The following is a 71,453-nucleotide window of genomic DNA, read 5'->3' on the forward strand; positions in this document are numbered from 1 at the left end:
AAGAGCCAGCGAAGATTTTTTTAATTCGTAATGGTTAGAATAAATAAAATGCTTATTTGACTAGCTTAAGTCATCGGCTGGCTTCCTCGGAAAAGAACAATAGAGCGTAAGGTAAGCAATTATGGGCTAAAATTGAACTATGTCACCTAAAACATTTTTGTTCTTTTACCAAGAACACCAGTAACTCAGCATAGTCTAAAAAACATTTTATGTGTTCCCACCTAAAAAGTAATTTTTTTGATCGTTCACTTTTGCCCCCTTTCCTTAACAGGAACTAGTTCCATCGTTCCCTTTAGCTCGATGTTTAATTTTATCTAAATAGTTTATTCTTACTAGTTCTTTGTCCTTTTAAGGGCAAAGCTAAATTAATGCGCTACAGTTTCGTGAGATCCATCGGAATCGTTTATAGAACCGCAATCTGTAGTTGTGGTTCAAAACCAACTAGTTCATTCCAGTACGACAAAACTCTAGACTGAATTAATTGCGAAAAGAGTAAGCAATAGGTCTGTCTGGTTGTATTTTATTGTATGTGCAGAAGAGCAACAAATGTATTATTTGTTAAGGTTGCTATCAGACGCTAAGGGTTTTCGTCGGAAAAGAACAAATGAGCGTAGGGCTAAAATCGGACTATATCAAACTAAAATGCCTTTGTTCCTCTACGAAGAAGCAAGCGGCAAACTTAAGGTGGAAATACATAATGCGTTTATTTGGCTGGCTTAAGTCATCGGCTGGCTTCTTCGAAAATTAACAAAGAATCCTAGGGCCAAATTCGAACTAAGTCAACCTAAAATCCTTTTTCCTTTACCAAGAAGCCTACCAAATAAGCGCTTTATATATTCTCACCTTTTTATGTATTTTCATCTTAGCACCTTATGTTCGGAATTTTTATATTAATTATAGCTGCATATTTACAAAATTTTGTGTATTCCTAAGTATACAGAGCTTCCTGTACTTATAATACCAAAACATTATGTTGCCTTATCACTTCAAAATTTTGCATATTATAAAGGTTATAGGAATTCAAGAGAAGAAATTTGTTTTGCATGTTGTCATGTCGTTTCTGCTCTAATAATTTTTGGATACAAGGTTGTAAGTGAAATTTTTGGTTCGAGATAATCTCCAAATACATTCCAATCTAGTTTTGAATTAATATGAATCCTTAGTAAAAATCACAAAATGCAGGTATCAAATTTACAGCTAAGTATGCCTTTTCACTCATCATCTTATTTAATTCATTTTTTTATTGTTATATTAATTTTTTCTTAGGCCGTAAAAACCCGTTTCCTGAGAGAAGATCTGGTAAACGTAGTCTCTTTGTCGCCACCTTTTAACAAGGCCTATTAATAACAATACATTTTGTATGATCAAACAAAACAGGTTAATATCTTATCAGTGCACTTATCATGGCCAGGGTGAAGGTTATCATGCACACCAACTTCATAAAAGAACAAAGGAGAATAGGGTGAACAAGTAAAAATTATGGGCCAAAACCTAAAACTCCTTCGTTCTTTTACGAAGAAGCCAGCCGATGACTTAAGTCATTTTCTGTAATATTGCAACATTCTGGCACCTAATACAGCAGGAAGATAGAACCTATATATTTTTATGAAAGCTTTTTTTAGAGTTTTGTCATTCCGGAACAAACTAGTTCAAAGGAACCATTCCGCGAAAAAAAGTAGAAACAACAACTACAGATTTCGGCTTCATAAACGATTCCGATGCATCTCACGAAAAACTGTAGCGCATTTATTTTGTTTTGTCTCTAAAAGGACAAGGAATAATAAACTATGGAGCTAAAATTAAATATTGAACTATAGGGAATGATGGAACTAGTTCCTTTTAAGAAAAGGGGCAAAAGTGAACGATCAAAGAATGACTTTTTAGGTGAGAACACATAAAACGCATTTTTACTGATTTAAGTCACCGGGGTTCTTGATAAAAGAACAAAGGAGATAAAGATTGACTTAATTCAATTTCGGCCCATAATTTATCGTTGTTTACTCTACGCTACTTTGTTCTTTTACGAAAAAGCCGGCTGATAACTAAAGGTGAGAATACATAAGAGGCTGGAATTGACAATTTGAATCTTTTGGGTCCAAATAATACATTAGTTGCTCTTCTACACATAAGATAAAATACAATCAGACAGACCTATTGCTTACTCTTTTCGCCATTATTTTGTCTAGGGGTTTATCGTACCGGAATAAACTAGTTCAAAGGAACCTGTCGCTTTTGAAATACAACTACAGATTGCGGTTCTATAAACGATTCCGATGCATCTCTCGAAAAAACGTGGCGCATTTATTTTGCTTTGTCCTTAAAAGGACAAAGTACTAGGAAGAATAAACTATTGAGGTAAAATTAAATATTGAACTATAGGGAATGATGGAACTAGTTCCTTTTAAGGAAAGGGGCAAAGATAACGACAAAAAATAACTGTTCACCCTTTTAAGGTGAGAACATATAAAACGCATTTTTTGAAAGGTGAGTATACATAAAACGCTTTTTTGACTGGCTTAAGTCAACGAATGGCTTTTTCGTAGAGGAACAAAGGAGTTTTAGGTTGACTTATTTCGATTTTGGCGCTATGCTCATTTCTTAATTTCCGAAGAAGCAGGTCGATGAATGAAGCCAGTCAACAAAAAAACCTTTTATGTATTCTCACTAAAAATCTCTTGTTGCTCGTATCTGTAATACCAAAAATTCTAGTATTTTAAAATATCACACCTACCTTTTAAATTTTATCCAAAAATAAATGAATAAAATACCATCAACTTCTTCTTTTCCAATTATTTATTGTTTTATTTTATTTTTAATAATTTATTATTATTTTTCTTTTAATACTGTTACAACAAATTGCTTTTTGGGGAACACGGTCATTATAACAACAAAGTTTATAACTCAGTTATTTTATTTATTGGCACACTAAAAGTGTCATCATTTATCAATTTTTATTTCACACATAACTAAAATTTCTAGGTTAGTTAATATCCTAACCTAGAAAATTTCTAACATTTATAGGACAATACTGCTTTGGATTGAGCAAATTTTCTGTTAAACAACAGAGGGATGTATCATCCGGAACTGACCGATCGACCGGTGGGCATTAGTGTTGTACAGTTTAGTATAATTTAATATTTGCAATCTTTTTGTTTTAAAGAATAACATGGGAAGGTTGTTTTATAAAATTAAGGGGGGGAATTCAGGATCTGGGATGGGGTTGTTAGTTATCATTTCTTTTTTTTTATTATATTCTAGGCCATGGTAGTTTCAAATAAAAGGTATAAAATTTTTGATTTCAATATAAAATACAGTACATTATAGGCATATAAAAAATATACAATACATACACAAAAATATAGGTTATATAAATACATATTAGTAAATGTTCTATAATTTGCTTTATAGTATATGTAAATACACAGTGTATAAATATTACTTCTTGTAGAGAGGATAGTAAAATTTTGATAGATTGATTAGAAAATATCTTTATTTTTGTTGAAATTTCTTTTTGGGGGATTTTCCTCAATTTTTTTGATGAACAAAAGTTAGGTTATGGCGTATTGTATGTCAAAAATTGATCTCTATTCTATGCTCACATGGCATTTGCTGTGTATTCCCACTCACAAAGTTCAGTGCTCTCTTACCCATTAAAGGCATTATCAGATGGATGAGGTTTAACATATGTACTGTCACTTTTATAATCCATGTGTATGTCAATATTATCATTTTACATACGACTCATAATTTTTGCTATCACACACCTGCATATGTTTTTTTTTTTTTTAATTTCCTTTGATTACATCGTGATTATATTGTATTTTATACAAAATTTTTATACTTTCGCCTTTTTAGCTCATTTAAAAAATGAGAAAAAAAAATCAAATCAAATAAGTCGATTTTTATAAGTTTTCTTATATGTTGCCAATTGGAGGTTGTTATTATATGCATTTTTCAACAATTTTCACAAAATTTAATAATTTTTCATTCAAATTTTTCAATTCCAAAATTGGTTTGACAGTTCATTGTCTCAGCAGCTGTGTCGATGCGACTTCGTGAATTCTTTTACCATGACGCGCGCATTTTGTTGTCATAAAGTGGCCAGGCCACACATCAAACTTGCATGCAAAAATCCTCTTAACATATTAATTTAATGAACTTTGTGAGTAGGATAACGCAAAATTTCCCATGTGCAACCATAGAGAACTTATGAATGTGTCCTCAATAATTTTGATTAATTTCTTATTTCACACGATTTCTCTAAGAATATATTTATGATTTGCAAATATTTATTATGTATTTTGTGTATGTGTGCGTAAATTCAATGTAATTTTCCCATTTTTTCTGTTCTAATTTATAATACATTTATATGTATTTAAATTATTTTTCATATAAGTTATCTATATTAATATTGTAAGTTACAATTTTTGTTATTGTAGGTTAGGTGTTGTAAAACAAGTGTATTTTGAATATTCTTTATTTAATGATTGCATTGCAGAGCATTTGTGATTTGGTTTTTTCAAAATATATACCAAAATAGAATTGGAGGAGGAAAAGTTCGCCCAATGGGAATTAGGAGGATTGAATATCCTATCCTAGAATCGGTTTTTTCATTGAATGTCTATGAGTAGACTTAAGGTGAGAATACATAAAACGTTTTTTTTTTCACTAGCTTAAGTCATCGGCTGGTTTCTCCGTATAGGAACAAATGAAGTTTAGGTTGACTTTGACTCGATTTTGGCCCTATGCTCCTTTGTTCTTTTCCGAAGAAGCCAGCCGATGAATTAAGCAAGTCAGGAAAACGTTTTATGTATTCTCACCTTCAATCTTCTTCATATACCTGCATAGATGTAGCTGTTATTAGTTCCTGAACCCTTTCTTGTCCATAGTTCCTGAAAATTGAATACTTTCCTTTCTCTTAAATTAAAAAAACTAAGAACGCCGATCCCATGGTACAATTACAAAGGTAATCTCATATAGTCATACGGTTACAACTTTTTTTATTTGTTGTCCCTTCATTGTCAAATTTATATTTTGTTGTTCCTCCTTAGATATGGACGTACAACTGGCAAGAGATTTACATTTATTTCCCACTAAATATTTTATCATTATCACTTAATTTATACTTTCTATCAAGAAAGAATACGATCTCAACCAGAAAACTAAAGGAGAGAGTACATAAAAAGATTTTTTGGCTGGCTTAATTCATCGGCTGGCTTATTCGTACAAGAACAAAGTAGTTTGGGGTTGACTTACTTCGATTTTGACCCTTTAAACCAGTCAGAAAAGCATTTTATGTATTCTCACCTTAACATATTAGCCATGGTAGAATTAAGAAGAAAACAAAATCAAGCTGTCATATGTTTAACATTTTTTCAAAAATTTGACAACATCTCTTTGTCAAAATTTATATTTGTAAATTCATTGAATACACAAAAATCAGGGATGAGAACCTGTTTTTTATTCAGTGAAATTTGACAAGGTAAATTAGAGGAAATGCAGAGATGATTTTGAAATAAGTTTACCTCCTAAATTTTATCATGTATGGAGCAAATAACTGACTTTTCTGCTCCAATTAACCCAGAAAATATGAGATAATTTATTATTTTTGTTAAGTAAGACACTCGTCATACGCAAACATTTTAGGTATGATAGTAATATTTATTTGCAAAATGTGAGTAAATTGAGTTATTGAGGGTTGCCATGTTCGTTTTAGGAAATGAGACTACCTTTATTGTTTTGCCATGACAGAACTGATAGAATTGAAACAATGACGCAAGACAATGGAACCAGGTGAACTATAAAAACTAAAAGGAAAAAGAGTTTGTTCATTTTTGATGAACTAGTTCTTTTCGGACAACTCTACAAATTTGACAACATGTCAGCTTCGGGATGTTTTTTTTCTTTTAGTGAAAGTACATAAAAGGCTTTCTTGACTGGCTTAAGGGTGGAAACATAAAAAGCGCATATTTGGCTGGCTTAAGTCATCGGCTGGCTTCTTCGTAGTTGAACAAAGGAGTTTTAGGTTGACTTAGTTTGATTTTTGTTATTTTTCGAAGAAGCCAGCCGATGATATAAGCCAGTCAAAATAGTTTTTTATGTATTCCCATCTTCAAGGTCTAATCACATAAGATGAATTTTTTTCTGACTTAAGTCATCAGCCGGACCTTAAGGTAAACAAAGAAATTGGGTACCTGGTTCAAGTTCAAATTGTTCTTTTCGGATGCTTCCTTTCACTTTGGTATTGATCGATATCAGGAGCTTTCTTCAAATATCAGAAGACTTCCATAGATTCGAATATTGCTCTAAACGCTTGAGGTAAAAACTGTGTTTCCCGAAATATTTTATCAGTTCGAATTTGTTTCAAGACTGAAAAAATCCGCCTCTTTTTCGAGCACTTATTTAGTTTTGTCTCTTCTTGAATCTACGCCCATCCTGAATTCTATTTTGGTATATTACAAGTCTATTGACTACTATTTAAAGATAGTGATTGTGGACCATTGCGTTCCTACCGGAATGATTTGTAAAAATCCATTTATATTGACATTTAGAAGTGATTGTTATTGTATTACTTACTCTAATAATTACATCTATAGAAAATATTGTGCTATTTTTATTATTATTATAGGGCGCGAGAGGCGAGAGGAAGGAGTTCAGCTCAGCTACGGCGAAACTTTACTCCCATAGCTGCCTTGCGCCATCTATCGGCTACTCCCTAGACTAAAAGGATTTCCAGTTATTTGTTATTGCTGCTTCTTTTTTCTCTTTTTCTTTGAAAATTTGTTTACAACTAGTCTAGGAAACCATTGGATGGTGTTGTTGAGCACAGTGTTGCCAAAACAAAAACTAAAAAAAAGATCTCTTGTGTTTGTCCTTACATCCGATTGTGGTGATATTCAGTTCTAAGCTATTTAGTATTGCTATAAATTAGTGTTGTATGTTATTCTTGTAAGTCTTCTAAAAATTTTGAATGTGGTGTATTAATTTCTTTGCATTGCGTTGCCATTGCACCGCCTCTCTTCTTTTCTCCAGCTTATTTATTGCAACTCAATGGCCTCCTGTGGTTCACCATCATTTGCTTCATCCTCAAATTTGATTTTATCGTTCTTTTTCTCTTTCACCGATACGCTCTTCTTAACCTTTTCCTCTCTTTTGGCTTCCATTTTGCCATTTGTCTCCGGAGCATCGGTGGTGGAGGCAGCTCTTTTACCACTGCGGAACTTGAAGCGGGCCACCGGTGCGGCGGTGGCGTTATTGGCACAATTACATATCGACTCAAAGAGACGCACCACAAATCCTCGTGCCTTGTTGACCACTTTGCCATTCTTGAAATCTGGTATAGCGAAAGCTTTATTTAGTATTACGATATGCATATTGAGGTTATGTGTAATAAAAGCGTTATTTGTTTACAGTTGATGCAAAAAGAGAGCATAAAAGAGAAGGTGCCATACAAATAAAAGAAGACAAAAAAGACAAAAGAAAATATTAGTTGTATAAATCATGCTAAAGCAATATTATATGTTTAATATATAAATTTTTAATCAAAGAGGAATCGCAAAAGGCGTAGCAACTTTTATCGGTGAGTGATTGCAGACCCTTTATGAACCTAAGAATATTTTTTTAAAACTAAGTATGGAAAACCTAATGTATATTATAGTATCTAATCTAATGGTAAATTGACAATTCCATTGCATAAACGTAAAAAAATCCTCATGAAGGAGGTGAACACTGCAAAAAGTTCTTATGTAAACATGCTATAACCTAGACTTAAGATCATGATAGAAGAATATAGGAAGATGCATCAACGCTTGGGAACATTGATATGTCAAAATTTTGAAAATGTTTTATGAAAAATAAGTGATTTTTTAAAAGTTTTTTGTACGACGCATATCAGTGGTTGTTATAATATGAATTTTTCAACAATTTTTACAAATTTTAATAATTTTTCATTCATTTTCATTTTTTTAATTTCAAAATGGGTTTGACAGTTCATTGTCCCAGCAGCTGTGTCGATGCGACTACCTGTTTTGAAATTGAAAATGTTGAATGAAAAATTATTAAAATTTTTAAAAATTGTTCAAAAGCGCTTATTATAATAACCTCCGAATGACGTCGTAAAAGAAAACATAGAAAAATCTGTTTATTTTTAAAGAAACATTAAAATTTTTTTGACATTTCAATGACGTTGCTGCATCTACCTGTATTCTTCTACTATGATCTTAAGCAGCATCGACGCAGCTGCTGGAACAATGAACTGTCAAGCCAATTTTCAATGAGAAATAATTCAAATTTATAAAAATTTTTGAATAATGCATGCCATAGCAACCTCCGGTTGACGTCTTATAAGAAAGCTTGCATAAATCTACTTATTTTTGAAAAAAATTAAAATTTGTGACATGTAAATGTACCCAAGCGTTGATGCATCAACCTGTGTTCTACCATGAACTATCAAACCAATTTTGAAATTGAAAGTTTTAAAAGAAAAATTATTCAAATTCGTTAAAATTTTTGAAAAAATAGATATTACAACAACCTCCGATAGGTATCGTATAAGAAAATATATAAAAATCTACTAATTAAAAAAGAACGTAGGGACAAAATCGAACTAAGTCAACCTAAAACTCCCTTGTTCCTCTAAGAAGAAGCTAGCCGATAACTTAAATGTTGAAATACATAAAGCGCTTAAGGTGCAAGTACATAACGTGCTTATCTGGCTGGGTTAAGTCATCAGTTGGCTTCTTCGGAAATTAACAAAGGAACCTAGGGCCAAAAACTCCTTTGTTCAACTACGAAGAAGCCAGCTGATGACTTAAGCCAGCCAGATAAGCGCTTTATGTATTTCCACCCTTATTTTCTTGTCTTAAGTAATCGTCTGGCTTCTTCGTTGAGGAACAAAGGAGTTTTAGGTTGACTTAGTTCGATTTTGGCCCTAGGCTACTTTGTTCATTTCCGAAGAAGCCAGCCAAATAAACGCTTTATGTATTCCCACCTTAAGTCAATCAGAAAAGCGTTTTGAGTATTCTCACCTTAATTTTATGTCCCTTCAATGGTAGAATCAAGAAGGTAAAGTTATGCAAACATATGTTTACATTTTTTTTTCAAAATTATTCGTTTGACAACATCTATCTCATTGTCAAAATATGTATTTATAAATCCATTGTAAATACAAAAATCAGAGATGGAAACCTAGTTTTTATGCAGTGAAATTTGACCAGGTAAATAATAGAAAATGAAGAGATGGGTATGTTTACTTGAAATGAATTTAGCTTCTTAATTTGACCATGATCCCTTCATTGTCAAATTTATATTTTGTAGTTCTTCCTTAAATTTGGACGTACAGTTGGCAAGAATTTTTGCTTTTATTTCAGACCGAATAATTCGTTATTTTCACGCGGGAAATGTAGATATGGATAGGCTTTCTTGAAATGAAAATACTTTCTTGATTCTGCCGTGTGTAGATCGTAGAGTTAAGTAAATTATCATTTCCTTTTACCGATAGTGTAACTGCTCAAAAATTTTCGTTTAGAAAACTAGAAAAAAAAAAACGTCAGACGACTTTACTTGTAAATTCTACACAAAAATGACCCTCGTCTTGCTTAAATAGTTAGGGTGGAAAGCGAATATTTGGCTGGCTTAAGTCATCGGCTGGCTTCTTCGTAGATGAACAAAGGAGTTTTAGGTTGACGTAGTTCGATTTTGGCCGTAGGCTCCATTGTTCATTTCCGAAGAAGCCAGCCAATGATTTAAGCCAGGCAGACAAGCGCTTTATGTATTCTCACCTTTATGGAATTTTATTAATTTTATTTTAATATATGGAAAAATTTTGCCATTACCATTGAAACTACCTCTTCAAATCTGCCATGATATGTACCAGATGAATTATTTTTTTTTTTACATAGACCATTTAGTCTTCCTGCTATGTGGATGGGAATGTGTGTTCTATAACATCAATACCCTCCCACTGTTATATCAATGATGACTATGCAAAAAATGCAATCGATTTATGTCAATCATACGTTTACTTGCGTTTTCTGTCAAACAATAAGATTATAGTTATTTAAGGTGTATAGATGGACCCGTGTATAAATTGTTTGTAAACAGTAGATTCTAAATAATCACAACTAGGAGCATTTCTATGCATTGCGACAGAAGTGTTAAGGCGAGAATACATAAAACGCATTTTTTGACTGTCTTCAGTTATGGACTGGATTCTTCATAAAAGGACAAAAGGCTTAAGTCATCGGCTGGCTTCTTCGGGAAAGAAAAAAGGAGCCTAGGTCCACAATCGAACTAAGTCAACTTAAAACTCCTTTGTTCATCTACGAAGAAGACAGCCAAATATGCGCTTTATGTATTTCTACCCATATACTCCCAACTTTAGGGTCATGGTACAATAAAAAAGTAAGGCAGCTCCGCATTTTTTGTAATTTACGTTGTCAAATTTAGCTGCATAGAAAATAGGTTCCCTTCTCTGATTTGTGTGTATACAATGGATTCATGAATGAACATTTTGACAATGGGATGTTGTCAAAGATATAATTAAAAAAAATAAACATATGATTGCATGACTTTACCTTCTCAGTTCCAACATGGATACACACTTAGATGGACATAAATGCCGCCCAGCTGATGTTTGTTTACGTATACATCCTCAACCATGGTACAAAAACGAAGGTAATCCCATGCGATCAAACGATTACAATTTTTTTCTTTTATGTCCCTTCATTGACAATTTTATATTTTGTAGCTCTTCCTTAAATATGGGCGTACGCTGGCAAGTGTTTTTAATTAATTTCAGACAATTTTTTTTTTATTTTCACACCTTTAGCTATAGAAGTCAAGTAAGAATATAATCTAAAACAGAAAACTAAAATATTTGCCTATTAAGTCATGTAAGACTTAATTATGGAATGGTTAAATGAAACCAAACCAAAGGAAAAGTATGAAGAAAATATCACGCCTTATTTGCTACAATACAGGTAAAAGATTCTCATATCTCATTTTTAGTCGAATTTGCATTAAATGCGTTACAAGAATTTGTCAGTGTAAGCTTTCGTTTCAGTACAGAATTCATATAGCAGATATTGTCAAGATTTTGGCAAAATTTATCAGTTGGTAGATCTGCGGATCTGATCCTTAAAATCGGACCTAAAGTAAAACCTCATTTGAGGCCTACAAATAAATTATTTGTCTTTATACGTTTAAGTCCGAGAACAGATAAATAAATTTGGTATTCCTGAGATATGGAATGTAAAACTGGTTTTACGTGCCAAGGAAGGCCGAAAATAAAAGAAAATTTATTATTTTTGTAAAATCAGCCACTCGTCATACGAAAATATTTTAGATATGAAAAAAGATTTTATTTGAAAAATGACAAGGTCGAGTTCGTCAGAAAAGGGTTGCCAGATTGAGTTTACCTTTATTGTTTTGCCATGTCCACAAAGAAAAGAGAAGCAAAAAATGATGTATTAATAAAAACACTGCCAGTCAGTGACTTAAAAAAAGCTCTTTATACACCTGGACCTATATGCCAGAAATAGTGTATTTAGATTATTATGACTAATGTCAGAAAAAGTCCTTCTATGTATTCTCATCTTTCCTCCTGTTTAAAAGCTTAAGGATACATAAAACGCGTTTTTAACTGGCTTAAGTCATCGGCTGGCTTCTTCGGAAAAGAACAAAGGAGCGTATGTCCAAAATCGAACTAATTCAACCTAGAACCACGTTTTTCCTCTACGGAGAAGTCAGCCGATGACTTAAGGGTTAAATACATAAAGCGTTAAGGGTGAAATACATAATACAAATGGCCATAGGCTCCTTTGTTCTTTTCCGAAGAAGCCAGCCGATGACTTAAGCCAGCCAGATAAGCGCTTTATGTATTCCCACCTTTAGCCCAGTCAAATAAGAGTTTTATGTATTCTCACCTTTAGAATTCAATCACCTTTATACTTTTTTTTCTATTTCAAAACACTATCCCCCATGGTGAGCACAATGGAGCGGAAGCAGTTTTTTCTGTCTTAAGTCATCGGCTAGTTTCTTCGTAGAGGAAATAAAGAGTTTTAGGTTGACTTAGTTCGATTTCGGCCCACAATTTATACTTGTTCACCCCACGCTCCTTTGTTAAGCTGGGAATACATAAAGCGCTTAATTGGCTGGCTTAAGTCATCGGATGGCTTCTTCGGAAATGAACAAAGGAGCCTAGGGCCAAAATCGAACTAGGTCAACCTAAAACTCCTTTGTTCATTTACGAAGAAGCCAGCCGATGACTTAAGCCAGCCAAATATGCGCTTTATGTATTTCCAGCCTTATTTTCCCAGGAAGCCTCCAGTTCGTAAAGGAACAAAGGAGTTTTAGGTTGACTTAGTTCGATTTTGGCCCTAGGCTCTTTTCCTTTTATGTATTCTTACCTTTAGAAATGCAATTAACTTCAATTATTTGACTATCTTTGTTTGAATTATTTTAAAAATAAAATCGAATATCCGCTTAAGGAAAACCGACTGTGACACTAAAACGACAAACGCAATTGCGAACAATTAAAAATCTAACTGTAGCTACATATTTTTTTAATTACAATGTTGGTATGTTTGGGTTAAACTGTAATTAAAACGACACTAAAAATAACGGCATGTGATGTTGTCTCGCTTCCTAATCCAAACCAACCAAATGGAATGCGAATCTATAAATATATGGCACTCTTGATATGGCAAATGTTTGTTTTTTAGAATTTTCGATCGATTAACGGAATTTTCGCAAAATTTGTAGCGCAAAAAAAATGTTCATTTTCTATATCCTAATAAAACTATGCCTATTACATCTAACATGGATACCGTCAATAAATTCGGTAAGTGCGAAATGGGGGAAGTCGCTAGATGGGAATTTTGAAATATTTTTGGATTTTCTTCTCAGGTCACCATGGAACAATTCGAACAAAGTTTAGATATGATGCGTAATGGCTGTGCCCCCAAGTTTAAAAACTCTATTGAGACCCTGGATGCCTTGCGCTTTGGAAGATTTGAACAAATCGATGAGAGTTCAACGGACATAAAGGTGAGGGGAAGGTGAATGTTAGTTTTCAAAGAAGTGTGCTTAGAAATTCTAAATTTTATTACAGTGCTATGCAAAGTGTATTGCTCAGCTGGCGGGAACGGTAAGTAGAGAGGATATGTAACACCGAATTTGCGAAAGGATAATTCATGGTATTTTATTGGTTCAAGGAGTTTTTGAATGTATTTTATCTCTATAGATAGAATACATCCTAATTGTCTCCTAGAACATCCTTGTGCTTACCGAAACCCATAATCGATTTGCATTTCTTTTTCCAACAATCCGAACCATTTCATTTCCAGTTAACCAAAAAAGGTGACTTCAGTATACCAAAGGCCACCGCACAAATACCGATTATCTTGCCCAAGGAAATACAGGATAGTGCAAGGGATGCACTCAATTCATGCAAGGAAGTTCGTAAGTAATAGCTAAGCTAGGATATTGTTGCATAACACGCTATTTGGGTGGTGGTGTTGGGGGGTCGGTGAAGGGGGTTGCATGGATATATACTGTACTATACACAAAATTAAACAGAGATGGTCTGAGTTTTTTTTTTTAATTTGTTTATATGAGGGCTGTCGCTGTTATCTCCGGACCCCTCTCACTCTCATTTCTGGATCTAGAACATCCCTTCTGGCGTGTATGGACAAAAGAATCCTGGCCAGAGGTCCCCTTCCGCCTAGAAGAAGAAGATCTCGTTTAGAGGTCCTCTTCCGCTTGGAAGAAGAAGTCCTCGTTTAGAGGTCCTCTTCCGCTTGGAAGAAGAACACATCGTTTAGAGGTCCTCTTCCGCCTAGAAGAAGAAGACCTCGCTGAGAGGTCCTCTTCCGCCTAGAAGAAGAAGACCTCGCTGAGAGGTCCTCTTCCGCCTAGAAGAAGAAGACCTCGCTGAGAGGTCCTCTTCCGCCTAGAAGAAGAAGACCTCGCTGAGAGGTCCTCTTCCGCCTAGAAGAAGAAGACCTCGCTGAGAGGTCCTCTTCCGCCTAGAAGAAGAAGACCTCGCTGAGAGGTCCTCTTCCGCCTAGAAGAAGAAGACCTCGCTGAGAGGTCCTCTTCCGCCTAGAAGAAGAAGACCTCGCTGAGAGGTCCTCTTCCGCCTGGAAGAGGAAGACTTCGTTTAGAGGTCCTCTTCCGCCTGGAAGAGGAAGACTTCGTTTAGAGGTCCTCTTCCGCCTGGAAGAGGAAGACCTCGTTGAAAGGTCCTCCTCCGCCTAGAAGAAGAAGACCTCGTTGAGAGGTCCTCTTCCGCCTAGAAGAAGAAGACCTCGTTGAGAGATCCTCTTCCGCCTAGAAGAAGAAGACCTCGTTGAGAGATCCTCTTCCGCCTAGAAGAAGAAGACCTCGTTGAGAGATCCTCTTCCGCCTAGAAGAAGAAGAGTATAATTCTGGATCAATCCGTTTTTTATAGCACTCTTCCTCATGGAATTGTTACGATTTAGACCTTTATGACGTATAAAAAACTTCCAAAACCATCTCTGTTTTTTAACTACAAGTTTACAAAACTAAAAAAAGGAGAATATTTACATATTTCCATTTTTTCTTGGTTGCCATTACAGAAAAGGACTACAAGGACTCATGCGATAAGGTGTTCTTTACAACCAAGTGTGTGTATAATTTCAAACCTGAGGTATACAAATTTCCATAATATTTAGCAAAATAAAGATAACTCGTTGGACAGAAAAAAAAAAACGATTCAGTGTTGACTTACTTTGTTTTTGGGATTTGTTTTTGTTCTGGAAAAAAGAGGGAAAAACAAAGAAAGTAATTAGTTCTCTTCTCAGGCGCCTAACACAAGCCACATATGTAGCTGATACATGGGTGTGGGTGTGTGTGTATGCGTTGACATATCTTCACACAAAATAAGAGTTGTTGTGACCCTTCTGCCGCCCTTTTTACATGCTGTATGTACATACATACCTGTTGCGAATTGCTGGTGTCACCGTTGTCCTGTTGTTTGTTGGCCTCCTCTTCGGCCTTTTCCAAAACTTCATCAATGAACTCGCCCAACACGGCCATTTTACTCGAATCACTTTTGAATTCCATAATACGCGTTTGCAATTGCTCGTGCGATTCATCGCCGCCAGCATGTGCTGCAATTTGGTCATTGCCACCATCTTTCGACTCCAAAACACCACCATCATCGGTGTCGGGAGAGGCAGGTATATCAAAATGAGCTCGCATGGTTTTGGTGTTTAGGTTTTTATTTAAAACTTATATTTTTTCAAATTTCACTGTTTAAAATTGTTTTAAAATTTTCAGGTTTTTGTTAAATCAAAAATTGTATTATCCTTTGTGCCTTTGCCACAGTAAGCGCAAGGATATTCCGAATCGTGTATCTATAAACTACTGCTGCACAACAATGCCACAGAATATTTTGTGTTCCGCTCTTTGCCAATGGATGGTATCTACTTTCAGTTATGTCGGAGCGAGTAAGTGTGTGTATTGGTAATGGTTTGCTCCTAAAATGCGTGCACACACACAGATGGTTCTCCGCGTGTGTGTGTGCGTACAAAGATAATAATAATTTCAACCACCCCCAGCCATAGCACCACCATCAACACTCTCTTTTTTTCATAACAACACCCCGGACCATTCCCACTACAGTCAATGTAAACTGTAAGTAATAGCAACTACCGCCACCATTATCATCATCGGCACCACCACCCACCCCTATAAACAAGCCACCCACTTGCTGTCAATACTCACAATAGGGGAATGTTTGGCATGTGGCATTATTGGAATTCCTTTGTTATTCATCATTTTGTATGGCAGTTTGGGAAGCAGTAAGAAAGTAGTCTCACAGAATTTGTCACCACAGTTGGTTTGCCTTGCCAGGAATCGCTCTTGGAAAACCCATAGGTGATTATGGAAACTACGTCATTTTAGAAGAGAAGAATCTAAGAAAGGACTTTGATTCCATGACCATTTTGTCAGATATTCACGTGGCTTTACAAAGTTTGCACGATTTAATGGTCTCTCGAATTCTTGCAAAACCAGCGAACTATACAGGGTGAGGTGAAAAAAAAAACTGAAACCATGTTCAGACTGCTGTCATCTCAAAGCCACTCGTCCGACAGCTGTTAAAATTATTCCAGTGAAAGCTCATTATATTGTTTACAAACGTACAAAAGCATTTTGGTGAAAATTTTCCAGAAAAAAAAATTATTCGTGGTGGAATTTAAGCGTGATAGTGTGATTTCTTTATATTTGGCTGGAAAACCACAAGTGGCTATCGTTAGAGCCATTGAAAAAAGTGCAAGAACTTACACCGCAACAGAAAGAAAATAGACTCAAAAGAACTTCGCTTGGCCGAAAGTGGTGACCTGTCGAATTTTTTCCGATGAGAAAACATTCGTTGTCCAGCAGTTTGTAAAAAAAAAAAAACAAAATGATCGTGTTTACTTGCCAAAGAACTCAGGGCCAGCCATGGTGATGATGTGAGCCACCATAACAGCCGCTTGTTGCTCTACGCTCGAATTAATCGACCGTGGCATCAGAATAAATGCAAAATATCATAGTGAAAATATTCTGTAGGGTGTATTAAAGCATTATGTTGTATGTTATGTCTGCAGGACTTTTGGTATTGAAAATGGGTCATGTAGGGATAGCCACCATATGGTATGTCTCCATATGACCTCAATATCAACTTTCAAAATTTCAGCAATTTTCGAACAACTATGCTATGCAAAAGCACCTCTTCTCAAATACAAACAGTGGCATCCACATCAAATTTGAGGATTCCAGCCCTATCCCTTCACTCAATATCAAATTTAATACCATTTAGTACTTTCCGTACAAATGTAGGACGCATTTCCAAAATAACAACCAGAAGTCAATCTCAGATACCAACAGTGACCTTAATATCAAATTTCAGCTCTATAATTTCCGCCTTTACCAAATTTACTACAATAATAGTCCGCACTTCAAAAACCACCGTCAAACCTCACTCCAGACACCAACAGAGACCTCAATATCAAATTTGAGGATTCCAGCCAATACCCTTCACCCAATTTAGTACCATTTAGTATTCCCAAAATAACCATAAGATCTCAACCGCCGATATCAACAAATATCGGGACTCAGCTCTTTCCCTTTACCCAAAGCCAAATTAGTACAATAATAGTCGCATATCAAAAACCAACGCCAAATCTCTTTCCAGACCCCAACAGAGACCTCAATTTCAAATTTGAAAATTCCAGCCCTATCCCTTCAACCATTATCAAATTTAGTACCATTTCATACTTTTCATACATATATAGTACACAATTCCAAAACAACCTCAATATTTTAAACAGAGATCTCAGTATCGTTTCAAGATTCTAGCTTTATCCCTTCATCCAATACCAAATTTAGTTTACCATTTAGTACCATTTAGTACTTAGGACGCATTTCCATACCTACTTTCAAATCTTAAACACAGATACCATCAATAATCTAAAGATTAAATTTCAGAATTTTATACTTATCCCTCCAGCCAATACCAAATATAGTACCATTCAGTACTTTTCGTACAATTATAGTACACATTTCCATATGTCCACAGCGACCCTAATACCAAATTTCAGATTTCAAGCACTATTTCTTTACCCAAAACCAAATTGTACCAAATATTCAGCTTCATCCGTTCACCCTAAATCAAACTGTTCCAAATTTAGTACAGTTCGAACACTTAGTACACATTTCCAAAACCACCTTCGCATATATCAAACTTAATTTTCAATCTTGATTCTCATGCTATAATACATGTTTTTAGCTCTAGCACCAGTTTAGTACCATTTTAAAAATTTAGTACAATTTTAGAACTTTTCGTAACCTTAAAGATCGAATCTCCAAAACCCTTTGTACATCTATATACTTTCCAATTTTGATTATCATGACATATTACAAGTTTTTAGCTCTATCCGTCCTCAAAATAACAATTGGTACCATTTTTGAAGATTAGTAATATTTTAGAACTTTTCATAACCTTAAAGCTCGAATTTCCAAAATCACTTTGGTACATCTATCCTGCACTCCATCAAAGACCCTCTTTCCAAATTTCATTCCTTTTGTCAAACACAAAGTGTGCAATTTTTTGTATATTTTAATATTTTTCGTACTATTTTAGTACGGATTTCCAAAAAAAAATTAAAAATGGAACATTTTCCTAAAACTACTGCCCCTGATTCGGCTATTATCCATTTTGAGCAATCCTTCCCCCATTTTTGGTCCGGACACAAGTGTTATTAAATGAAGTTTGTATTAGGTTAAGTTAGTTGTGGTAGTGTACGTAGAAAAATCGATATTTACTCACTAACAGCACATGCGTTGTTGTTGTGTGTTTCACACCGAAACAGTGTCAATTAAACAACAAAGAGAGCTACTCTCGCCATAAAGAGTTGCAAGCCAAGAACACTTGTGATTACCTTTGTTTTGTTTGGCTTTATGACCAGACCAAACAAAGAATCAATGAAACAGTTGCATTGTCTTCCAATATTACATTTACAATTTATTTAATTGAATACGCCTCAAAAAGAAAAAAATCTTAAAAATCTATAAAGGACAGCAGGATAATGTTACACTTAAACTGCCCACATTACTTATTTCACTCCAAATGTGATAGGTCATCCAATTCCGGTGGTGCACGGATTTCTTCCGTTTCAATTATAATGTTATTCGAATCAACAGATGTCTGAAAAATCGAGAAAGAAAGAAACAGAAAAAATAAAAACAAAAACCATGAATGAAGTGCCAAACGGAAATCATAAATTTGTAATCTGCTCAGATAAGCTGCTATTTACGTGAATCTTGTCACAATCGCTAGAGACACAAGGAGCAAACTACAAATAGGATATGATGGGTAGAGGGTACTTACCCTTTCACTTCTATTTAACAGGCTATTGCTACTGCCAATGACAACCGTATTGCCTACGGTGCTAAAAAGACTACTGGCGGAACTTGTTGTGGGGGCCATTGAACCACCAGCACCAACACTACCTACACCGCCATTTCCACCAATCACCACCGAACCAATTGTCATACTGCTGCTGCTGTTGGCACCATTTGACGATGAATTACTTGCTAATTGTGGCGTTTGTTGCTGGTGCTGTTGTTGCTGTTGTTGCTGTTGTTGCTGTTGAATCTGTTGTTGGGCCTGTACAATAACAAATTTTTGTGGCTGTGGGGTTTGTGGCTGCTGTTGTATTTGAGTTTGTTGTATGCCTCTCAATTGGGGTATGGTGGTGATGACAGGACTTCTGTAAATATGCAAAAGCAAATAATAATAAAGGATTACTTTTTTCTGAATGAACAGAAACTATGTGTGCTGGTGAGTGTGTTGGTCGGTAGCATTGAGGTCAAGTGTAATGATTCTATGGAACTTATCTTTAATCTTTTGCCAGCTAGCAAACACAATAAAATTTCAGGATATTAGTTTAGTTGTTATCGTGTTATTTACACTGATTAAACATGAGATGAGGAAATTATTCTAAATACTTGATTGGGTATTGGATGCAAAAGACTTGTAAAAATATTAGAGGGATGCCATTAGAGGGATGCCAATTTTAAAATTGAAGGGACTTAAAAAAAAATGTTAAAAAATATCAGTCAGTTTTGCCGACAGATGTATAACCTCAGCCAATGTTCGATTGTTTAAATATATTTTTACTTTTGTTATGATTATTCAAATTGTTAACCCTCTATGGAGTAGGTTCCAAGGAAATGGGCCAATATTGTCCATTTCGTATCGCACCTAAGTAAATATGATATAAATATTTCAATGTGCCAGGTTTGGACTATATCGACTGCTTCCTTTACTTTACATGAGATATGTGATAATTTTTGGAAGATGTTAAAACCCTACATGAGAAGAAGAAATTTTCCGATCTCTTTCATGTTTGTAACAGATCTTGTTTTGATGGAAATATTAAGATGTACCAAGTTTGAATAAAATATAATATCGTATTTTCGCTTTTTATGAGCTTCATGGATATTCAAATGTTGATCCTTTGTGGGGGACGTACCAGAAGAAGTGGACCGATGTATTTCATTTTCACAGCAGATCTTGTGTTAGTAGAAATAATGGGATGTGTGGAATATGAAGAGAATCGGATGCTTATTTTATTATTTTATGATCGTTTTGGCTATTCAAAATATTGACCCTTTGTGGGGCAGGTACCAAAAGGAATCGTCCGATCTCTACCATCTTTCTAACAAATATAGTGTTGATAGAAACCTTGAGTTGTGCCATGTCTGAATGGAATCGGATGTTAATTTCGCGTTTTATGAGCTTGATGGATATTCAAAATGTTGATCCTTTGTGGGGGAGGTACCAGAAGGAGTGGACCGATATATTCCATCTTAACACCAGATCTTGTGTTTATAAAAATATTGGGATGTGTGTAATTTGGAGACAATCGGACTAATATATCACATTTTATAAGAGGACTAATACATCACATTTTATATTCAAAATATTGACCCTTTTTGGGACAGGTACCCAAAGGAATGGTCCGATCTCTACCATCTTTATAACAGACCTAGTGTTGATAGAAACATTGAGTTGTGCCATGTCTGAATGGAATCGGATATTAATTTTGGGTTTTATGAGCGTCATAGATATTCAAAATGTTGACTCTTTGTAGGGGAAGTACCAGAAGGAGTGGACAGATATATTTTATCTTCACACCAGACCTTGGGTTAATAAAAATATTGTGATCTGTGTAATTTGGAGACAATCGGACTAATACATCACATTTTATAAGAGTTGTTATTTTTCAAAATGTCGATCCTTTGTGGGAGAGATACTTGATGGAGTGGACCGATATTGTCCATATTCGCACCTGACTTAACACTGATGCAAGTATTAGGATTTACAAAGTTCTAGCAAAATCGTATTATTTTTTCTCTTTCTGTGCAGTAAAACATTTTTTTGAAAATTTCGACCTTTGGTGGGGGAGGTATCACAAGGAGTGGGCCAAGATTGCCAATCTTCGAACTCGTTCTAAGTTTGATAATAATATTAAGATGTACCAAGTTTGAGCCAAATCGGATACTCCTTTCGATACTCCTACTCCAAATTTTAAAAAAATTCCTTTGAATAATGTCGCTATAATCATCAAAATACCGAATATCGGGAGGTGCCGTTATGTGGGGGCTATACCAAAACGTGGACCTGCGTGGACATATACCAAAAGTCCTGCCAACATAATATACATTTGAGTACAATTTTATCAACCTACTACGTTTCGTTCGGAAGCTTGAGTGATTTCCACAGACGGATGGACATACCTAAATCGACATTGAATTTTATGCTGATCAAGAATATATACTTCCTGGGGTCTAAAATGTATATTTCGAGGTGTTACAAACGGAATGATAAACTTAATATACCCTCCATACTATGGTGGAGGGTATAAGAATCCATGACCAAACCTATTTCAAATACTTACGGTTGTCTCTGCGGCGTAATTTGTGTCACTTGAGGTCGTCCAATTGTGGTGGCTGTTTGAGCCGCCGATGTAATGGTTCCACTTGATATTGCACTGGAACCGGTAATTGTTACTGTGGAAGATGGTGTATTACGAGCCTTGACCACGGCCTGGCACAATGATGGACCCAGAAAACCAAAATCATTCCTTAAAAGACATACCACATTAATAATGTTTCAATTTAAATGATAACAACTTCAAGTTTCCCATACTTATATTCCTCTGCATAATCGGGCGGTGAACGAATTTGCTTTAGAATTGGTGGACAAACTTTTTGCAACATTGCCCGAATGTGACCAGCTGCTGTTTTATCTGTATTGCTTTGTGACGAACCCAATAGATGACTTTCTATACGTTCCGAAATGAATTTAAGACGTGGTATTATAAATACCTTTATCACCTCTGCTCCCAATTCGGAGAGGCCAGCAATTGAGCCATAGAGTGAAGACAAGTGGGTCTTGTCATTTTGCAGAGCCTTGCTAAAGATGCGAGTTACACGCGTCTGCAAATTGTTGGTCGAAGTGTTGAAAGTTTTACAAATTTGAGCCATAAGACGGGAGGCAAAGTCACGCAACGCCCAGTGATTGTCCAGCTCGGGGCGCATACACAATTGTTTGGAAACAATGCATGTGGTCACCGAAGGAATTAATTCGTGGAGCTGCAAAAGAAAAAATATATATTTTTAGAATTCACACCATTTCCACCCCATCATCCCAACTTACATATTTCTCCAAATACAGCGAAGGATTGTCCAACATGGCCTTGACCATACGCATCAGATAGATTAATAGCGCCAAATTGTTCTGCACCACATTCACTTTGACACCTTCAGCTATGAAGGTACACATACGTGGCAGCATTTCATGTAGACCTGGATCTGAGGACAACGACTGTAGAGCTTCACCACGACGTGGTTCATCCGAGCCCACGCAAGCTTCTGTAATCTCCTTATAGTACAGCTGTTGTTCCACAGACAACTCATGGGTGGCCAGTTGCTTGACATGCACCGTCTCAACATTCTTAAGTTTGTGTATTTTACCCGTGGCTGGTTTACCAGCTGTATCCTTGGTCACGCCCTGTTCCAGTTTTACCACAGGATTTACCGAATCCAAGGCTTGATGATCTTTGGAAAGTGGTGGTGGATTTTCTGGTATGGTAGGTTGTATACCATCAACGGCCAACCAATGTGTTCTCAATGTTATGTCCAGTGGAATTTTTGCCACGTTTCCTTGCACAATCTCCGTCAAATCCATTTCTTTTTCTTCATTGAAATGTAACTCCCTGCCACCGCCCGAAGCAAAGCGGAATGGTATAAAATCATTCGATGTAAATCCATATTGTGGTTCTATGTTGCGAACTTTCAAGGCATGATCAATGTCGCTCATAATCAATTTCTCACGCTTGGAATGATGCATGAATTTGGCTGCATCCTGAACGATGCGTTTGATTTTTATCGAAACATCTTCAGCCAATTCCTTTGCGGCATCGTCGGGTAGTGATCCAACGCCAATGCTTTCGGCAATAACTTTCATGGACTCGGCCGATAAGGTGGTGCCATACATCATATCACCCACCGTGGTGGCTGCCGCTGAGGAACTCATTTCTTTCTTATTTGGAAAATTAATAAGTTAAGTCTTATCGCCGGGTAGTAAAAGTCCACGGAAACCTAGAAACTAAAGGTAAGCATCGTACCATGCAAATTTGCTCACTAATTGGATAAAAAAAACTTTGGGATTTTACTCACTGTTTTTTTGTTATTCCTGATTATCCCGTCCCAACAATGTCCAACTCCAATATCTTCCTGTTTGTGCAGAGCAGAGCGAACGCCGTGTTGAAACAAACCAAAATTAAAGACGTCCCCAATGAAACAAATATGAAGGCAAAATATAATGTCCAAGAAAAATAAACAGAAAGAAAAAAACCCAAGTATCTCAGTTGTTTACGAATGAGACATGAGGACAACACAATCAGCTGGAAACATTCACTAAATGAACCGTGGAATTAGCCCTTTGTTTTCCATGTTATCCCAGTGCATTGATAACACGAAAAGTAAAGGGTCACTGAAAACGAAATGAAAGACGTTCCTCATTGTTAATGCGCAATTTGTTTACACGAATAACGAATATATAGATGGCAGGTGTTTGTTTATAATTTAATTATTTCCCAACAAAAATTAATAGAAACACACATGTAATGCGTGAACTTTAAAAAATATATTTAATCTTATTACGTTCAACATTCGCAGCGGAATGGTAGCTTCTGTATAACATACAAATATAAACAAATAACTTTGACAAAACCTATTATTGCTAGAAAAAATCAACTTTACGGTGCTTCCATGTTAGAAGAATACAGGTAGTCGCATCGAAACAGCTGATGGGACAATGAACTGTTAAACCAATTTTGGAATTGAACATTTTCAATGAAAAATTATTGAAATGTGTAAAAACCTTTTGGAAATTCTTGTCATAATAACCTATGACTGGCTTCGTATAAAAAATATGTAAGTCTACTTAACTTTCAAGCGTTGATGCATCACCAGTATTCTTCTACCATGGGTGCTGTAATTGAAAACAATAATGCGTCTCCTAATGCCAAGCATTCGATATGAATCACGGTAGAAGAATACAGGTAGTCGCATCGACACAGCTGCTGGGACAATGAACTGTCAAACCAATTTTGAAATTGAAAATTTTGCATTAATTGTCTAGAAACATTTTGTTTCATAGTACGATCCATTGCATGTACTCTCTGAAAATAACTTGTATGTTTAAAGTTTAAGGAGTTCGTCAAATAAATCCACATTAAGAAAAAAACGCTAATTTAAATATACTATTAGAAAGCGTTTCGACTATTAAGTTCACTTGATTTGAATCGGAATCTAAACGTACTTTTACTGAATAAATCAACAGATATATAATTATTTAAATTATTTAAATTTGTAAAAATTGTGAAAAATTTGTTAAATTTGTAAAAATTGTTGAAAAACGAGAATTATAATGACCTCCGAATGACGTCGTATAAGAAAACATTTTTTTTTAAAACTACTATTTAAAAATCTACTTATATTTGAAAACACATTTAAAGTTTTTTGACATATCAATGTTCCCAAACGTTGATGCATCTACCTGTATTTTTCTACCATGCAAAAATAACTACTTACACCTCTGACTATGACGCCGTTTACTCTTCATGACACCACTTTAAATTATTACGATTAATGTTTTACACTCCATCGAATTTCTTTACGTTTTTAAACAACATTCTTTTCTTGGTTTTTTCGTATCGTTTGGAGCGCTGTTAGTTTGCTGACAAACTTGTCTTCTTTCGTAAGTTTGCTTGTTTCCAGGGAGTTTTTCGTAAAAAAAGCATTTGCCAGAAAAGGAAGAATAATTTTTGATAAATGAAAACATAGTCAAACAAGTGCATATTACATTTCATTGAATTAAATTGCCAATTTTATAATTTAAACTTGATATAAATTCTTCTTTAAAAGTAATTTCTGCAGCAATCTGTATTGTAAACACGTCATTACATGAGTACAATGTCATGAACAGCTGATGGTGTGTACCCTGCTTAATCGAGAGCATGCCGTGTGAACATCCCGCAATGTCTCCTCTCCATCGATTACATTGTCATTTTTATTTTCGTGTGGTTTAAGTTTTTAGTTTTTAATGCGAATAATATTACGGAAAACTAACAAAAAGTTATAAAAATTGTAAAAAAATATTAAATCTCAAAGCTTAGCTTCATGGTGAAATGGAAAAAGGCTGGAATATTTAAACGGAACGTGTCCAAACAAGAAAAAATCTAAAGTGAAAATTTTGTCTGCCACCACCAACAAGAAGAAAAAATAAACGGCGCCATTTTAAAGAAAAGAAAAAACAAAGCAAAGCAGGCAAATGCATTAAGAAAAAACAAAAGAATGTGTTTAAAATAAAAGAAAATATAAAAGGCAGAGAGTGCACGATAAAGAAGAAGAAGAAACAAAAAACAGATCAAACAAAAGTGAAGTGTTGTAAATTCGGTTTTGTGTTTTTATTTCTTTAATTATTTTAATTTTTTTGTGGACTGTGAGAAAATTTTCACTTCTATTTGTTCACAAAAAAGGAAAAGAAAAAAATTCAAAGCAGCAGTTGCAACAATCGAGTATAGATGAATGTGTCCACAACAACAACAACAACAAGAGCAGCAGCAGAGCAGATACATGAAACTTAAATTGTGTAAGTGAATGCTGGCTGCATACACAACATTTTTTCACTGATTCTTTAACTTTCATCATTAAATTTAAGGTGAAACTGGTGGCCAAATGAGTTTTAAGGTTTGATAACCAACCAAAATTGGCTTGGAGAATTGGATTTTAATACGTACAAAGCAAATGTAGAAGAGAAGTGGAAGTGTGTATTTTGTGGATTACGAATGAAATGGCCCTGAGATTTGATGTCATATCATACATGGGCCTCTTAAAGCAGTGACCTAATTTAAAACAAAATTGTCCACGAAGAACAAAAAAAAAGTCGTCTATGTACCTGAGAAAGAAGAAGAGCTTTAGACAAACATTAGGCTAGGCGTACATTTGTAGCCTCCAGTGGTGGCATGTAGTGCAATTTTTGTAGTCCTTCCCATTTCCCCTTCTTTTTGTGGTGGTGTTGTGAAAACATCTGCCTCTATTCCCGTTACTGCTATTGTTGATGTTATGTCCTTTTTTTCTGCTAGGGATTTGGAGGAAATTCTTGTTTTGTTTGTTTGCCTTGTATCAGCCATTCTTCTTCGTTGCCGTGTTGTGCCGCCACTTTCGTTCGAGTTTCTTTAACAGGCAGACTGTTTGGTTGGATGACTGGCTGGTTGGCTTGTTGTTTATGTGGTTGGTTTTTTAATTGATATGATCGCGCGTTTTTTGCATTTCTTTTCTTTTTGTTTCTTCCTTTCATTTGTAATTTGCATTTATTGTGTGTCAATCACACTTTCGAAATTTATATGTATGTCTCTCGCCCCTTAAAGGGGGTAAATAATGAAACACGCACACACAAAGTACGGTGAACAAGACTCGCACGTATTGTATTTTTTGGTTCTTAATATTGTGGTTGAGTTTTCGAGGCACTTTAAAATAATAATTTTCAAAAAGTTAAGAAACTATGTTAAGTAAACGGAGGAATGGGGTGGAATTTGTAGTGCATTTACAGGTGTGGAAACGAGTTTTCTAATGGAATATCGAAAGGATGACAGCAAGACGGAAGAAACAACGTATAAATGTCTTTCGAATTGCATAAGAGCAATATATGGTCCTTGAAATCGCCCTATATGTGTATCCTTTCACATACAGGGTGCTGACTCCACCAATGAAATTAAAAACCTAAGAAGAAATTAAAACTCATCAATACCATAGACTACTTAAGACTCTCGGGGTTGCTGGCCTTGCACCGGGAATTAAGAACTTTCACCTATGGATTTATCCGAACATCGCCTAGGCAAAAAAAAAATCGTCTTTTTTAAGAAAAGATTTTAATGGTGGTCTTCCTTCCACAAAAAAATTTAAAATTTCTGCCTATGGATAAATGTCAATATTAGCATCAAAACCTAATTTTTATACCCTACACCACATAGTGATAAGGGTATTATGTTTTTGTGCATTTGTTTGTAACATGAAGAAGGAAGCAAGATAGACCCATAGTTACTTTTGAGGATCCTCATAAAATCACTTTCTGAGTCGATTTATGCATGTCAGTCCGTCCGTCTGTCCATGTATTTTTGTGCAGGTCGCATTTATTATCCGCATGAGATGAAATTTTGCAAACAATATGTGTTTGGCCCAAGGACAAACCCTATTGAAATTTCATGATAATAGGATCCGATTTAGATATAGCTCCCATATATATCTTCAAACGATTTTAGGTTAATTGTGCACTAAATTGCCAATATAAATCCAAATGGCCTGAATTTTGGTACATCATCACCGAATTCAGTCTAGAAGCTAGTACATCAAATTTGGAGAAAATCAGTTCTATAGCTATAGTTCCCATATATAAGTTTTATACGATTTGGGTTTTAGAGCGTAATATGCATTCCACAACAATGATCTTTGGTACCAGATATTAGATACAGCTCTGAAATAAGTGTAGCAAATTTTGTCAAGATCAGTTCAGATTTGGATATAGCTCCCATATATATCAACCGATTTTTGGTTAATTTTGCACCAAATAGTCAATATCCGTTCAAATGACCCGAATTTTGACATATCCCACCGAATTCCGTCTAAAAGCAAATACATCAAATATATATGTTTCATTTGATTTGGGGTTTAAGTCCCCCAGATGCGTAATATACACTCCCCAAGAATGATATTTTGTACCGGAAATCAGATACTGCTCGAAAATACCTCTGTCGAATTTTATCGAGATCAGTTCAGATTAGGGTATATCTCCCCTATATAAAGCTTTATCCGATATCATGTTTATTGAGCACCAAACGGCTAATATCAGCCCAAATGGACTGAATTTTGGCAATTACGACTGAATTCATCCTAGAAACCGGTACTTCAGATATAGCGACTTGGTATTTTAGTCCATCAAATTCGTAATATGCATTTCACAACAATGATCTTTGGTACCTCTGCCAAATTTTATCAAAATCGGTTCCGATTTGGATGTAGCCCCCATATATATCTTCAACCGATTTCCGGTTAATTGTGCACCAAACATCCGTCCGAATTCAGTCTAGAAGCAAGTACATCAAATTTTGTGGAAATCGGTTCAGATATAGCTGTAGCTCCCATATATATTATCCTATATATTGTGAATAATGAATTTTTGTTGAAAAATGTAATACCTTCGAAATCTGGACATATTGGCGCCACATATGGTAATATTTTTAAAAAACCCTGAAATCACAACCCAAATGGCGCAACATAGGTTAATATTTTTGAGGTGATCCGTGTAGATAACTTAACATAACCTAAGACTAAAAAATTGTTAACTCCTTGCCTATGCATGCTGGTGTTGGATTCGGAAGTTTCACCTTAAACTACAATGGGGGGTTTGATTCTTTTGGTACTTGCCAGAAAATTAAATATTGAATGCATGGCTGTAGTGGCTATCTACACTCTACTCAAAGTTCGACGCTACATTGATCTTATTCGGAATAAAAAAAAGAGTAAAGAAAAGAATGCAGAAAAAGGTATAGCGATAGCCGGGCTTTCAATAATGTGTAGCTGGAGTAGATCCACAATGAGCTATATGCCTCTGGTATTTCCTCTATTCTCATTAAATAGATTGATAGAATGCTAAAAAACAAGATAAAGCTTAGTAGAAAGTTGCATTAGGAAAACTGTCAGCAGAGGTACACCACAGAGAGGTGTTCCCTCACCCCTGCTTTGGCTCCTGATGTTCAATGAAATATTTGTGAGTTTTGACCAACTTCGAAAAAAGACAGCCGCATATGTTGATGATTTTTTGTGGGTTGGGTACCAGAAGGGATTCGCAGATATATATTAGCAAAATATTTGGAGGTGTGAAATTTTAATAGAGTTGGATGCTTATTTCGCTTTCATGGAGCGTTTTGTATTTCAAAATATTGAACCCTTTGTGGGGGAGATACCAGAAAGAATGATCCGATCTCTATAATTTTAAAACTGATTTTGTGTTTATGGAAAGAGTTAATGGAATCGGATGCTAATTTCGCGTCTTATGAATATTCAAAATTTTGATCCTTTGTGGGGGAGGTACCAGAATTAGTGATCCGATATATTCCATCTTCACATCACAACTTGGACTAATAACAATATTGTGATGAATGTAATTTGAAGAGAACCGGATGCTTATTCGGATCTAATGATCGTTTTTGTTATTCAAAACGTTGACCACTTGTGGGGGAGGTACCAGAAGGAATGGTCTGATATCTATTATTTTTATAACAGATCTTGTGTTGATGGAAATATTGAGATATGCCAAGTCTAAATGGAATCTGTTGTTAATTTCGTGTTTTAAGAGCTTTATTAACATTCAACATTTTTACACTTTGTGGGGAAGGTATTAGAAGGAGTGGACCCATATATTCCATCTTCATGCCAGACCTTGGGTTAATTAAAATATTGTGATGTGTGTAATTTAAAGGTAAACACGGTTGTCTTTTTCGGATTTTGTGATCGTTTTGGTTATTCAAATCATTGACAACGATCACAAAATCCGAAAAAGGCAACCGTGTCTTCACACCAGACCTTGGGTTAATACAAATATTGTGATGTGTGTAATTTGAAGACAATCGAACTCTCACCTCACATTTTATATGAGTTATAGTTATTCAAAATTGTGTCATTTTGTGGGGAAGGTACTTGATGGAGTGGACCGATATTGTCCATTTTCGTACCTGACCTAGCACTTATGCAAATATTAGGATTCGCAAAGTGGGAGCAAAATCGGATTATCCTTTTTCTTTCTGTGCGGTTAAATATTTTCTTTGAAAATGTTGACATTTTGTGGGGGAGCTACCAGAAGGAGTGGACCGATGTTGCCAATCTCCGAACTCGATCTAAGTTTGACAATAATATTACGATGTACCAAGTTTAGATCAAATCGCATACTCCCTATAAGAGTTATCGTACCCAACTGCCAGACAGGCGGGCGGACGGACATCGCTAGATCGACTCCAAATGTCATAAAACGCATTTGGTCCAAAAAAACCTAGGGTCTAAAATCGTTATTTCGATGAGGCACGTTTTGGCCGCATCAAATGATACCCTCTCCAGCCATATAGCTAAAAAAAGTAAAAGTTGACGAAATTGGTGTCTATCGATACGAATTAGCAACTATTTTGATTTCGTCGCTAACTTACCGACAATTTTCTCAAAAATTGAGTTAGAGAATCCCACTATTGTTCCATGAAGCGCGACCACTCGTTCTTAAACATTGCTCAACATATGTGTCTTTAATTTTGCTACGCACAGAATCTCAATATTCCACGAATTGTATTAAAGTAAAAAGCGAAAGGGTAGGACTTTTCACTTTGAAATCAAAATTTTTATGCCTGTCAAAAGTATTATTTTCTATGGTATCAATGAAAGTGCGAAAAGGAACTTTAGAGCAATCTTTTATAGGAAGATTTTCATATATTTATGATATCAAGAGCATAGTCGGCCGAAATGTTTTTTTTTAATATCTCTGGTTTAGAAGAGATTCTTTATAAATAAACCACCAAAAGGATTTTCAAACACACAGGCAATTCTACATATTATTTTACTAATCTCTCTCATTTTTTAACATTTCTTTGCAGGAACAAGTTTTCCAATAAATAATGAGCACATCGAATGATGCAAAAACAAGGAATGTTTCGGATTTGCAGCATCAGCAACGTAAAGAACAAACTACACACGAAAACAAGGTATTGTTTCTCTTTGTCGTTGAAAAACATTTAAATATACAATTTTGACTTCTTTTGTTTTAGAATGAACATGAAAGCTCACAAAAAGATAATAAACATAAAAAAAGACATGAAAAGAAGAAAATCACAAACAGCACAGCAACAGCAGCATCAACGTCTTCGAGCTCAGCGGCGACATCGAATAGCAGGAGCAGCAGCAGCAGTAAACACAGCATTAGTAACAGTAACAGCAGCAACAGCAGTCATACCAGCACCAGTAACAGCAGTACCACCAGTAGCAACAGTAGTAACAACAATAGCAACAGCAGCCATCTCCATATTTCCAATATTGCATTAGCCACGCAATTCAGTATACAACGTACCGATTCGGATGGTTGTTTGCGTATGAAAATATCAGCGATAAGACCTTCTACAACAGCAACAGGTGGGCAGAATAAAAAGGTAGCAACTGCAACGGCTGTGGCTGCACCAAAAGACCAAGGAGAAGCAAAACTAGTAAATATCAGCCATAGCTTAGAATCAATTAAATTGAAAATTTCTCCACCACCACCGCCGTCAACGTCAGCCAATAAACAAACAACATCATCATCATCATCATCCGGTGTTGGAGAGAGTAAACGAAATAAGTCTGAAGAAAAAATGAAAACATTGCTATCAACACCACCAACAGCATCGACATCATCCACGACGACTACTACGACGATGATGACAACAACACCAATGTCTGTCATTGTGAGTCCATGTGCCGTTAGAGAGAAGAATGATTTATCATTGGCATCACTGATTCCATCACTGACAAAAACCACAATGGCTGGTGGTGGGGCGGAGAGTGATATTACCGATTCTGGTTGCTCAGAGGCTACTAATACAACAATTGCAACCACTGGTCCCGAGAAACCCTCCAAGAGAAAAGTAAAACGAAAAAAAGCTTTGCTGAAGGGCGCCCTCGAAGCCAAGCGTACCCTAAAGACATTGAAAACCCTCATTAATTCTCAGCAAAACAATGCATTTTCAACGGATTCAGAAGATGATGAACCTTTATCGAATAAATTGCTGCCAAACGTGGCAGCGGCAGCTGCAGCAGCAACAACAACACAAAGGGCTCCACGTTTGCTACTAACCGCAGTGGGTGTTAAACACAATTCAAATAATATGCTGGGCAGTCAATTGTTAGCTGGATTAACCTTGAATTCTTCCACTACCGGTGGTGGGGGAGTTGGTGGAGGTAGTGATCACATTGGTCTATCCAGCAGCGATAACGATTTACCCAATATAAGGGCAGCTGTTGAAAGAGTGGTAGGTGATTCGGATGATGACGACGATGACGATGTAATGTTATCCCATTATCCCAAGGCCAAAACGAAATATCAATCAACATTACTGCAAGATTTCAATGAAAAGACTCAAATGTTGGGTCAAAATTCCAAATCATCCGAAAGCGAACCCCCCAAAATATCACAAGTGATGGCCCAGCATGAAATACTGGCCCACATCAACAGTAATTCTCAGTCGGAGAGTGTGGCCTCGTCGTCGGCAAGTGTGGTGAACAAAAAACGTAGAGGTAGACCCAAAAAACCCGATAAACCACCACCACCGCTTCGAGATGTGACACAAAATTCAATGTCATCCTCATCACCGCTTCACAATATGCTGCCACACAAAGTGGCGAATATAAATGAATCGGCTGACTCGGGGGTCATATCCACCACAAGTATATCGACGCAAAGTACATCACCACATCCCTGCACAACACTGGCTTCATCGGCATCTGGTAATGATGCCACTTCCTCCCCACATTCTCCCAATAAAACTGTTAATAATACGCCCGAAAAGCAGCACCAGCAGCTCAATGAGACTGCATCCTCTTCAAGTACAAGCAAACCTAAAATTGATATTGCCCTGCTGGACAAACGTATGTATGCCACCGAAAGAGTCCTTTATCCTCCGCCCAGAAATAAGCGTAGACAATCAATGAGTGCTGCACTGGGGGGAGGGGGAGGTGCAACTAGCGAAAAATGTCGCAACAATGCGCCGGCAAACAATTCCCATCAATTAACAGCCACAAAAGATGATTTGCAGCTAGACCCTGTGTGGCGAAAAATCGATGTAAATCGTAAATTTCGTCGTCCCAGTGTTTGCAGCACCACGGGTGGTGGCAACAGCGGGGGTGGCGGTGGTGGGGGTTATAAAAGCGATGGTGGTCTCACTGACACCGATCGTCGTAGTATACGGGATCGCTCCATTAAATCCACAGTTTGTAGTAAAATTTTGGCAGCCAAGAGTGGCTATGTCTCCGATTACGGTTCGTCATCGTTTCGTGTGACCTCGAAACATTCGAAACACTTCCATAATTCGGGTTACAAAAGTGATGCTAGCTGTAAAAGTCGATACAGCACCAAAAGTTGTGCCTCCCGCAAGTCACGAGCCAAATCGTGCGGTTATCGCAGCGATTGTAAAGAAAGTGTTTTGGGCACCTCATCGAAATCCTCGAAATTTCGTCGAAAACGACGCGCCTCCATTATGCCGAAATCAACAATGGGTTCGCTCAAAGACGAACAGGATATTTTACAGCTGGCCGGTTTATCTTTGGGTCAGAGCAGTGAGGAGTCCAATGAATATGTTTGTAAGCCATCATTGGAAAAATTACCCACCACCAGTGCCAGTAAAAAGTATGGGGAAATAAATCGTTATATAGCGACGGGGGAATATTTTGGTCGAGGATCATCAAGTAAATCTTTTGCCAGTCTGAGCAGCAGTAATCAGGCGAAAATATTTGATCTATCCTTGGATTTGCCCGGCACACCCACGCAAGCCAAAATTGCGTTACATCAGCGTAAAAATTCAACAACTTCCGAATTTGCCCATGATTTGTTAATGCAGTTGCCGGTGGCACAACATCCGGCCCGTAAGATAAAATCACGGCGCTCCTCGGTGGCCAGTTATTGCAGTTCATTTTATTCGGTGGGCACCACCAAAATTCGGAAACGACGACGAAAGAAACTTTTTCGTTTCCACAATTCTTCGTCAAGTAAAAATTCTGTTATCGATTCGAAATTACTAACGGAAATAGAAATACTCACCAATACATTTGCCTCACGATGTCGAATACAAACAACAACAACAACGGCAGCGGCGGGAATAAGTGACAAGGTTTCAGCGGCGAGTGGTGGTAATGTTTCGCTCAAGGAAAAACTTATGGCTGAGGCTAATAAACTAAAGCAAAGTTTTGCGGCTGCTGCGGCCGCGGCCCAGGCAGCATCAAGTTCTAACACGGCGTCATTGCCCTCCAACACGGTCAGTAAAAGAGGAGATGCGCGTGACAAGAAATCCCTTAAGAAACGAAAAATGTCCGAGAATCTTGACTTTGCCATGCTTTCGGCAAGGGCAGAAGGTAGCGCCGCCACCCCGTCGGGGACACCACACCAAGGAACATCCTCCTCCTCCAAGAGACGACACAAAAAGGCAAGCAGTTCTAGTCCCGACGATCACAAACTGCCACTGAAAAAGCGTCATTATCTGCTAACGCCGGGAGAAAAATCCAGTGAAGTTGCTGTGGCAGTGGCGGCAAAATTATTTGCCAATAACTCGGAGGCATGGGCGGCAGCTGCAGCGGCAGCCAAAACCACCGCAAATACAAAATCTCAACAGCAATTCAATGCCCGGACAGCAAAAGCGAATTTGACACCAAAGAAGCGACATCTACTGCAACAACACCAGGGTCACCATCATCATCATCATCACGCCCCCCATTCGATAAGTGAAGACTCGAGTAGCAATAAAACTGGTAGCACACTATCACCCCTACGCGTGGCTGTGGGTGACTCCATCAGCGGTGGCAAACTACTGGACATAAGTCCCCAGTCCTTAAATAGCCTCAAACAAGTCACCGAAGCTGTTAACAAAAAAAGGTCCCGCCTGGAGGGCTTGGTATCACGCATAGCTACCACCAACCATCAGGGCGATGAAGTGGGTGCTGGAAAAAATAAATCTCAATTATCATCTACTCTGCAAATTGAATCGGAATCATCTTCCTGTCCACCGCCGGGCGTATTTGAACCTTCCGTTGAGTTAGAGATTCAAATTCCTCCCATGGCCAAGTTAAGCGATTCAGCAACGGGTATTATTACCAAATCGGAAATTGAGTCGCCTCTGCTTATGGACATAAATAAGAGCTATGAGGTTGTGCCACCCAAAAGCAATGGTCAACGCGGGGTTGTGGAATCATTGCTTAACAAAACCGGCGGCAATTTGATATTGAAAAGAAAACGTAAGAAAATAAACCGCACTGGATTTCCAACGGTAAGGCGCAAAAAACGTAAGGTCCAGGAAAATCTAGGCTTGGATGATGTTACTGCTGATAATGAGGAGGGGGATCATCGACTGGACTCCTCTCCCGCCAAAGTTTCACCAACCGTAGGTTCTTTAACTAACCACCCGGCCAAAAAGTGTGATCGTGTACCCCAGGAAGGTGAGACATCACAAACATTTATGGAACGTAACAATCGTACGCCACGGCTGTCGGTGGTGGCTCTCGAAAGACTACAGGAATCTCCACAAACAAATAGGGAAAAAACGGAAAGAGCTGAAGCGACCAAGGATCAAAATGCCAAGACTGAACAGCCAACTACACCCAAGTCAAGGCATGGAAGGCGTGAGGTGAAAAGGAAACTAGATAAACAAGAAAAGGTGGTGGTGGATGTCAGTTCCACTGTGGTTCAAAAGTTGTCCAAATCCCTGCCAGCAAAAACGCTTGACGATGATGATGATAAACCGTTGGCCTCAAGAGCCCGAAGACGCTCTAAACCCCTTAAAGAAACAAAGGCAAGTAATAAGGAAGCCACTGGAGACATTACAACAACTAAACGCAAAGCACCTTCGGCCATATCAAAAACGGTAAAATCTCTATTAGATGCCAATATCAAATTACCGGCTGGCATCGATCCCAGCTCCTTGATGAGTTGTAAAATCAAACTGAAGCGTCGTAACTCCATACACCCCCTTGCCATAACAGCAAAATGCCAGACTGTTGCCCCAAGACCGTCTCTGCCCATAGAAATCGAACCAACCCTGGAGGAAATAGAACTAGCAGCAGCAGCCAAAGATTGCAATCTGAACTATGAGGAACATGATGTTTTACCTTTGCATGAAAATCTCCACTATGTGAGTACTGAAGGAGCCGAACAAAGTGATACCAGCGAGGAGAAAATATCAACGTACTCATCGTCGTCTTCCAAAAAATCGAAGCTGGGCAAGAAAACCTATTTGGTTGCGGGATTATTTTCGGATTATTTCAAAGTTACTCCGGTAGCGGGCAGTAATGGGAATAACAGTGGCAACAAGAAGGGTGCCAATAAGAAAGACGGCAGTGGAGATAAAAAGACCGATGGAGATAACAAACATTTGGGGGCTGGCGATAAGATTGCAGAAGCAAAAGATGCCAAGGAAGTCATTGAAACGATGGCAGTAACGCCTACTTTGCCTCCACCACCCTATTGTGAACGGTATTTTCGACGTACCCAATATGATTTTGAATTACCCTATGATATATGGTGGGCCTATACCAATTCCAAACTGCCGTCGCGCATCACCGTGGCCTCATGGAATTTCCGGAAAATACGCACCAACATCTATGCCGAAAATGTAAAACCACCACCGATTGCAGCCTACGACCATCCCATGTGTAATTGTAAACCCGACATGGGATGTGGTGATAACTGTCTAAATCGCATGGTCTACACCGAATGTTCGCCCTCGAATTGTCCCACGCGCGAAAAGTGTCGCAATCAGAAGATACAAAAACATGAAATTGCACCGGGTGTGGAGCGTTTTATGACCGAAAACAAGGGATGGGGTGTACGCACTAAACTGCCCATACCCAAGGGCACTTACATCCTGGAATACGTTGGTGAGGTGGTTACCGAGAGAGAATTTAAAGATCGCATGGCCAGTATTTATCTCAACGACACCCATCACTATTGCCTGCATCTGGATGGTGGTCTGGTCATTGATGGCCATCGCATGGGTAGCGATTGTCGTTTTGTCAATCATTCGTGTGAGCCAAATTGTGAAATTCAAAAGTGGTCTGTCAACGGGCTGTCACGTATGGCCCTCTTTGCCAAGCGACCGATACAGGAGGGCGAGGAGTTGACATACGATTATAATTTTTCGCTCTTCAATCCATCGGAAGGTCAACCGTGTCGTTGCAATACGCCCAATTGTCGCGGGGTGATTGGTGGCAAGTCACAGCGCATTAAACCGTTGCCCGTGGAGGCGAAGGTAAGTGTGATCCGCAAAAGGTTTTTGGGGGAAATTTAAGGGGCGGTCTGAAATTAAGGATAAGGAGACCAAAACTTAAACAAGGAAAGAGTTATAAGAAAATTGCTATAGAAAGTCGTTTAGAAATAGGTGAAGAATCGAACGAGTACTAGTGTTTGGGAATACGGGACGGGGCCACGATTGCAATGTCTTAGAATATTCGTTCGAAACCCCACGATGAACTTGATTTTTTTAAATCGATTTATGAAACAAGCCTGAAGTATGTCATGGGCTGAAGGAACAAACTTCAGGTTTAACAATGAAATTAGCTGAAGATAGATTTTCATAACCTATGGGCTCTTCCCACAGTAGTTTGCTGTTCACACAAAAATTCTTCCAATTTTGGTGATTTTAAAAGCACTAATGCAATTTAATATTTTGAAGTCCTAATAGGTTAAACACATTTTCGCAAAAATGCATAGGTCCCGATTTTGGAATCGTATTTAGAATTTCCCAACCGTATTTTCCATTGCTGCGGTAGTTATAGCTTAATTTTTGCTCCAATTTCAGTCGCCTATGGTGTAGGATATAAAACGTTTAGCCACACCGAACTTATATATTTATTTTTTGAATTCTTCTAATGCCCAATTCTCTCTCTCTCTCTCCTTTGCAGACGCCCAGTGAAACACCGTCGAAGGGCGATGCCAAGGGCCGACAACGAAAACGTAAAGCCAAGAAGAATACCCAAAAACAAACGCCAAAAGATGCACCGACACCAACCCGAATGCATCCTCTGTCCGAGAGAGAGCGAAAATTTGTCAAACAATATTCAATATTTTTGATAAGGAACTTCGAAAAGATACGAGCAAAAACTATGCTACGTAAAGCGGCCGATAGAGCAGAAACACAAACACCCTCAACAACGCCGGCAACGAGTCCCAGCCCTTTAATGCCGGGCGCCATATCCCAAAGACGTCCCTCAACACCAGCATCATTGGCGGCCCAGATAACAGCCTTGTGCACAGCTCGAAATATTAAAACACGCGGTCTAACATTGGCCGTGCAGGATCCTGAACTCGAGAAAATGGCAAAAATGGCCAAGATCTTGCGGGACATTTGCACAAGTCTGGAGGCCGTGAAGAATCCCGAGAATAATCTCTCTCTGGTATCACTGACCTTATCAAATTCCACTTTGGCAGGGGCCAATAAAAAGAAAAAAGCCTCCCTGAAGAGTCAACAGAAAGCCGAGCTCCACGATTTCAAATCAATACAAAGTAATGTTGAGCAAGGTTTCTATAAACAGCCAAGTGAATTCAATATGGATATGGAAAAACTCTTCAAGGACACACGAATGTTGCTGGAAAAAAATGATGCGGCAAAGCTGCAGCTATTGGAAGCGCTGGAAAAATCCTTTGTGGAGGAAAAACAAAAACAATACTCAGCCTTATTGGAAATACTTGGTGATGAAGCATTGCTCAAAGATTTCCGAGAACCATTGGCAGCAACCCCAACTACTCCAGCACAGCAAGATGAGCAAAACAACACAACAACAACAGATCACAATCCCTCAATGCCTTGCTCCTCCTCCTCCTCCACGTCAAATGAGGACATAATACGTTGTATATGTGGCCTATTCAAGGACGAAGGTTTGATGATACAATGTGCCCGCTGCATGGTATGGCAACACACCGAATGCACCAAAGCCGATGTGAAAGCCGACAACTATCTCTGTGAACGTTGCGAACCACGTGAAGTGGACCGAGAAATACCCTTGGATGATTTCACCGAAGAGGGCCATCGTTATTATCTCACCTTGATGCGTGGCAAGGACTTACAGGTGCGTCAGGGTGATGCTGTTTATGTTTTACGTGACATACCCGTCAAAGATGCGGGCGGTAATGTGGTGCCCACACAGAAGCATACCTACGAGACAATTGGCGGAATCGATTACAATGAATGCGATATTTTTCGCGTTGAACGTTTGTGGAAAGACGACAAGGGAGAACGTTTCATATTCGGTCATCATTTTCTACGTCCACACGAGACATTCCATGAGCCATCACGTAAATTCTATCCCAACGAAGTGGTTCGCGTTCCCCTCTACGAAGTTGTACCCATTAACTTGGTCATTGGCCGTTGTTGGGTTCTGGATCGTACGACATTTTGTAAGGGACGTCCGATCGAGTGCAACGATGAGACGCACTGTTTCATATGTGAGTTGCGGGTGGATAAGTCGGCGCGTTTCTTTTCCAAGGCGAAAACAAATCATCCGACTTGTACAAAAAGTTATGCATTTCGTAAATTCGATGAGAAGTTGCGAATATCGAAAACGTATGCGGTAAGTAAATAGGAAAATTTCGAGAAAAAAATATGATAACTTTACGGAAAGAAATGGGTGGTTTACCTACTTGGAAAACATATTCAATGCAGATTCACTTTTTGCAATAGTTCAATAGGAAAGTATTGATCCTCAATTGCCAACCAAAGTAGCTGTAATTTGTCATTTTGGAATCGTAGATGGTTATCCGCAACAGCTTCACTCACAAGGTGTGTTGTATTTTTGTTGATTCTGTTCTAGCTTCAAGGTTCCCGGGCTGGAAGCGATGGTACGAGACACAAAAAATTTATTCACATTTAAATGCTGGAGTGCTCTAACGATAGCCAACTGTGGGTCTCCAGCCAAATATAAAGAAATCACACTATCACGCTTGAATTCCATGACGAATAACTTTTTGTTTCTGGAAAATTCTCAACAAAATGCTTTTGTGCGCTTGTAAACAATATAATGAGCTGTCACTGGAATAATTTTAACAGCTGTCGAACGAATGTCTTAGAAATGACAGCAGTCTGAAGTTAATTGCAGTTTTTTTCATCTCACCCACAACTGAACTCAACTCATTGGCATGATTCGTCTATGCTGGTTTCAGTAGCGGGATCATCCGGACCTGGCTACGAAAATGATGAGGGTGGGTAGTGACAGGTTCAGAACTTTTGTCAGGCTCTCAACTTTCGACGTGTTCAGTTGTTTTAACATTTTAACAATCAAAACTGGCTGATTGGAAGGGGATGGAATATCTTTTTTTATTTATATTCAATTAACACAGTTACCTAGCCCCTAGGGCCATGGACGGTTTCAAAAACTTATATACATAACTCCTCTAAAATTAAATATATATATATATGGCCAGTGATCTACGAACGGAGATAGATCTTCACTCATTTCCTTGACGGAATCCGACCTAAAGCTTATGGTAGGCCTAATTACGAACACTGTAACATAATGGCCATGACGTCGACGACACTGAATACTGCAGGCTCTGTCAGGACGAGGAGTAAACCGAGACGGTGGAGCACTTACTCTGCCACTGTTCCACTCTTTATGGAGTCAGACAGAGGCTAGTAGGTACGCAAATTCTATTCGACTTTACCTGTTTTTCGGAAACTGAGCCAGCAGTCATGCTTCAATTAGCCAGAAGATTTAAATGGCTAAAGACAACACGCTGATCACAACGTAGATATATATTGCACCCTCTTCGCTTCTTCCTCTATTTCTTCTAAACTTTTCTTCTGCTATATTTTCTTTTTACATTGGAATTCTTCTTCTCTAAAAAGGATGGACACAGTGGGCGAGTAGGTTTCCGAGTGGAGTGTTTAGGCAACCACGCACCCTTTAACCTAATATAATCTACTTTTCCAACAAATTTTAGGCATACCGGCATTTCTGGATTTTCAAGCCCAATTTCCAAAGAAATCAGCTAGAGTTTTGATATAGCCTCCAACATTTTAGGGATTTTGAGGTTGGCTAAACATGTTTTCATCTATTTATTGGAGGCCCTAAATTTTATCTGCTTTAATCATTAATAACTTATTTGCCATGTTGTATGCCCCTCCTTTGCAGCCACACGATGTTGATCCGGCTTTGTTAAAACCCCGTAAACAAAAGACTGACAGTGAATGTCCAAGCATAGCTTCGAGTTCACCAGCAGTAGCTGCTGAAAATAATGTTGTTGGTGGAGGTCATACAACAAAGCAGTTGGATACGAATAAAACACCACAAAGCTCAAACAAATCGAAACGGCAAAGTAGCAAGAGTCCAGCGACAGTTATTGCAACAACAACTATGACGATACGAACTGCCGCCTCACCAAAAATTGTAAGTTTAGAAATTTGTCTTATCCGTTCCTATTTATTTAATGCTAATTTTTTTTCTCTTCTTCTTGCAGACCCTCAAAGAGAAACGTTCGCATTTGGAAAATGTTTTGAAATCCCTCAAACTACGTCAAAAACTTACAAAACCAATGGCAAACAATAACGAAACACCATTAGATTTGTCCTATTTATTGTCAGGACGTGGAGCTCGCCAGCGAAAAACACCACTTGCAATACGAAAAGATTTTGTTTAATGCTGCTTCGTCCATGGAAGCATAAATGCTGCTGAAAGGAAAATTAAAAACAATAACAAACAAATTGTAAAATAAACACCCTTTTTTTGTAACATAAATTTGAGATTTATAATTAAGATAATCAAATCTATATACCTAACAAAACCACACACCCACATCCACACTAAAACGACACGCTTCTACTATCAATTTTACATAAATTATGTATGTATGTATTTTACAAATTAGACATTATAACACTTTTTTAGTATAGAAAGAAAGAGTTTCGAAATGATTGCAAAAATAAGAAACATTTACATTAGGGAACTACAAAATTGTACATTTTATTAGGTATTTCTTTTTTTTTTATTTATTGATCTTAGTCTAAGATTATATATATTAAGAATATGAGTCGTCTTCTTCTGTATACACACTGCACGTGATCAAGAATCAAATCGAAAAGAAACCCAACAAATCATCCTTTTATGATGTTTAATTTGGTATTTTTTTATTCTCAGAACAAATATCATTTCCCAGTTTTAGTCTAATTTTCAGCATCGAAAAAAAACATTGGTTTTCTCTCCAAATTGTTGGCTATGTAAAAAAAAAAAAACAACTCAAATGCCCAACCCTTTTATTTTTATACCCTCCACCATTTGTCATTCCCTTTGTAACATCTCGAAATATACATTTTAGACCCCATAAAGTATATATATATATTCTTGATCAGCATAAATTTCTATGTCGATTTAGCGATGTCCGTCCGTCTATCCATCTGTCCGTCTGTGGAAATCACTCTAGCTTCCAAACGAATTGTTAAAGTAGATTGATAAAAATTTTCTCAAATGTATATTATGCAAACCATGTTGGGATAAACGCTGATTGGATTGTTATTGATTTCACTAGTGGCCAACCAGTTTGGAAAATAAATTCATTGGAGTGGAGTAATCTGGCAAATCATTTTGAAAAATAAACTTATTGGACTTGAGGTCACTTTCTACGAATTTACCTTAATTTGGAGTACAACCTGGCTTTTTGTATCCAGAGGATCGCCAATGCTCTCTACAACATAGGAGAGCTCGCTTGACAGTCCAAAAAATGTATATTATTTCTGCAGGACTTTTGGTATTGAAAATTTGCCATGTGGGTCCGCGTTTTGGTATAGCCCCCATATAACGGTACTCTCCGATATTCGGTATTTTAATGATTTTAGCGACATTATTCATCCGAATTGATTCAAATTTGGTATTTAAAGTTCGTAATGGATACTACAGCCTAAGATAGAAAATTGCCTGTGCAGGTCCACGTCTTCGTATAGCCTCCGTATAACGTTACCTCCCGATATTCGGTATTTTGATGATTTTAGCGACATTATTCGTCCGAATTGATTCAAATTTGGTGATTTGAAGTTCGTAATGGATACTACAGCCTGAGACAGAAAATTGTCTGTACAGGTCCACGTCTTCGTATAGCCTCCGTATAACGTTACATTATTCGACGATTTTTTTTTTCAAGAGACAGAAAATTGTCTGTACAGGTCCACGTCTTCGTATAGCCTCCGTATAACGTTACATTATTCGACGATTTTTTTTCAAGTTTCGCATTTGAATATTGTAATGGCTTATGACAAAAATTACCTATGCAGGTCCATGTCGTCGTATAGACCCTAATATAACAGTTACATTTAGTATTTTTAAGATTTTAACAGAATTTCCAACGGATTTTATTGTTTTTGAGAATTGTCAAATTCGTTCCAAATGGTGGAGGTTATTTAAAGTTCGGCCCGGCCGAACTTACAGCTTTTTTACTTGTTTCTTCTTCTGAAAAAAGATTATTGTTTTTAAAATGCCTTGTTTTTTTTTTCAAATTTTACAATATTTTATACGATTTTTATACGCACTCACATGATCATGATGATGACTACATAATAATTATTATATGATTTATTGACTTTATATGGAAGATATACCTATATCGGTGGACTTTGTTTTAAACAAAATTTATTAACAATAATTGTGCTTATTATTTATTTAATATTTCTCTTATATACATACACATAATATGTATATTGTTTTTTTTATATTTAGTTTTTAAATTTAACAAAAGAAAAATCAAAGGGTTAGTATTCGAAACTAACTTGAAAAAATTATAGGAAATTTTGTTTGTAATTTATTTGCCCGTACAACTTCAACACACCCACACCCAATTATCATGAATTTATTATATTTATAACAACTCTTGTTTAACATTTAATGCTGTAATATATTGAACATACTTCTCCAACCCCTTTCCACAATTTTAGGTATTATTACTTTGCTCTTTATTGAACTAATGTTGTGTTATTGCTGTTTATTATAATTTTTTTTTTTTTTTGAATTTAGCTGTTTTTTTTTTCTTTTTATTCTGAACCTATTTTTTTTTTTTTTGAATATAGTTTTATTTTTTTATACACCATAGTTTTTCTACTTAGTTATTTTTAAGTAGCACATTTTTTCTCCAATAATAATAATAATAATAAAATTCTGCAAAACATGGTTTAATGCATATTCATTGTTATTTCTTTTTTACTAAACAAAATTTTATCTAATATTGTTTTTTTATATTATTATTATTACCATTTTTCAATAAAACTGAAATATACATATATATTTTTTACAAAACAAAAAAAAAACCGAATTCAGCTTTAGTTTTCTTTTCAACTTACCCTGGCATAATCATCAATACTAGGTTAGGTTAAAGGATGCGATGATGATATGTTTAAAACACAACCACTTTACTCGGTGAGAAGAAGAAGTTCAATGGGAGAATAAGGGGAAATAAGAAAATATATCAGAAGGGAAAGTTTAAAGAAGGAAAGGAAGAAACGAAGAGGGTGAAAGTGTACTGAGTGAGTTGAAAAATCTGCAACAAATTTCAGACTGCTTGGCCTTGGAGGCTTTAGTATTAAGTTTGAATTAAATAAAGAAAGAAAGAAATGACTAAGCCACTCGTCCGATACCTGTTAAAATTATTCCAGTGACAGCTCATTATATTGTTTACAAGCGTACAAAAGCATTTTGGTGAGAATTTTCCACAAAAAAAAATCTATTCGTGATGGAATTTAAGCGTGATAGTGTGATTACTTTATATTTGGCTATAAAAAAAATGGCTCGTGAGCTGAACAATATTCCATTCGACAAATATAAAAAATGAGCTCAAGGTAAAGCCATTGAAATTCCAAAAAGTCGAAGAACTTAGACCGCAACAGAAAGAAAATATATTCAAAAGAGCTAAAGAGTTGCTCCGCTTGGTCGAAAGTGGTGAAAGTGAACTGCCGAATTTGGCTTTTTCCGATGAGAAAACTTTCGTTGTCCAGCAGTTTCTAAACAAACAATATGATCGTGTTTACTTGCCAAAGAGGTCAGCATACCGGCATAACAGCCGATGGTCGCTCTCCGCTCGTATTAATCGACCGTGGCATCAGAATAAATGCCGAATGTTATCGCGAAAATATTCTGGAGGGTTGTGTTAAAGCCTTGGGCACGCAAACATTTTTGCCGCAGACCTTGGACATTCAACAGGACGCACTCAGCTCGCGCCACCCTAGGATGGTTACAAAATGAGGTTCCTCGCTTCATTTCCAGCACACAATGGCCACCAAAATTTCCGGATACCAATCCGTTGGACTATTGTGTCTGGAGTATTTCGGAAAGCAAGGTTGGCACTAAAAAAATACCAAAGTGTCGATCACCTCAAGCAAGCGCTTCGTCGGGAATGGGCCGCAGAGCAACATTTGGGCAGCGTGTGACGATTTCATTGGACATAATTCGTGCCAAAGGTGACCAATTCGAGCAAATCTAAACTTATTCGAAAATTTGATGCTATTTCCAATATTTTTTGCTTCATTCAATAAAATTAAAAAAAATGTAAAAATTATGCCGTTTGACTTTGTTGCAGTTTTTTTATCTCACCCTTTATCCACGTTGTGATCAGCGTGTTGTCTTTAGCCATCTTCTGGCAAATTGAGGCATGACTGCTGGTTCGGTTTCAGAAAGAGGACAAGTCTGACTCGATAAAGTGTTGGTTAGTGTCAGAGAGACGATGGAGCACTTACTCGTCCTGACAGAGCCTGCAGTATTCGGATTTGCCTCCCCAACACCGCCCCCCCCCCCCCCCATTTTTAAGTCATGGTCCTTATGTTGCAGTGACCTGTAATTAGGCCCACCATAAGTTTTAGGTCAGATTTCGTCAAGGTGGCTTCACTGAGAGCTTTTAAGGCCGCCTGACTTTCCACATATATAGTCACCGGTCTGTTCAGTTCATTGATTCTGTTTTCCATGGCTTTCCTGATAGCAAAGATTTGATATGTGGCTAAGTCCCCAACTCTTCCCTATAGAGTTTCTACAAGAATAAAGTGCGATTAAGCCACGCTTCGCTCGCTCCTCGATGTTCCTTTTCCAAATTAATTTTTGTTCAAGGACAGTACCGAGGCACTTAGCGTCAATACGAGGTGCCGCACTTCCTCAAGAACCTAATCATACTTCTGGTGCAACCATGGCCAGCAATGATCGCAATGGCAATTTGCTAAAATAAAGTTCACAACAGATCTTATCTGTAAATCTTGCTCCGTACAACCATAACGATGTGTTAAGCAGAGCCAAATTAAAAACTAAAGGAAAAAACAAACAAATTAAAAATAAACACACCTTTATTAAAAAAATTCAATGAAAACACAAAAAAATAGTCAATGGCTGATTAATATTCTGCACCCGACATGGAATTACAAACGTCTGCCCATTGCATTTTCCAAAATTTCAACATATAAGTCCTTATACGTACTTTTGAAATTTTTCCAATTTGGTGTTTCGGCGACGGCCGTAAAGTGGTTTACTTGTTATGTGTGCATATGCTCGGCATACGATTAGGCCATCCGACTGTCACAGAGACTCCCAGGGCTAGGGATCTCAACCCGCCAGTCGAATCCAACACACTAACATTGAAAGGGGACTTTACTACAATTGCTCTACTCTACGATATACAAAATAGGAGTCATCATACAGGGATCTCGGTGGATCGATCCCACACTCGCCCAACCTACCTGGATCCAGTATTTCCATTTCTTGCGTTTCTCTGAATCCCCTTGAACCACACGCTTCGAATCACACACTTACTTCATACCACCTTCCCCCCAAGTTATACAAATTTAGCAACACATATTAGTATCTACTGTTTACAAAAGAATCATTTTTAATTTTATTAAAAAAAATACGTTAGCTTTAAATATTTTCTTAATTTTTTTCTCTACTATTTTTTTTTTCTTACACTAAAATTGACAAACTGTATGGTATAAAAAAAACAAATTAAGAATAATACCGGGCTTTCTTAAATCTATGGCTTTAATTACTCGGTAGAAACCAATATATTATCCTTTGCCTTGCTTTTCCCGCGCAATATTCACGCGTCTATACGAAATTACTAGCCACCTAAAAGAGCTCTCTTAACCGGCCTAATTGCCGCTAAAATTCCACGGCCTAAACTATCAGATCGAATCACAAGGACTCAAGATAATTTTACTGTAACACCTCCTAGCCTTTGAAAATAAACGCGGTATTTTTCCCTTACAAACTGATTATTACTTAAATCCTAAGAACTATAACCTATCTTATTACTAAATCTTTATACTGAATATTATATTTTTTTTCTCGAAATTTATGATTATTAACTCTTTTTTTCTTTTCTTTTAGTTCCAAAAAAGGAGACAGCAAATTTTATGGACGTCACATATATATATAAATATATCTATCACAACACAACGGTAAGACACCTTTTACCTGAGCAGTGATGTATAACGTTATTGATTAATTCTTCTTATCTCTTCTTCCAGTTTACGCTTCTTTCCGGAGGAAACAGATTTTGAACGCCAGACAAACCCTCAAATGAAGCTGGACTTGTTGACTGGTCCTTTTACAATGCCGGCGTTCTGGGCGGGATCAATAACAGGCACAGCAAAAAGCTCAAAGTTGCAGCTGGCCAGTTTACAATTCAAATCTCCACACCCTCAATGTAACTTTTTTGGCTTTTTTTTTCCTGTGGACAACTTGCCACTACCTTGCGTTACCAAAAAGAAAAGGCAATTTCCCGCCGTTGTGCTGACCAAAACCGGACAATTTTCGGTGCTTCCAAAAAAGCTTGATACACCACCGGAATATTCCTGTTGGAGCAACACACATCACATATAACAACACATTACTCAACAAACAACTGTTACAAACTACTTACACAATAAAAAAAATCGCAACACACAAATTAAATTTTTCCACTTCTGCACTGCTCTCTTGCTAAGTTTCACCGGTAACGTCTTATTCTTAACTTTGGCTTTTCTTATGCTCGCAGCCTTTTATACCCCTCTTCTCAGTGAATCCCGCCAGACGCTCATTTTCCACGAAACACCATTTTCCTGAGCCATTTTCAATTTTCATTCCTTTTTCTTTTCAACTGTCAATAGCCATTTTTTTATTCTATTGTGAATTCTCATTTCACCTCACCCCTGAGTCTCTCATTTAAAAATCAACGGCTGTCTAACTATTCGCCCAACCCTTTTCACATACGTTACCAACTCGCCCAAACAACGCCAATTTCCTTTAACCTTATACGGCAGCGAGACATTAGCAAAAACATTTTAATTATTTCTCTCGAAATCTTTTGTTTTTCTATTCTTCTGATATTTCTTAAATTTTTATTTCAACGTGCCGCTTTTTTTTCATAATCATTCATTCCAATTGTGTCTAAACAAAATTTTTATCATATTTATAGTAGGTTCCCACCTACTCAGCAATCATAGGGCTGCCTAGTCACTTCTTAGCCTGAGTCACCCTGTCATTTACTACCTTTATAATACTCTTTTACTCAACCCTGTTCGAGCCTAATTTCGTACGTAGCGAACCCTAACAAACCATTTCCGGCATTTTGATCCCATCGCCACCCAGACTACACACCCCGCAGAAATTAGAAGCAAATTGAAATCTCGAAGCATCCTCACTAAAAACCCAGGAAAACTGAGCAAATCCATTTGAGGACCAATTATGGGATGCACTACCAACAGAATTGGGATAATTTCTGCGGTGGTTGTGGACAGGTTTTGCCAAAAAAACACGGCCCCATATATTTGTTCCCTTTTTGCGCCGCATGTGAACGGCCTGCAACAAAACTTCAACTTCGGCCAGAAAATCGAGGACGGAGGTGATGTGCACGGCCGCATTACTCATTTACGTGGGGACATCCCACTCCCTGAAGGTCTCATGCCGGGCATAAGCTCCGAACAGCAGGCTGGTCAAAGCCCTCCCCCTCATGCTGGTAAATATCCCCCATCGAAATAGAACCACATAAATTAATTTATCTTTCTAATCTGTCCATCAGATCTGTGAAACATGTCTTGCTGGTTCGCCTGATAATTCTCGATCCGACACCCTGAAAATATCGTGTCACTACCAAACATCGATCGAGTTCCGAGTCCGGGAAACCCGCTGGTAATTCCCCTATAGCCGGTCAACATTTGGGAAGATCAAAAACGCTTATAAATTTTACAATACACATTCGGTTATTTATAAAATCCCGCATTCAGTATTTCTACTAAAACAAGCTCAGAGGAACGGATGGGATTTATCGGCCCACTCCTTTGGGACCTTCACTACAAAAGGTAAACATCCGGAACAACCCAATAATTCTATCAACCCAAGACCTTGTGTGGAGTTGGAATATATTTGTCCTCTCCGGCGGATCTACACTGGTAATACCCACCAGCTCTGAATGAAAAATTCTCCGATTCCATCAAAATTTCACACATTCTTCTTGGTTATGGATATAATCTTCAAAGTTGGAATCTATACGTACTTTGATACACAAATAATTTGATCAAATTGTTGAAATCATGGTACAATAAAAAAGTAAGGTAGAGCTAAAAGCTGATTACAATTTTTTCTTCCAAGTGTGCCCGACTTCTGTCATGATTGTGTATTATTTGTTTTAAAAAAAAAAAAAAAAATTTTCAAGGTCAATGTTTAAAAAAAACGAACACTGCGTGGCCGGCGTTCAAAATATTACCCTGTTTTGTCCTGGAATTGAAGGATTAAACAGTTTGGATCACATTTTTGAAAAAAAAAAATCCGTGCGTTCAATAACGCATTCAAAAAATAACAACAATTATCAAAACATTTTGTCGCATACAATTTTGAAGTATTTTGACAGAAAGCGGGCATAGCCCTAGGAACGTATTTCGGTACTTTTTTGTTTGTTTTGAACATTTAATAACTTTCATTCCTTAATAGGTGGTGAAACATTTTGCATGCGGAAATATTTGTGCCTATGCCTGTCTTGTCGTCGTGGTTGCCGAAGAACGGATTTTGTATGCGGTATATGCTGATGTGATTGATAGGTAAAAAAATACCATAATCGTGGTGTCTACGTGATTGTCTGGTAGAATGTAGTTTTATGTATGTTCGCTTTTTATGTATGGGAATCTTTCATTAATTTATGCCGGAATAAACCAGATTGTGCTATTTTTATCGCCACCGGGGGTGTTTAAGTACATTTTTTTTTTTTTTTTTTTCAAATTTGTATGTCGCGTAGAATATTTTGTAAAAGAAATTAGACAGCTGTGATAAACGTGAAACTAGAGTCTGATTAACTTGAATTACCCAATTAGGGGAACAGATCAGCTGATATTTTGAACCTTAATACGAATGAATTCAGTACGAAGGTGATTTTACTATCGTATTTAGTTTCCTCAGACACATTTTCTATGTTTTGTTTTGATTCATTCGATTTTGAATTAAACCATTGCTGATAAATGTGATATAGAATTGGTAACAAATGTGAAATAGTTTTTGAGAGTTATTTTAGAATTCTTTTTATAAAAATTGAATTGGGAAAGGGGATTGAAAAGACTTTCTTTTCCACTTATCTTTTAAGATCTTTTGCATGACAGATTCCAATCGCCTTTCCATTTAGATCTTCGAGAGAATACATATTATTTCCTATGGGCTTTACTATACGACACTTCGTAAATTTCCGGGCAAACTTAGCATTAAAATTTTTCCCAAAATCGCTAAGAACATAGTTTCTTTTATATACCTCTTGCCCCGGAGAGAAAATAATCGTACGAGCCCTTGCGTTATACCTTTTTGCGCTTTGTTGATAAGCCTGATGCATATTCTGTCTAATTTTATTTCGGATTAGTTCCATCTTGTCGTTACGATCTAAATGTATAATTTCATGGTCCGCCAATGAGTGGAGCTTCCGAGCTAATTTATAATCTGAACCATGGGTATACATACTATGACCAAACAGCGCGAAAAATGGCGTTACACCAGTTGCAGTATGAATCGATGTTCTTAAGGCGCACTCTATGTCTGTTAGATACAGGTCCCAATCTCTGTGGTCATTTTCTAGATATGCCCTAATCGCCGCCAATACTGATTGATTGACTCTCTCAGATGCATTAGACTGCGGAGCATATGGAGCTGTTTGGATATGATTGATTCCATATGTTTCAATCATGTCTTTGAAAGTTTTAGATACGAACTGTGCCCCATTGTCGGAATGTATCGTCTCGGGTACGCCAAACTTACGAAATATATCCTCAACCATAAATTTTACCACATTGGAAGCTGTTGCCTCTTTCATTGCCTTAAGAAATGTAAATTTGCTAAAGTGGTCCACCACTATAAATATAAAGGCGTTGCCACTTTTAGACCGGGGGTATTTCCCGAGGAAGTCAACGTAGAGTTTCTGGAAGGGAAGATTTGTCACGACTTCATTTCCGATCTGAGGCTGAGTATTTTCATTGGTAGGCTTTGTCTCTTTGCAAACAGTACATTTAGACACATATTGCCTAACCTGGGATACCATTAGAGGCCAGTAATATTTTTCTCTTAAACGAAAAATGGTTTTTGATATGCCTCCGTGAGCTGACGTAGTTTTATCATGGGCTTGCTCTATTAAAGAATGGGTCAAAGACTCTGGGACCCACAATTTCCACTGAAACTCTTGTGTTTCTGGGTTATAGGACTTGTGATCTCTTTTAAATACCATATTGTCGACAATCTTTAGATCGGGGAGATTCTCCTTTTTATTTGCTATAATTTCTCTAAGCTGTTTGTACGAATCACTTTCAAACTCGGTGGTCTCGAATTCAAAAACTCGATTCATGTCTATTTCGTCGGCATTGGGTAGGCGGGATAGCATATCGGCGACAACATTTTCCTTTCCTTTTCGGTGCTCGATTTTGAAGTTAAATCCCTGAAGTTGCAATGACCAGCGAGCTAAACGACCACTGAGGTCCTTTAGACTCATCAGCCATTGTAAACTAGCGTGATCTGTTATCACGGTGAATTCCATTAGCTCCACGTAAGGACGGAAAGTTTTGATAGCCATCACCGCCGCCAAGCATTCCTTCTCTGTCACGCTATAATTTCTCTGACACTTATTGAGTTTTTTCGAATAGAAAGCGATCGGATGTTCATGTCCTTCGGCATTCAGCTGAAATAGAACAGCGCCGATGCCATATTCCGAAGCATCACATTGAATAAAAAAGGGTTTGGAAAAATCTGCGTGGCGTAACACCGGTGCGGAAGTTAAGGCCCTCTTTAAGTTTTCAAATGCCTCCTTTGCCTTTTCCGTAATTACGAATTTGGGCGATTTCTTCAGGGTATCAGTAAGGGGAGCTGAAAGTGACGCGAAGTCTTTAATAAATCTTCGGTACCATCCTGCTGTACCCAGAAAACTTCTCACTTCCCTAGCACTTTTGGGAATTCTAATTTTTCGAATTGCTTCTACTTTTTCGGGGTCAGTACGCAACATGCCTTCTCCAATAATAAAACCCAAATATCTCAACTGACGAAAACAAAATTTTGACTTGGTTAACCCGATTGTTAAATTCGCTCGGTCAAGGCAATCGGCTACTTCATTCAATAGACGAAGATGCTCGTCGAAATCACTTGAAATAATCAACAGGTCGTCCAGGTACACAAAGACATTCTCCTTGAGTCGTTGAGGAATGACTTTGTCCATCAGTCGACATAACCTTTGTGCAGCATTACACAATCCAAACGGCATCACACGGAATTGATACAATGGACGACCTGGGACCGTAAAAGCGGTGTACGGCTTGCTTTCTTCGTCTAATTCGATTTGCCAGAACGCATATTTAAGATCCACGCTGCTAATGTAATGAGTTTCATCAATGCGACTTAGTATTCCTTCAATGTTTTGCAGGGGATATGCGTCCTTGACCGTGAGCTTATTTAACTTTCGAGCATCCAGACAGAAACGATTTTTTCCGGGCTTTCGTACGATAGTTGTACGATTGCTCCAAGGGCTTTCACTTTCCTCAATAACATTAAGTGCTAACATATTATCGACTTCTTGGTACGTGATAGCTTGAACCGCTGGAGACATTGGATAGTGGCGGTCTTTAACCGGTTCCGCACCTTCCACGAGCTTAATCGAATGCTTTTCTAAACTAGTACAACCTAGCCCATTTTCTTCAAAGGTCTTGAATTTTTTTACTATGCATTTTAATCGATTCTCTTGATCATTTGTTAACTCGTGAGGGTTGAATTTGTAGTCGGGACCCGTATCAGTCATATCCCTGAAAACTTTTTCTATATTAATTTCAGCAGCTCCTATCACATCAGGGGCTAATTCGAATGTTCGCCAGAAGTCTATTCCAAGATATAGTTCTTGTTCCAATTGAGGACATAGATACAGTGTCATAAATTTTTCCTGCTCTTGGTATTTTATGATGGCTTTAATTTTCCCTAAAACATTATACTGTGTACCTCCGGCGGTGGTTACCCTGCTGGACATTGGTATAATTGGAATGCCAAGTTCTTCTATTATCTCTCGGCAATTTTTCCCTAACATAGTAACCGAAGCCCCGGTGTCTAGGAGCCCATTCATGATTTTTCCTTGCATACTGATTTCCGAGAAAACTCTGGGATCTGAGGCAATACCAGTCACTCTCGAAATCGTTTCTATCAAATATCTTCGCTGCTCACGCCACTTCTTGGATTTTTGTCTCAATTCAATAATTTTTTTCGGGATTACAGTAAACTCTGAGTTAAAAATTCTCTCCTTGACCTTAGCATAATTTCTTTGGCGATTTTCTAATGGAATGTAATGCCTCTGACCTGCAGAAAAATTTTTCGATTCTACACTACTCTTATCTCTAAATATATTATCGTTGTTTTTTATTAAAATTCGGACGTTTTTGGGTGCTAATTCTTCCGATTCACAGGGTTCTCTGACGGGTGTGTTTCCCCTGTCACTTCCACACCCCTTCGGGAGTTTCCCTGTTGACAGACAGGACACTTTGGGGTTACTGTGTCCGGCTTCCCACACCTATAGCAGAACAATTTCCGGACTTCTACTGGACAGTCCATAAAAACATGCCCCTTTTCTCGACAGTTCCAGCAGATAATTGGAACTCTAATTTGGCTTTGTATCCGGATAGCTGACAGCTCTTCACCAATATTCTCCTCCGGTACTTCTACAGGCTTTTCATAAATTTCATCATATATTTCATTTACTTGGCGGATAGGTCGCTGGGGGAACGTTACAGCTCTATTTTCGCGCCTAGGGAAATTTCTCTCAGCTTCAATACATTCTATTCGTAGCTGTTCAACCGACGAAATGGTCATCTGATATACATGTCGTTTTATATCTTCACGTATATTTCCCCTTAGGATCTTAATCATTTCGTACTCGTAAATAGGTTGAAGTAATCTAGATCGCAAAATTCCCATCTCGTGAAAATAACTATTGATGCTTTCATTTGGCCTTTGTTTCCTTTCTAACAAATCCCTGAGTATGTCGAATTTGGATTGTGGGGTTTGATACTGGCTTATCAGCGCTTCTTTAAGACCCACCCAATCGGTGTAAACATTACTTTGTCTATGCAGCCAATACCATTCTCTGGCTTGACCAGAAACCAGAAAGGCGAAATCCCTCAACACTTCAGACCATGGAATGTTATATTGAGCCTGCATGATCTCTAACCGCTTAATAAAATCCATAACTCTTAAGCCTTTCGGGTCACCACTGAAATTTAAACCAAGTTTATCAACTCGTATTCCTAGTGGTTCCACTCTAAACGTATTCGTTATCGGGCCAGTAAATTGATCTGATAATGGAGTTTGACTAGCACTCGGAAATTGGATAATTGGTGGCATATTCCTATTTACTGCGTCATTATTATTGTTTGACGTCGGATTAGCATTACTATTTGTAATAGAATTAGAGGCTATTGTAGCCGTTGGGGGTACAATTAATTGTTTACGCACAGTGTCGGATAGTTCTCTCATGCCTTTTGATAAAGAATCTATCATTTTCTTCACATCAGATATTTCTGTTTCGACCATTTTTTTAACTTTATCTTCCAATGACTTCTGGACAGACGCTGCTTCATCTTGTACTAGTCCATGTAGGTCGGAAGTAGTTGGACCATTATTATTCAAATTATCACTCACTGTTGGCACATGATTGGTGTTCTGATCTCTTCGCATTATCGTGTCTGCTAGATCGATAAATTGCAAAGCACTCATATTCCTATCCTCATTCGCCATTTCGTCCGACCCTATTCGTCTTTGCTTACTCTGCTCTGGAAAATAAGTCGATCGGTTTAGGTCAAAATTTTCGGGTCTGCCTCTCTTATTTCTTTTACTATTGCGGGTATTGTAGATCATGACCTATACCCAAAATTTATCTTCTCATTTGTTATCAATTGAATCTCGGACGAAACCTTTTCTTGTAAGTAAGTTTTAAATTCAGTTAACCTTTTTTTTTTAAATATGAAACATTTGCAACACAAATACTTTTTATAAATACATTCAATTACAATTACACATACAAATTTTCAAATTTGATAATTACAACATAGATCTACGGGGGAAGTGTAATTTTCAGAAGCAGTGTGTGTGTGGTTTTTTTTTTATTTATTTATTTTTTTATTATTATTATTATTTTTTTTTAATAATTTTAGTGCCCTTTATGAGGTGTATGACTCTTCCCTTAGACATTCTTATTCTTCTAATAAATTATAGTGCTTTGTTAACTTCGGACCCCTGACATATCTATTACATTTCATAAATGAAAGCTCAGGGTTTTTATATGCAATACTAAGATTTTTGCATCTCTCAGATCAAAATCGCTATTGCTGCTACTCGATGTACTTATTCCTGTCTATAATTTATTTGGGTTATTTCACAAAAACAAATTTTAACAGTAGGATTCTCAATACAAATTGTTTTATTCCAGCTCGGAATTACAAGCTATTGATTACACCCTACTTAGAACAGTGGAGAAAACGTTCCCATAATATATTTGATATAGTAATATCGCACTTCGTAACCCATCTCTCTAAAGTTCGGATGCATACTAATATCACAGAATATTATTTGTCAAAAACATTTTCTTTTGTCTATTTAAAATCTACTAGCATTCTATGGCTGTGTGCGTCGATGTTACTGCACAGAGTTACTAACCTAATATCACAGTTTACAACGGCCATGTTTGAGTCGCCATTTTTTACAGTGGTATCAGGTACAATAAAGCTTTATTTTAGAATATTGGGCGCCATCTCTGTTATGTGTGCATATGCTCGGCATACGATTAGGCCATCCGACTGTCACAGAGACTCCCAGGGCTAGGGATCTCAACCCGCCAGTCGAATCCAACACACTAACATTGAAAGGGGACTTTACTACAATTGCTCTACTCTACGATATACAAAATAGGAGTCATCATACAGGGATCTCGGTGGATCGATCCCACACTCGCCCAACCTACCTGGATCCAGTATTTCCATTTCTTGCGTTTCTCTGAATCCCCTTGAACCACACGCTTCGAATCACACACTTACTTCATACCACCTTCCCCCCAAGTTATACAAATTTAGCAACACATATTAGTATCTACTGTTTACAAAAGAATCATTTTTAATTTTATTAAAAAAAATACGTTAGCTTTAAATATTTTCTTAATTTTTTTCTCTACTATTTTTTTTTTCTTACACTAAAATTGACAAACTGTATGGTATAAAAAAAACAAATTAAGAATAATACCGGGCTTTCTTAAATCTATGGCTTTAATTACTCGGTAGAAACCAATATATTATCCTTTGCCTTGCTTTTCCCGCGCAATATTCACGCGTCTATACGAAATTACTAGCCACCTAAAAGAGCTCTCTTAACCGGCCTAATTGCCGCTAAAATTCCACGGCCTAAACTATCAGATCGAATCACAAGGACTCAAGATAATTTTACTGTAACACCTCCTAGCCTTTGAAAATAAACGCGGTATTTTTCCCTTACAAACTGATTATTACTTAAATCCTAAGAACTATAACCTATCTTATTACTAAATCTTTATACTGAATATTATATTTTTTTTCTCGAAATTTATGATTATTAACTCTTTTTTTCTTTTCTTTTAGTTCCAAAAAAGGAGACAGCAAATTTTATGGACGTCACATATATATATAAATATATCTATCACAACACAACGGTAAGACACCTTTTACCTGAGCAGTGATGTATAACGTTATTGATTAATTCTTCTTATCTCTTCTTCCAGTTTACGCTTCTTTCCGGAGGAAACAGATTTTGAACGCCAGACAAACCCTCAAATGAAGCTGGACTTGTTGACTGGTCCTTTTACAATGCCGGCGTTCTGGGCGGGATCAATAACAGGCACAGCAAAAAGCTCAAAGTTGCAGCTGGCCAGTTTACAATTCAAATCTCCACACCCTCAATGTAACTTTTTTTGGCTTTTTTTTTCCTGTGGACAACTTGCCACTACCTTGCGTTACCAAAAAGAAAAGGCAATTTCCCGCCGTTGTGCTGACCAAAACCGGACAATTTTCGGTGCTTCCAAAAAAGCTTGATACACCACCGGAATATTCCTGTTGGAGCAACACACATCACATATAACAACACATTACTCAACAAACAACTGTTACAAACTACTTACACAATAAAAAAAATCGCAACACACAAATTAAATTTTTCCACTTCTGCACTGCTCTCTTGCTAAGTTTCACCGGTAACGTCTTATTCTTAACTTTGGCTTTTCTTATGCTCGCAGCCTTTTATACCCCTCTTCTCAGTGAATCCCGCCAGACGCTCATTTTCCACGAAACACCATTTTCCTGAGCCATTTTCAATTTTCATTCCTTTTTCTTTTCAACTGTCAATAGCCATTTTTTTATTCTATTGTGAATTCTCATTTCACCTCACCCCTGAGTCTCTCATTTAAAAATCAACGGCTGTCTAACTATTCGCCCAACCCTTTTCACATACGTTACCAACTCGCCCAAACAACGCCAATTTCCTTTAACCTTATACGGCAGCGAGACATTAGCAAAAACATTTTAATTATTTCTCTCGAAATCTTTTGTTTTTCTATTCTTCTGATATTTCTTAAATTTTTATTTCAACGTGCCGCTTTTTTTTCATAATCATTCATTCCAATTGTGTCTAAACAAAATTTTTATCATATTTATAGTAGGTTCCCACCTACTCAGCAATCATAGGGCTGCCTAGTCACTTCTTAGCCTGAGTCACCCTGTCATTTACTACCTTTATAATACTCTTTTACTCAACCCTGTTCGAGCCTAATTTCGTACGTAGCGAACCCTAACAAACCATTTCCGGCATTTTGATCCCATCGCCACCCAGACTACACACCCCGCAGAAATTAGAAGCAAATTGAAATCTCGAAGCATCCTCACTAAAAACCCAGGAAAACTGAGCAAATCCATTTGAGGACCAATTATGGGATGCACTACCAACAGAATTGGGATAATTTCTGCGGTGGTTGTGGACAGGTTTTGCCAAAAAACACGGCCCCATATATTTGTTCCCTTTTTGCGCCGCATGTGAACGGCCTGCAACATACTATAAAATCAAAAGCATTTTTTTCAAGACGTTTCATGTAATATCCTTTAGCCAATAGAAGCGTATCAACAGCTGTAGCGGCATTCATTGTTTCATTTAATACACTTTCACACATGTTTTTCAAATCCAAAAGTGCATACTTGTTGGCAACAGCCGCGAGTTTTGGAGCCATATGTGTGGGTATTCCACTCCCAGTGTATACATGCTTTAGCATTTCTTGCATTACCTCGGCGTCCATATCATCAATTGACACACGATTGGTTTTGCTCTCCAGGAATTCATTACGGAACATTGCTGCGAAAACATCGCTACGCCCACACAATATAAACTTGTGGGCTTTAAATTCACTTCCATCTTGTGCAACGAGAGTTACATCGCTGAACTCTCCGCTGGATAACATCTTGGAAAGATCTTTTGCCAAGTTGCAAACGAAGGGAATTGGTTTCAATTTGACATTATAGTATTGCCCTCGTTCTTGTATGTCGAAAATAAATTTCACTGCATCCTCTGATAGAATCTTATCGATATCACGCTGTTGTATCTCAAAGACACGAGTCCGCGTTTTATTATTTTTATTATTATTTCGATCCATTCGACGACATAATTAAACTGCACTTCATTGTTTTTCACCCCTGATAAAGAAATTCGAAAAACTAAGTTTAGGGGTCCGAATCCAAGATCAACATCGACGGATATTCTTATCGGAACCGATTTGTTTAGACTTAGACACCATGTAGTTTTTATATTGCCACACGTCCAATTTATAGTAGAGGCTTCCACTACTGTTCCAGGTATAATCAAAGACCAGTTTGTAATTTTCCAAGTATATTGGAATGTTCTTTTTTCAAAGATAGACTCGCAAATTTCGGACATATTTTTGTTGGCAGTAAAATAAACCAGACATACGTTAAAGTTTTTGATTTAATCCGGCGAACGCAATGCGTTTGTCTTGAAATCATGAAATACAATAAATTGGCTCAACAGTGTTATTCCCCGTATTCGGTGATTGTAACGAGCGAGTCAATGTGCAGTTAGTAAATACGTCTCGAGCTACAAAAACACCATGGTTAGTTGAGTCGCAAACCAGGTTTTTTCATCCATGGCGCAATAACAGGGTGTTCCCATAAATTTTCAAGTTTTGAAAATCAGTTTTATTATCAATTTTTTTATACACTTTATTGGCTATTTGTTTATCTTTTGTTCTATGATTTTAACATTAAATTTGGTAGTCAACTGGCTTTGAAGATTGGGTCATTTGCTCATTTGTTTCTTTTTTCTTTTGTTCGATGTTTGGCCTCAAAGCACAACACAAATATGATTTGTTTTACAGCTGATAGTTGATGCAATCCAAAGAAATCACCAAGAATGGATAGCTTACAGATGTCAATATTTAGAAAAAATAATCATCGATTTTGTTGACACCACAAAGTTTTCTCGTTTTTCAAAGTTTTCATATTTTATAAAGCTAGTAAAAGAAAGAAATGTTAGAATGTAAGGGAACGGAAACTATTGGTAGAAGAATACAGGTAAGCGCATCGACACAGCCAGCAGACGGGCCATTGAACTGTTAAACCAATTTTGGAATTAAAAATGTAAATGTAAAAATTGTTTAAGAACGCATATTTTAATAACCTCCGATTGAAATCGTATAAGAAAACTTGTAAAAATATGCTTGTATGCTTTATGCAAAAACATTTTAAAATTGTTGACATATCAATGTTCCTAAGCGTTGATGCACCTGTACCTGTATTCTTCTACCATGGTAACCATGCTAATTACCTTTTTCCTAATTAGTAAAAGAGTGCGTCATATATGTGTTAACCGATTTTCTCTTTATGAAATCGAAAAAAAATGCAAAACTAGTAGATTCTTGCAGAGCAAAAGTTCGTCCTGAGAATATGGGCTGTATTCCAGTAGTTTTACGAAGCTGTTGTACCTCCTTATTGCATCCTGGATTCTTGCAGGTTCTGAAACAGTTTTCGCAAAGTTCGCTTACTTTGTCTTCATTGTAAAATGCATGGTAAAATAATATAAGTAGGCGCATGAACAGGTACAATGAGTTGTCAAAACATTTTTGGAATTCAAAATTTTGAATGAAAATTTATTTAAGTTAGTAAAAATTGTTGAAAATCACCTATCATACCAACCTCTGAATGTCATTGTATAAGAAAATCTTTTAGAATTAATTTATTTTTGGAGATATTTTTCAATATTTTTGGTATATCAACGCTTTGAGGACATTGATACGTCAAAAAATTTTAAATATTTCTTCAAAAATAAGTAGATTTGTATATGTTTTCCTATACGACGCCAATTGGAGGTTGTTACTGTATGCATTTTTTAACAATTTCTACAAATTTAAATAAAATTTCATTAAAAAATTTCAATTCCAAAATTGGTTTGACAGTTCATTGTCCCAGCAGCTGTGTCGATATCTATATTCTTCTACCATGATATCATGGGTAAACGTCATGGTAGAATATTACAGGTAACAGCAAGTGTTGTTGTACAACAATCGTAACAACAACCACATACAAATTTGTTTTTGTACGTAATACAAGTGTCAGAGTTATGTGTCCAACAATGTAAACAAAATAATTAATTTTCAATAAATTATTTCAATTCCAAAAATATACATTTTTAAAATTTAGATTATTAAAGTAAAAATGCAGAAGAAAAGTTCTTAAAATATTTAATTTTAATGCTTTCACATTATTCCCCTGAATGTATAGTTTTTTGCTGTTGGTCCTTATCTTTCAACACTTCAAGCAATAACTAGAAAATCGTGGAAAAGGCAACATCCCTTTCAAGTTGAACCCAAAAAGCATACATACATAAAGTATTAAACATTTTGCAATTTTAGGAAACATGAAATATACGAATATTTTATCTAACGTGGTGTCGCTGTTCCTTAACCGCAAAAAAGTTTTCGAACCATCGCCCTTGGTGTTTTGTTAAGTACAACGGCGATTTTTTTTCTATTGTTAGGCAAAAAATTATTAAAAAAAAAGGGGTATACCTATTATATATCACGAAATGGAATTAAATCACAAAACGTCATAACGAATTTGACACTTGTATTACTTTAGAGTCAAATCAGTTGGGACTTGCTGTTACCTGTAATAATTATACCATGGCTAAACGTTTAAATTGTTTTTAAATAGCTTCCGTTAAAATTCTCAACCTGTTCTACTGTTTTAAGAGCTACCATTTTACTGTGACTGCTAAACGTAATAAGAATAAGAGAACACTTTTGACAGTTCACGCATTGCTGGGGACGTGTGGTTTGATTAATTTTTGTTGGGAATTCAGAAAATTATTAAAAATACAATTGTAGCGTGTTCCAGAGTGTTAAAGATAACTTAAACAACAAACTGTAACTCACGCTCATCTGAATTTCACAAAATAAATTTCAATAGAATTAATCAACAAACGAGAGCTAGCAGACACACGTCACTTGGCAGCAACTGGTGAGAGTTGAACTCGGTGGATTCTGCAAAAGGGGTATTTCGGTTTTTCACGGTCACATAAATACTCGCCATTGGAAAAATCATATATCTAGACCACAATTTCCTTTTCCATTCATCCATACGACAAGAGCAACAGCGACGCCAATAAAATGAGTAAATTTACTGCAATCCTGAAAAAGGAATTCCCGGCCATGGACAATGAGTCGAAGGATTATGTTGAGGGTGTGCTCGAATCCATTGAGGATTTTGAAACAGCTGATGACATCTACGATGCTGTGGGTGATATATTACAAAGTGTCAACAGTGAAAAGTCCGAGGATGATGTTCGTCAACTGTGTGAGCAATTTTTTAATATCATGAATATTGGCAATAACAACACCACCCAACAAAAGGTGCTCAATGCTCCGGTAAATATTGCTGAAATGGCCAAAAATATGGAATCCGGTGACAGTGACATGCACAGCATATGGCTGGTCAATAAAGATGCTGGCAATGTAGGTATTTATGATAGCTTAAACTCATTAAAAGATCTCCAAGAATTTGACTTTTAAAAAAATGATATATTTTATTGCAGAAAGTTGATGCCAAAAAATTGGAGAAAGCCCAGGCCAAGCTACAACAGAAACAAGAGAAGCGGCAAGATGCCAGTAAGGGGCCTCAGGCTCCAGTTAAGTTACAGCAAGCCACAGCTTCCCAGGTTACGAATAAAAAAGCCACAAAAATGGATGCCAAGGGAACAAATCGCTCCATGGACATTAAAATTGAGAACTTTGATTTGGCATTCGGAGACAAGTAGGATTATGTTTGATTTTTAATGATAAACTATTATTAATTAACTTCCTTTAAGGGTACTGCTGCAAAATGCCAATCTCCTTTTGTCGTTCGGGCGCCGCTATGGGCTTGTGGGTCGTAATGGTTTGGGAAAAACCACTCTATTACGTATGATATCCGAACGTCAATTACAAATACCTTCGCACATTTCGGTACTTCATGTCGAACAGGAAGTTGTGGGCGATGATACACCGGCCGTTGACAGTGTGCTTGAATGCGATACCGAACGTACCAGACTATTGGCCAGAGAAAAGGAAATTATGTCACTGTTGAATAGCGGTACCCAGGATGCAAAATTGAATGCCGAACTGAGCGAAGTGTATACGGCATTGCAAAACATCGAAGCCGACAAGGCAGTGGCGCGAGCATCTGTGATTCTAAAAGGTTTGGGTTTCGACACCGACATGCAACAGAGACCGACCAAGTCATTTTCCGGTGGTTGGCGTATGCGTTTAGCTTTGGCCAGAGCTTTGTTTTCACGACCCGATCTGCTGTTGCTTGATGAACCTACCAACATGTTGGATATTAAAGCCATTATATGGTTAGAAACGTATCTGCAAACTTGGCCCACCACCATATTGGTTGTTTCCCACGATCGCAACTTCCTGGATACCGTACCAACAGATATTATTCACTTACATTCCCAACAACTGGAAGCTTACAAGTACGAACTTCTATATAACAATGAAAATTAAAGTAATTTCCTCTTGTCTTTCCTAGAGGCAACTACGAACAGTTTGAGAAGACCAAAAACGAAAAGCTGAAGGCCCAAAGACGTGAATATGAAGCCCAAATGGCCCATAGACAACATGTCCAAGAGTTTATTGATCGTTTCCGTTACAATGCAAATCGTGCCGCTTCGGTACAATCAAAAATCAAAATGTTGGAAAAACTGTAAGTTTTTGCGGAATATATCGATATTTGATTTAGTTAAAATTGAATTTGAATTTAGGCCTGAATTGAAACCAGTTGAAAAGGAAGTTGAAGTCAAACTGAAATTCCCCGATGTTGAACCATTAAATCCACCCGTGTTGGCAATATCCGACATTGAATTTAGATACAATCCAAAGGATACCTTACCCGTCTTTAAGAATGTCAATCTTTCAGCTACCTCAGACTCAAGAATTTGCATTGTATGTATGCGATTTTAAGGTGCGTGTTTTTGTAATTACCTAACCTATGCTTTGCATTCAACAGGTTGGTGAAAATGGTGCAGGTAAATCGACACTGTTAAAAATTATTGTGGGTCAACTGACAACCCCACTTGGTAACATAACACTTCATCGCAGTCTCAGAATAGGTTATTTCGCCCAGCATCACGTTGATCATTTGAATATGAATTTGACATGTGTCGGGGTATTGGCTGAATTGTTTCCCGGCAGGCCCGATGAAGAGTATCGCCGTCAACTCGGTAGTTTTGGTATATCCGGCACCTTGGCTTTACAAAGTCTGGCCAGTTTGTCGGGAGGACAAAAATCCCGTGTAGCCTTGGCGAAAATGTGTATGGGTATGTATGGATTTGTTTTAATTTCGTACTTTCGCAGTGGACACAAATATCAAATCTTTTGCATTTCAGCTGAGCCAAATTTCTTAGTACTCGATGAACCTACAAATCATTTAGATATCGAAACAATAGATGCCCTAGGAAAGGCCATTAATGCTTTCAAGGTTCGCAATTTTGCGCAATTTTCCATAACACAATATATAATGTTTTTTTTTTTTTTCAATGTATCTTCCTTTAGGGTGGTGTCATTCTGGTATCTCACGACGAACGCCTCATTAAGGTTGTTTGCAAAGAACTATGGGTCTGTGGCAATCGAACTGTACGAGCAATCGAAGGCGGCCTAGATGAATATAAACGTGAAGTCTACAAAGAAATTGAAGCCAATAGTTAAATGACTGTTTGTTTGTCCACTGAATTAAAGCGGGGTTTCATGTTAACAGAAAAAATGTCCTAAACTTATACAAATATTCATAAACTAAGGCCAACAATAAAAAATGAAAGTTTTTTTTTTTGTAATCTATACACATGAGATTAAGTGGAATAAAGGTTGGCCTTGACATTAAGTAAAATAGAAAGAATTTATTTAATAAATAATATTGATGCAGAAAATTCGACTCACCACAACAAATACACTATTGTAATAAATTTGTTTATAAGCAAAAAAAAAACTGGAGATATCTTTTTTATTTTTTAAAACATAAAATTTATTTATTTTAACATTGACATGCAAAATAATCACCCTGCCGTATTATTCAAATACGCATGGTTCATGCCAAGGCTACATAGGGTAGTCCAGGACATCTACTGTGGACAACAATTTATGCACTGTTGTGATTTGACTCTGCCAGATGGGCTTACTGGCCGGCCTTATGTAGGCCATGATCCAAACCTGTAATAAAAGAAAGGATATTTTTAGAAAACTATTTTAATTCTTTTTAATGTGGGCTCTTTCAATCCCAAACATTCACACTTTTCTATTAACCCTTTTTATCATGGCAGAAGAATACAGGTAGATGCATCAACGCTTGGGAACATTGATATGTCAAATTTTATACCCTACACCACAAGGTGGTCAGGGTATTATGTCTTTGTGCATTTGTTTGTAACAGGCAAAAGGAAACGAGATAGACCCATAGTTCCTTTTGATGATCTGCATAGAATCACATTCTGAGTCAATGTATGCATATCCATGTATTTTTGTAAACAAAGTACAGGTCGCATTTATTGCCCAATCCAGATGATATTTTGCACAGATCATTTGTTTGGCCCAAGGACGAACCCTATTGAAATTGGAGATAATCGGTCAAAATTTAGATATAGCTCCCATATATATCTTCGTCCAATTTACCTTTTATTGTGCACCAAACGAGTAATATCAGCCCGAATTGAATGGAATTTTGCATATAAACCCAAATTAGGCCTGAAAATAAGTATACCAAATTTTATCGAAATCGGCTCCCATATATATTGTTCATCCGATTTGTTATTTTTGTTCTCCGCAGCCGTAATATGCACTCTGCAACAACAATATTTGGGGAAATATTTCAAATACAGCTCAGAAATACATTTGCCAAATTTTATCGAGATCGGTTCAGATTTGGATATAGCTCCTATATATAACTTCGTCCGATTTACCTTTTATTGTGCACCAAACGTCTAATATTTGTCTAAATGGGATGGAATTTGGCATTTACGACCGAATTGAGAAGCTAGTATATCAAATTTGGTGAATATCGGTTCAGATATAGCTATAGCCTCCATATATATTGTTCATCCGATTTATTATATTTGTTACCCACAACCGTAATGCACTCGTAACAACGATATTGAGGGAAATATATCAAATATAGCTCAGAAATATATTTGCCAAATTTTATCGAGATCGGTTCAGATTTGGATATAGCTCCCATATATATTTTTGTCCGATTTTAAATTAATTGTGCACCAAATGGGCAACACAAGTCCGAATTGGAAATATATATATTTTTAATAATTTTTACAAATTTGAATAATTTTTTATTCAAAATTTTCAATTCCCAAAATGATTTGACAGTTCATTGTCCCAGCAGCTGTGTCGATGCGATTACCTGTATTCTTTTTATTTCCTATGTACTCCACTTAATGAGTTTGAAATATTTATCTTTATATGTTTAAGTCCTGAGTTATGGAATAAACAACTGTTTTTACGTTCCAAGGAACGTCAAAAATAAAATATTTATTTTTTTTTTTAAATCTGCCACTCGTCATACGAACATATTTTAGATATGAAAATAGATTTTATTTAAAAAATGACAAGGTCGAATTCGTCAGAAAAGGGTTGCCATATTCAATTTAGCAAATGAGTTTACCTTTATTGTTTTGCATGCGATATTGTCGCAGCCAAATGAAATTTTGAAGACAAATTCTACAATTCCATTATCAAGTCTTTCCTTACTTAAGAGCAAATCAAATCATTAATATTTTTTTGAATAACCATACAGCCATACAGGGTAAGATGAAAAAACTGCAACCAACTACAGACTGCTATCATTTCTAATCCACTCATCCAATAGCTGTTAAAATTATTCCAGTGACAGCTCATTATATTGTTAACAAGTTTGGATACAAAAGCATTTGGTGAGAATTTTCCAGAAAATAAGTTATTCGTGATGAAAATCAAGCGTAATGGTGTGATTTCTTTATATTTGGCTGAAAACCACAAGTGGATATCCGTTAGAGCACTCCAGCATTTAAATGTGAATAAATCTTTTATGTCTCGTACCATCGCTCGTTACCGTGATACTGGTAGCGTAGCCCGATGTCAAGGAGGTGGACGGAAGAAAACAGCAACATCAGCAGAAATGGTTCGAAAGTAAAGAAGCGACTTGATCGTGAGCTGAACATATCGCAATATTCCATTCGGCAAATGTTGAAAAAAAGAGCTCAGGGTAAAGCCATTTAAATTCCAAAAAGTTCAAGAACTTACACCGCACCAGAAAGAAAATAGACTCAAAAGAGCTAAAGAGTTGCTTCGCTTGGCCGAAAATGGTGAACTGTCGAATTTGGTTTTCTCCGATGAGAAAACAATAGTTGTCCAGCAGTTTCTAAACAAACAAAATGATCGCGTTTACATACTTGCCAAAGAGACCAGGTGAAATGTGCACTTTCGTTTGGCCAACAGAACTCAAGCGCCGGCCAAGGTGATGGTGTGGACCGCCATAACAGCCGATGGTCCGTCTGCGCTCGTATTAACCGACATGGTACAATAAAGAGGTAGAACAGCTTCGTAAAAGTACAGAAATACATCCCTGAGGCAACGCCCGCTTCCTGTCAGACCCATTCAAAATTATATACAAAAAGTTGTTTTCATTTTTTTTTCATATTTTCCTTTTTTTAGAACGGGTGCGAAAAATAAATGGAATGTCTGGATTTTCTATCAAAATATAATCCAAACTGTTCAAATTTCAATTTAATGGCTAAACGGGTAATAGCTTTGATGCGCAAGCCGCAGTGTACGATTCTTCCACACATTGGTTTGAAAAGATTTTTTTTTTCATTTTTCAAAATAATAAATACATACACAAAATTGGCAGAAGTCGGGCATACTTAGAAAAAAAATTGTAATCAGCTGCTGGCTCTACCTTACCGTTTTGTTGTACCATGTATAATATGATTCTATGGTCTTAAGGCCTTATATTATACAAATGAATTCAATTAAATATTTGGTTGCGTTGTAACGGATGAATATTCATGGAAAGGTGTCGTTCTTGTTGGTACCACATTTTCCAGTGAATAGCCGGCAACGACCTGAGTTATCACTCGTCAGTGATTGGCGACTGTCAACTCAGCTGAGAGAAACTGTGTGAATGAGAGAGAGCATTTTCATAAAACACAACATTATCAATGAAAAATGCAAAATAATAAATGTAAAACGAATAAATATATCCAAAATTGTTTAAATTAACATCACAGAAATTAAGCGCCACCATTATTTATTTGGAATAGTGTAACGCAACAAAGCATATGTTGCATCTCCTATGTATGGGTGTTTTTTCTTATTCTACTTGCGCCACCCCAGTATCTGTGTGTAGTGTAATTTTGTTGTTGTGTGGTGCCTAGAAATTCCAAAAAAAATAAGTTCATAAAGCAAATAATAAAGAGAAAAAAGTCCGCACTTATAGTTGGAGATAAACAATTGACTTGACGGGTAGTTGGTTGCAGCGTATGGTATTTTTTTACGTTCGATAAACTAAGACTTATCTCCTCGTTACCGCTTTTTATTGTCTACTGCCAACGGAATTTCGTGTTCTGTGTAAATTTTTTTTCTTTAATACAAATACCCCAACAATAACAAATTTAAACAACAAGACCAACCATTGATTGTCATTATGAGTGAAACACCAGAGACTAGCAAGAACGACAAAAAACGGTAAGTTCTATATGTTTGGGATATGACGATTAAAAAATTCTAATTAGGTTATTTGGGTTATCAAATAAGTATGTATGTATTTACATATTTGAAACAGCTGTTGACCTACATACATATATAAACGTGTTCCAGAGATGTTGTGAAGTATGTAAGCCAAACAGGAAATGAGTTATTGACATGTGTCAAATGTTTATTATTGCTACATTCTTATTGGTGCGGTGCAATGTTGACATTGTCCTAATGTGACGTGTATCAAAGAATTGGCTTCGAATGACTTCTTAACATATGTAGAGCAAATGAATTGTTCGAAGATGGTAAAACCCCATCAGGAAATGTAAAAAATTAGCGACTAAACATCGGCTAAAAGTCGTCGGGTTTATAGAAAGTATACTTCAAATAGATAATGATACTCTTTAGTCGGCTTTATAGAAAGTATACTTCAAATAGGTAATGATACTCTTTAGAACATTACTCTACATATGTGTGAGACTTCTTTGGTACCGAACTCGTCACAAAACCACAAAATTCACAGTTTCTTGAAAATTTGTTTAGACCTAGTTATTTTTGTATTGCATTCTTTGGAACCAAATTCTCGTTTCTACCACTGAACCATGTGGAAATATGCGTGAGGTAACAGACATTGCGGGCCGGAGTATTCCATTTTCATGCTTTATCTAATACAGATAAAAATATTGGCATGTGCAAAATTTGAAGAAATCGAACATTTATATCCAATTTTATGCGAAATCATAAATTTCGATAAATAACGTATTCATATCAGATTTCTGGTCAAGAGAAATGTTTGGACACAGTAAGTTGTAAAGAATTCCCAACTTGTTTCGCCAAAAAAAAAAGTGTTGAAAATGGTGACTCTTTGTGGGTGAGGTACCAAAAGGGGTTCACAGAAATACATCATCTTTACAACAGATCCTGCGTTAGTAAAATATTTGTATGTGTGAAATTTGAAGAGAGTCGGATGCTTATATCGTTTTCTTTGAGCGTTTTGTTTTTTAAATCGTGATTCCGATATGGGGGAGGTACCAGAAGAAACGGTCCGATCTCTACCATCTTTATAACAGATCTTGTTTTGATGGAATATTGAGATTTGCCAAGTCTGAATGGAATCGGATGTTAATTTCGCGTTTTATGAGCTTAATGGACATTCAAAATTTAGACACTTTATGGGGGAGGTGCCAGAAGGAGTTGACCGAATTATCCCATTTTCACACCAGACCGATTTGTATATGCACAAATCAGAAATCTCAGTCCGTTTTCAATGTAGTTAATTTTGATACTCAAAAAAGACAGAGTTGGTCATTATTTTTCCAAAGAGGTTGCCGATCCTGGCTCCCTGAATCATGAAGCTATCTCTTGATCTGATGCGGCCCGACATTATTCACCGGAAATGCTTCAAATTTGGTATTTGAAGTTCGCAATGTATACTACAGCCTATGACTGAAAATTGTCTGTGCAGGTCCACGTCTTCGTATAGCCGCCATATAACGTAACCTGCCGATATTCGGTATTTTGATGACTTTAGCGAAATTATTCACCAGAATTGTTTCAATTTTAGTATTTGAAGTTCTCGATGGATACTACGCCCTGTGACAAAAAATTGTCTGTGCAGGTCAACGTTTTGGTATAGCCCCCATATAATGGTACCTCCCAATATTCGGTATTTTGATGATTTTAGCGATATTATTCACCGGAATTGTTTCAAATTTGGTATTTGAAGTTCGCAATAGATTCTACAGCCTGTGATAAAAAATTGTCTGTGCAGGTCCACATTTTGGTATAGCCCCTTTATAACGGTACCGATTTTTTTCCCGTTTCGCATTTGAATATTGCAATGGCTTATGACAAAGGTTGCCTATGCAGGTACACGTCGTCGTTTAGACCCTAATATAACGGCTACATTTGGTATTTTTAAGATTTTAACAGAATTTTTAACGGATTTTTTTTTTGAAAATTGCCAAATTTGTTCCAAATGGTGGTGGGTATTCATAATTCGGCCAGGCTGAACTTAGAACGTTTTTACTTCTCTTTCCTTTACATTATCACTTACATATCTTATCACAAACTTCTATTAACCTGACAATTTCTTCAATGTCAAGATGTTTAACCTTTACGTTGAACGAAAACAAGCAATAAAGATTAGATCGATTTTGCATGATTTTGTGGAAAGTTCAAGACCCACATGAGCATTGGTTGTTTTGCGTTTTGTCCTTAACCGAATTAAGAGGATAGTGTCTCAGTACGACAGAAATAACAATAGTGCGCCCAGGTCTGAGAAATATCAACAATTGGTAACCCATCATTTCTTTAGGATAAGACCATTTCTCCATTATTGTCCATACCAGCTTATCGAGCACAGAACCAGTTTGTGTTTTTAGTTTATATCATAATTTTTGAATACATTAAAAATTTCAATATTCAAAATTGCAGGGAGACACAGAAAGAGTTGAATGACCAAATAATTATGCGATTTTTATGTTTTTGTTATTTTATTTTTGCCACAAATTCGTCATAGTTGATTTTCCGCTTTTTCTTTGCCGGTAAATACCTTATCGCAAGAGGAGGTGTTACTGCAGAGATTTTTAAAAGAGAAAAAAAATACCTCAAACACAAAACTGACCAACATCCACACATCCACACTACTGGACTACTTCAACCAAGTATGAAATGTCCGTCGTCGTTTGTTGTGGCTATGTGTTGATGTGTGCGTTCATGTATCGGTATTGTTCAAGATTTGCATACGTACATTTTCTGTGAGAGATCTCCGATCTCT

At 37.0% G+C, this 71,453-nt stretch overlaps 5 protein-coding genes and 1 long non-coding RNA gene across 9 annotated transcripts; 4 read left to right on the forward strand and 2 right to left on the reverse strand.

Moving 5' to 3' along the window:
* Positions 1-2,932: 2,932 nt before the first annotated feature.
* LOC101900863 (uncharacterized) lies at positions 2,933-15,625 on the reverse strand. 2 transcript variants are annotated; one of them, XM_011295762.3, is made up of 3 exons: positions 14,962-15,625; positions 14,753-14,777; positions 2,933-7,333 (listed from the first exon to the last, which is right to left on the reverse strand). In XM_011295762.3, the coding sequence occupies exons 1-3, from the start codon at positions 15,223-15,225 to the stop codon at positions 7,038-7,040; spliced, it is 585 nt and encodes a 194-aa protein (XP_011294064.2). In that variant the 5' UTR covers positions 15,226-15,625; the 3' UTR covers positions 2,933-7,037. The 2 variants fall into 2 exon arrangements, with proteins under 2 accessions (XP_011294064.2, XP_005187267.2); XM_005187210.4 differs by having other exon boundaries at positions 2,933-7,348; positions 14,962-15,618.
* Positions 12,681-14,733, forward strand: LOC131805674 (general odorant-binding protein lush-like). The gene is made up of 5 exons (XM_059129184.1): positions 12,681-12,841; positions 12,907-13,047; positions 13,112-13,147; positions 13,347-13,461; positions 14,601-14,733. The coding sequence occupies exons 1-5, from the start codon at positions 12,773-12,775 to the stop codon at positions 14,687-14,689; spliced, it is 450 nt and encodes a 149-aa protein (XP_058985167.1). The 5' UTR covers positions 12,681-12,772; the 3' UTR covers positions 14,690-14,733.
* Positions 15,626-18,506: 2,881 nt separating the features above from the next.
* Positions 18,507-23,499, reverse strand: LOC131805687 (transcription initiation factor TFIID subunit 6-like). Of its 2 annotated transcripts, none has more exons than XM_059129206.1 (6): positions 23,257-23,499; positions 22,235-23,178; positions 21,725-22,170; positions 21,474-21,659; positions 18,899-19,280; positions 18,507-18,715 (listed from the first exon to the last, which is right to left on the reverse strand). In XM_059129206.1, exons 2-6 carry the CDS (start codon positions 23,111-23,113, stop codon positions 18,629-18,631), a joined length of 1,980 nt encoding a protein of 659 aa, XP_058985189.1. In that variant the 5' UTR covers positions 23,114-23,178; positions 23,257-23,499; the 3' UTR covers positions 18,507-18,628. The 2 variants fall into 2 exon arrangements, with proteins under 2 accessions (XP_058985189.1, XP_058985188.1); XM_059129205.1 differs by having other exon boundaries at positions 22,235-23,185.
* Positions 23,500-24,949: 1,450 nt separating this feature from the next.
* On the forward strand, positions 24,950-44,065 carry LOC131805647 (histone-lysine N-methyltransferase ash1-like). 2 transcript variants are annotated; one of them, XR_009343740.1, is made up of 7 exons: positions 24,950-25,735; positions 30,777-30,884; positions 30,948-37,160; positions 37,813-39,477; positions 41,038-41,292; positions 41,363-42,975; positions 43,059-44,065. XR_009343740.1 is itself a non-coding variant. In XM_059129089.1 (6 exons), the coding sequence occupies exons 2-6, from the start codon at positions 30,798-30,800 to the stop codon at positions 41,540-41,542; spliced, it is 8,400 nt and encodes a 2,799-aa protein (XP_058985072.1). In that variant the 5' UTR covers positions 24,950-25,735; positions 30,777-30,797; the 3' UTR covers positions 41,543-44,065. The 2 variants fall into 2 exon arrangements, 1 of the variants encoding a protein (XP_058985072.1); XM_059129089.1 differs by having other exon boundaries at positions 41,363-44,065.
* Positions 44,066-46,388: 2,323 nt separating this feature from the next.
* Positions 46,389-47,711, forward strand: LOC131805747 (uncharacterized). Its single transcript, XR_009343807.1, has 2 exons — positions 46,389-47,315; positions 47,385-47,711. It is a non-coding gene; the product is annotated as an uncharacterized LOC131805747 (long non-coding RNA).
* Positions 47,712-61,696: 13,985 nt separating this feature from the next.
* On the forward strand, positions 61,697-64,885 carry LOC101901338 (ATP-binding cassette sub-family F member 3). The gene is made up of 8 exons (XM_005175430.4): positions 61,697-62,416; positions 62,497-62,714; positions 62,770-63,417; positions 63,474-63,647; positions 63,706-63,886; positions 63,951-64,260; positions 64,330-64,421; positions 64,496-64,885. The coding sequence occupies exons 1-8, from the start codon at positions 62,072-62,074 to the stop codon at positions 64,646-64,648; spliced, it is 2,121 nt and encodes a 706-aa protein (XP_005175487.1). The 5' UTR covers positions 61,697-62,071; the 3' UTR covers positions 64,649-64,885.
* The last annotated feature ends 6,568 nt before the right edge of the window (positions 64,886-71,453 follow it).

The sequence above is a fragment of the Musca domestica genome, unplaced genomic scaffold (assembly GCF_030504385.1).
Source record: "Musca domestica strain aabys unplaced genomic scaffold, Musca_domestica.polishedcontigs.V.1.1 6, whole genome shotgun sequence".
In the NCBI taxonomy this organism is placed as follows: Eukaryota; Metazoa; Arthropoda; class Insecta; order Diptera; family Muscidae; genus Musca; species Musca domestica.

What these genes read in the sequence shown, in the direction of transcription:
- LOC131805687 (XM_059129206.1), bottom strand. Translation starts at nt 23,113, where the DNA reads ATGAGTTCCTCAGCGGCAGCCACCACGGTGGGTGATATGATGTATGGC. An exon ending in CGCTGTATTTGGAGAAATAT is followed by an intron (nt 22,171 to 22,234) that starts GTAAGTTGGGAT and finishes TTTCTTTTGCAG; the next exon opens with CTCCACGAATTAATTCCTTC. An exon ending in TGTTAAATAGAAGTGAAAGG is followed by an intron (nt 18,716 to 18,898) that starts GTAAGTACCCTC and finishes TCGATTTTTCAG; the next exon opens with ACATCTGTTGATTCGAATAA.
- LOC131805674 (XM_059129184.1), top strand. Translation starts at nt 12,773, where the DNA reads ATGTTCATTTTCTATATCCTAATAAAACTATGCCTATTACATCTAACA. An exon ending in GGATACCGTCAATAAATTCG is followed by an intron (nt 12,842 to 12,906) that starts GTAAGTGCGAAA and finishes TTTTCTTCTCAG; the next exon opens with GTCACCATGGAACAATTCGA. An exon ending in AGAGTTCAACGGACATAAAG is followed by an intron (nt 13,048 to 13,111) that starts GTGAGGGGAAGG and finishes ATTTTATTACAG; the next exon opens with TGCTATGCAAAGTGTATTGC.
- LOC101901338 (XM_005175430.4), top strand. Translation starts at nt 62,072, where the DNA reads ATGAGTAAATTTACTGCAATCCTGAAAAAGGAATTCCCGGCCATGGAC. An exon ending in CTTGGCGAAAATGTGTATGG is followed by an intron (nt 64,261 to 64,329) that starts GTATGTATGGAT and finishes TTTGCATTTCAG; the next exon opens with CTGAGCCAAATTTCTTAGTA. An exon ending in AGGCCATTAATGCTTTCAAG is followed by an intron (nt 64,422 to 64,495) that starts GTTCGCAATTTT and finishes ATCTTCCTTTAG; the next exon opens with GGTGGTGTCATTCTGGTATC.
- LOC101900863 (XM_005187210.4), bottom strand. Translation starts at nt 15,225, where the DNA reads ATGCGAGCTCATTTTGATATACCTGCCTCTCCCGACACCGATGATGGT. An exon ending in ACACCAGCAATTCGCAACAG is followed by an intron (nt 14,778 to 14,961) that starts GTATGTATGTAC and finishes TCTTTTTTCCAG; the next exon opens with AACAAAAACAAATCCCAAAA. An exon ending in AAACAAATCCCAAAAACAAA is followed by an intron (nt 7,349 to 14,752) that starts GTAAGTCAACAC and finishes TACTAAATAAAG; the next exon opens with CTTTCGCTATACCAGATTTC.
- LOC131805647 (XM_059129089.1), top strand. Translation starts at nt 30,798, where the DNA reads ATGAGCACATCGAATGATGCAAAAACAAGGAATGTTTCGGATTTGCAG. An exon ending in AAACTACACACGAAAACAAG is followed by an intron (nt 30,885 to 30,947) that starts GTATTGTTTCTC and finishes CTTTTGTTTTAG; the next exon opens with AATGAACATGAAAGCTCACA. An exon ending in GAATATCGAAAACGTATGCG is followed by an intron (nt 39,478 to 41,037) that starts GTAAGTAAATAG and finishes CCTCCTTTGCAG; the next exon opens with CCACACGATGTTGATCCGGC.